The 71,779-nt window shown below is 51.8% G+C and overlaps 2 long non-coding RNA genes across 2 annotated transcripts; one reads left to right on the top strand and one right to left on the bottom strand.

Annotated features, from left to right (window-relative positions):
• Nucleotides 1–28,983: 28,983 nt before the first annotated feature.
• On the bottom strand, nt 28,984–38,458 carry LOC141734705 (uncharacterized). The gene is made up of 3 exons (XR_012584572.1): nt 38,319–38,458; nt 37,100–37,254; nt 28,984–29,073 (listed from the first exon to the last, which is right to left on the bottom strand). It is a non-coding gene; the product is annotated as an uncharacterized LOC141734705 (long non-coding RNA).
• Nucleotides 38,459–55,420: 16,962 nt separating this feature from the next.
• LOC141734755 (uncharacterized) lies at nt 55,421–62,509 on the top strand. The gene is made up of 4 exons (XR_012584590.1): nt 55,421–55,521; nt 56,579–56,733; nt 58,930–59,130; nt 62,149–62,509. It is a non-coding gene; the product is annotated as an uncharacterized LOC141734755 (long non-coding RNA).
• Nucleotides 62,510–71,779: the final 9,270 nt, after the last annotated feature.

Below are 71,779 nucleotides of genomic sequence, written 5' to 3'. Positions count from 1 at the left end.
GTCTCCAGGGAATGTCCTGCAGTGATCTGCAGCTGTGAGCAGCCCTCAGCCACGCAGAACCCTCTCAGCAGCAGGACCTTGCCCCGCCGGGGGATGCTCCTTCCATGCAGAACTTCTCCCCACAGTGATGTGGTGGGCTTCCCAGGCAGGCTGAGAGCTGACCCTGGCAGGTGGCGGAGTCCCTGCCCCGGCACACAGACCCCTGGGGTGCAGGGAGCCTGCTCTGAAGGACAGCCCTGGGCACCCCTGGCTGCACACCCACCTTCACAGCTATTCAAAGTGCCTGACAAGAGCTCCCACATGTACAGATCCCGTAAGCTGTGGCTGTGCCAGCTTTAGGAGATGCCTCCAGCAACTCCGCCTGCAGTGCCCTGCACCCGCAGACTTACCCTGTCAAGGGCTGCAAAGATTTCTCCTCCAGTGAGCTCTCAGTCGTCCTCCCAATCCTGACACCTTCAAGCTCTCTCTCTGCCTTGCTCATCTCCCTGCGACACCCTGGCAGTGCCCTCAGCCCTGCTGCGCTTGGCAGAGGAGCTGCTCCTGGGCAGAGCTGTCTCTCTGCAGCGCTGCCCGCTTGCCGTGAGCTCCCTCCATCCCAGGAGCCCAGCCCAGCTCAGACGCAGAGGACCAGCCCAAGGAGTTTTAATGACCCCTCTGGTGGGTTCGAGGCCCAGTCCGTGAACCTCCGACGCTGCGAGGAAGTTGAAGGAACCTCTCAAGGAGTCAAAGTCGGGTTCAAACTCCAAAGTTTCTTGTGGTGTTGATGGGTCCCACTGAGGGACACCACTGAGGAATTGCCCCCAGGGTCCGGTTACAGCAGAAAACTGGAGGCAGCGATGGCAGGTCGGGAAAAGCAAGTTGAAGGTGACTCTGATGCTGGGTAAACGTGGATGTGTTTCATTAATGCAAAGGGCCAAGCCCTGACTCCATCGCCCAAAGGGCCAAGGCCTGACCCCCAGCCCCCAGGAAGGGAGATCCTCTCCCTCACTCCTTCCTCAGGGCTCTTCCTGGGACAGTGGGATGTGGAGATGTGCAATGCCAAGGGCAGGACTATGGTACGACACCTCCCAGGCTCCTGAGTATGGACAAGGAGGCAACGAGACCCCAGTGCTGGAAGGACTGGTTGTCTCAGAGGCATCAGTGGCAGAGACAACAGCCGTAGCCCAAGACATGAAGAGGCTGGCTCTGTTAGGGGACTTCCAGCTTTGCCACATCCCTCTATCTTCTCCACCACAGGCTGTCCTACGGTGTCCCATCACCTCTGCCTCTTTCCCTGCAGGCTGCAGTCATCCACCCGGCTGCCCCATCTTGCTGTCACCTTCCTTTGCTGAGATCTCTCCATCCTCCCTGGCTCTTCCTTGAAACACAAAGCCTTGGGCTGATCCAGACTCCTTCTGGGTGGCGTGTTGCACCACAGCACTGCCCTTGGAGTGACGTTTCTTTCTCCTCGTGGCCAGGCTGCACCTCCCCACCTGCATGTTGGGGAGTTCTTTCTTTCTCAGGCTGTTTTCCACTAGGAAGAAAAGCTCCACCAGCTCTGAAAGCACCCTTCCAGCACGCTCAGGCTCCTCCTATACTGTCCCCAGTCTCCAAACCACTGAGCCCAGGGCTCTCAGCCTCTAGATACTGGTCAAGTGCTTGAGGCCTCCAAACCCTGTCTTGGGAGATCTCTGGGCTCTCTCCACAGTGTTTGCAGATGAAATCGCAGTGGTCATAGGCCAAGAAAGATGGAGTGAGACTTTTTACCAGGGCCTTTAATAGCAGAACAAGGGGCAATGGCTTTACACTGGAAGAGGTTATATTTAGGTTGGCCATAAGGAAGAAATGCTTTATGATGAGCGTGGTGAGACCTTGGAACAGGTTGCCCAGAGCAGTTGTGGATGCCCCATCCCTGGACGTGTCCAAGGTCAGGAGCTTGGAGCAGCCTGAACTAGTGAAAGACGTCCCACCTCACGGCAGGGAGTTGGACTAGATGATCTTTTAGGTCCCTTCCAACCTGAACCATTCTATGATGCTTGGATTCTAATATGCCCAACTCCTCCTGCACAAGGCTGCAAACACCTACATACACCATATAGGGATTTTCACCTGACCTAGTCTCCAACCCTTCCATAAAAAAGAAAGGATTGCCATTTCTAGGACAGAAGTTGCCATGTTTTCAGAGGAACAATTCAAAACCCAAAAGGAAAAAAAATCCTTCCAAGAAAGTCCTGGCATAGTTGCATCAATTCAGTTAGTTAAGTGAGCCAATGGGAGAGCCTTGCACAGTGACCTTGCCAACGGAAGAGGGTTTTTTTTCTTTCGGGGTCTGAGACTCATGTTGGGACGCCAGAAAGTGCATTTGGGGACTGTGCAAGACTTGCCATGGGATGTCTAGGAAAGGATCAAAGGTTTGTAGACGAACGACCATGGGAAAATAGAGAGAAAAGGGCTGAAAGGAGATGGTCATGTGTAACCAGATGGCTGGTCAGGACACTTCCCTGGCTGTGCCCTGCAACGGATCACCGCAGCCTGCCCTGTTTTCTTAATACCTCCCTTTCCAAGAGCTTTGTGGGGCAAGGGAGATCTCTGCTCTATGCACAGATGGAGGTTCAAGTGCCAGCAACCGGAGTGGGAACCACAAGTCCTAAGTTCTTTTGTACTTTGGGGGACCAGCAACTGGTGAGACTGGCGGGTGTGCACTTAAGATTGGTGTGTATGGTAGTGGTTTAATCACAAGCAAACACCAAACAAGAGAAACCAGAGAGTAAAACACACCTGCGAGCAAGTCATTTTTGAGGGCCTAAGTCTGGACTGGACGCTAGAGAGACCAGAACGTCTGCAAGTTGGGTACTGGAGGAAGAAGGTAGCCCAGACCGCCTCCTAGAGAAACTGGGGGGTCACAGAATCATAGAATTGCTTAGGTTAGAAGGGACCTTTCACATCATCCAGTCCAACCATCCACCTAACACTGACAAAAACCATCACTAAACCATGTCGCTAAGCACTACGTCTACCCGTCTAATTTTAAATACCTCCAGGGATGGTGATTCCACCACTTCCCTGGGCAGCCTGTTCCAATGCTTAATAACCCTTTCAGTGTAAAAGATTTTCCTGACGTCCAATCTAAACGTCCCCTGGTGCAACTTGATGCCGTTTCCTCTTCTCCTGCCTTCCTACCCTTGGGCAGGTCGACACTCACACCCAACTTGGTGTCGTACTGAGGGTGCAATCGATCCCATCGTCCAGATCATTGATAAAGATTTTAAACAGAATCGGCCCCCGTACTGAGCCCTGGGGAACACCACTTGTGACCGGCCGCCCACTGGATTGAGCTCCATTCACCACCACTCATTGGGCCCGGCTGTCCCAGCAGTTTTTCACCCAGCGAAGCGTACGCCCATCCAAGCCATGGGCAGCCAATTTCTCCAGGAGAACGCTGTGGGAAACTGTGTCAAGAAGCTTTACTAAACTCCAGGTAAACAACATCCACAGCCTTTCCCTCATCCACTCAGCGGGTCACCTTGTTTCAGAAGGGGATCAGGATTGTCAAGCACGACCTGCCTTTCATGAACCCATGCTGACTGTGCCTGATCGCCTGGTTGTTCTTCATGTGCCACATAATGGCACTCAGGATGACCTGTTCCATAATCAGGATGATGTCTTCCAAGTTGCTCTTCCATGCGGATGATGTGGGAAGGGAGGTGCAATGACACGTGCAGAATGACAGCAGGACACCTCCCAGGCTCCCAGGTGGGGACGAGGAGGCCATCAGGCTCTTGTACTCCTTATAGGCATCAGTGGCAGAGGTAACAGTCACAGACACGGAGATTAAGACCTTGGATCTCTTGGGGGCTTTTCACATTTCAACAGCCCCACACTGTTGAAACCACCGCAGGCTGTCCTATTGTGTTCCACACCTGGGCATGTTCCCTGCAGGCTGCAGACATCTCCCCTGCTTCTCCACCTTGCTCTCGCCTGAGCAACTCACTAAGCTTTCTGAAGTCTCGCCATCCTTCGGGGATATGTCTTTAGACACAAAGCCACGGGCTGATCCACATTCTTTCTGGATGGCCGCCTTTTCCACAGCACTGCCCTTGGAGTGACGTTTCTTTCTCCCGTTTCCTGTTTAAACCTCCCAAGCTACAAGTTCTGGCATTCTTTCTTTCTCATGCGGTCTCCCACGAAGAAGAAAAGCCCCATCATCTCTGAAACCGTCCTTCGAGCAACCCCTGTCCTGCCCAGAGCCTCTCCACCATGGGGCCAAAGGGGCAAAGAAGCCCACATTCCTCAGCCTCCCCACGCAGCGCATGTGCACTATACGCTGAACCACACCTGGGCAGACCTCCTCTGGGCACTCTCCAGTTCCTCCCCACTCCTCCAAAATGGGGAGCTGCACGCAGGGGGACACTTTTCTTTGGGGGGCCACTCCAGTTCCCAGCACCTTCTCCTCAGGACCACTGCTCAGCACGTTAGGTCCCAGCGGGCTCTGATGCACCTTCCTCCCCCTCAGTGCAGGACCGGACACTTCTCCTTGTAAACTTCTGGAGGTTTCTCTTGGCCATATCCCAGAGTTTCTCACGGTTCCCCTGAAGTGAAGCTCCATTGCCCTGGAATGAAGATCCATTTGCTCAGCTGTCAATGTTTCTATGCTGATGGCTCACCCTGGTGGTGCTGTCTCTCACAAGATAACCTGAGGAGTTGCAGGCCACGATAGACAATTAAAGGAGGTACTAGTTCAATAGAATTTCCGACTCAAGTAGGAAGTACCGTGACAACCATCACCAAAATACCAGGGAGGGTATTGGTACGGTGCGCTGCCTGTATGGCAGACTACGTCAGTGGGAAATATAGACCTGTAGAGACACACAGAGAAAATGGATCCCTCCAGGAGCTGGTTTTACATCCTCTATCCAGAAGCCGGCCCCAGGATCTCCTCATCCCTCAGTTCCCCCCCACATAAACAAGCACACGCACACACAACTGCCTGTCTCCGGTATGGAAACACAAAACCCCTGAGGCTGGCAGGCAGCCAGCTTCCACCTCCTCTGTGCTTCCTCTTCAGGCTTGGGTTTTGTCAGCAGCTTCTTTCTCATCCACGCCGTCCTTTCTGAATGTCAAGGCGGGCCATTGTGGAGCGTGAAGAGGAGATCCTCAAGCAGCCCTCCGCACCCTGCTTCTCCGCAGGGCCGTATCCCACAGGATTCTTCCAAGCCAGTCCCCCAGCAGGCCAAAGCCTGCTCTCCAGACGTCTCCTGCTCTCGGCCTTTTTCCTTTCTCTCAGGAGCCTCAACTCTACCTTCTTAGCCCTGGCTTTTACATCCCTGACTAGCTGTTGCTTGTTTGTTGGTATGAAGTCTGGAGCAGACGTTCACCCGCCACAAAGCTGCCAGTTTCCCAGGTTGTTCTGTCCTCTCCTGTTGACGCCTCAGCTCCCAGCCGAGTCTGTCTGTCCCCAGGCAGAGCTCCCTGCATTCCTGCTGCTGCCTCACAGAACGGGCCAGAGGAATGCCACAGAAACGATCGGAGGGATGGAACCCCTCTGCTGTGAGGACGGGCTGAGAGAGTTGGGGCTGTTCCGTCTGGAGCAGAGAAGGCTCCGGGGAGACCTTCTTGCGGCCTTTCGGTTGTTACTTCAGAGTCTTCCCCTCTGAGACCTGCTGTCTGCACTCTGTGTCTCTCCTTGCTTGCTCCCCTGGGGAGCTGAGAACCCGCTACTTCATGGACACTGCAGCCAAGGCTGCCACTCCGTTATCACAGCCCTGATCCTTTTTTCCCTGATTGCATGTAGGAGATCCAGGTGAGCATCACCTCTGTTGGCACATCTGGCAGCTGTGCTCAGAAGCCGGCCCCAGGAACCCACAGAAACTTCTGGGTCTGTTTGAACCCTGCAGTGTCCCCTCACCCAAAAGGGCTCACCGAATCTGCTGCCCGACCCCTAGAGGATCTCCATTCCCCAAGGAAGCTCCTACGCTGAGGGCACCCCCTCCTGATCTTAGAAGCACAGAATCTTCATGGTTGGAAAAGACCTTGTAGATCATCGAGTCCAACCAAACAACCTACAATCTCCACACTAGCGCATGCCCTGAAGTGCCACATCTAGACATTTCTTAAACACCTCTAGGGATGGTGACTCAACCACCTCCCCGGGCAGGCTGTTCCAGTGCCTGACCACTCTTGCAGTAAAGTCATTCTTCCTAATATCTAACCTAAACCTCCCCTGCCGCAACTTCAGGCCATTTCCTCTGGTCCTGTCATTATTCCCCTGGGAGAAGAGGCCAACCCCCACCTCTCTGCACCCTCCTTTCAGGGAGTTGTAGAGGGCAATGAGGTCTCCCCTCAGCCTCCTCTTCTCCAAGCTAAACATGCCCAGCTCCCGCAGCCTCTCCTCATATGCCCTGGTCTCCAGACCCCTCACCAGCCTGGTAGCTCTCCTCTGGACACGCTCCAGCACCTCAATGTCCCTCTTGTACAGAGGGGCCCAGAACTGAACACAGCACTCGAGGTGGGGCCTCACCAGTGCCCAGTACAGAGGCACCATCACTTCCCTGCTCCTGCTGGCCACGCTATTCCTGATAGAAGCCAGAATGCTGTTGGCCCTCTTGGCCACCTGGGCACACTGCTGGCCCATGTTAAGCTGGCCGTCCACCAGCACCCCCAGGTCCTTTTCTGCCGGGCAGCTTTCCAGCCACTCTGCCCCAAGCCTGTAGCGTTGCTGTGGGTTGTTGTGACCGAAATGCAGGACCTGGCACTTGGCCTTATTAAACCTCATACAGTTGGCCTTGGCCCATCGATCCAGCCTGTCCAGGTCCCTCTGGAGAGCCTTCCTACCCTCAAGCAGATCAACACCCCCACCCAGTCTGGTGTCATCTGCAAACTTACTGAGGGTGCACTCAATCCCCTCATCCACATCATTGATAAAGATATTAAACAAAACCGGCCCCAAAACTGAGCCCTGAGGGACACCACTGGTGACCGGCCGCCAAGAGGATTTCACCCCATTGTGATAAATGATTTAATCGCAAACAGGATTCCAATTAGAATTTATAATTTATTAAAGGAACAAAGGCAAGCAAACAGCGCTGGGTGTGCCGGGGGTCTCTGCCCAACCAAGACACACACCTTACAGACCCCATTTTTGGTTTATATCTCCTATACTAATACATATTCATAACTGCCTCTAAAATGGTTGGCCCTTGCCAAAAATGGGTGTATCCCCCCCCTTACAGGTCACTACGCAGATAACAACAGGACCGGTTTAAGGTGGTATTCTAGAATGTTCGCCAGGTGGCTCCTGCAAAACACAGACACGACAGACACACCGTCTCGTCTGCGGCCAGACAGACAAAACAGTCAAAGGTCACACTTCACCCTGTGGCCCTAACACTGTTCCACACTGACACGAATCAGTTAAGCACATCTCACAATCCCCGATTTTCTTTTTCTATGGCATTGATTCGTGTTTTTGTTTCCAACCGAGTTAATACTTGCCGAATGGGTGTTAGTTTCGAATCTTCTTTTGTCTTTAGTATCATCAGGGAAAGAGTTTTCTCTTTCCCTGGTTCTGAATCAACAGGTTCTGTAGCCATCTGCGTTCCTTGTATAACTGAGTGTATTAGTCTAATAAAACAAGGTATAAAACATGGAATTATTAACAATCCTGCAAATGCCCCCAATATAACAATCCCGATTTTAGTAAGCCAATCACCTCCCGTAAAGTTTTCCCAGAATCCTTCTAGGTCGACTCCAGTCCAAGTCTGAACTGGGACATGTGCAATTTTCTTCATTTCTTTTACAAGTTCATTTACAGCTTCCCCTTCATCATCAATTTCTAAACAACAATTACTAAGGTTAAACTTCCCACAAACACCTCCCTCTTGTGCTAGCAAATAATCCAAGGCTAAGCGATTTTGGTACAAAGCAGTTCTCATCTTGGTATTTTGTCTCGCATTGTTTTCCATATTTGAGGATTACTAATGTTGCTCTCCATAGCCTCCCATGGCCATCGTTCACCTTGGCTTGTTCCACCACAAACATAACAATTAGTTACATTTAATGACTTAGCAATGTTTTCAGCAAGATTTACAAAGAGATTTTTAGCAACTGTGGGAATTTCATATTCCACTCCTGTTTCTATTTCATGATAAAATGAGTTAAATAATAGTCTGTGCTGTACCGAATCCCTTATTCTTTCTTTTATTTCGATATTATAAACCAAAGTCTGGGAACTTACCCGTCCCCTCCTAGTAGTTCCTACGCACTGGCTGCAGTTGTTTGCCATAACCAGAGTCAAGGAGCTTACCCCAAAGAGGACCAGAAGCGGTCCGGTCAGGGCCATAGTGATCGGCGGTCACAGCCCGAAGGGGTTGCAGCCCTTGGCAGACCTTTCAAGCCGCACCACTCGTTCCCCTCCGGTCTTGCCCTCTTCCTTAATCTTTTAAGGGGTAACCTTTAATCAAGAAGCACTCTTTGATTAAATTGACAACAATAAAGCCTAACCCATGGTAGGTTATATAGGGGAGTGGTGGCCCCACAGCGAATGCACAAAAATTCTAAACTGTTTCCTAGGTCCTTGACTTCTTTTTTGGAAAATGATATATTTTAAAACATGTAGAACACTTTGCCCTTAAAAATAAACAACACCGTTTACACAATGGACTAAATCACCTTTCCTAATAGGTATTTATCCCTGTCCACTAATTCTACAGGAGTAGTTACAATGAAATTCCCACAGCAACTTGGCTTATGCTTCTTGATGAAGGTCTCTTTAAGTTCGTCTGATGGTTAGCTTGGCTTCTCCGGGCTCAGATGTGACTCTCCACTCCTTCACTGGACCTTTCACTCGCGACACATGTGTCAAATCCTAATGGTGGTGTTTGAGCCATCATCCCAATCTCTCGTAGTTCTTTTAACCTTTTTCCAATGGATATTATATATTTTTGGATACTATAATCTTCAACCACATTGTTCCCCAGGGGCATCCCTTGGGAGTAAGGCATTCCATATAACATTTCATATGGCGATAATCCAGTCTCACTGTGTGGCTTAGTTCTTATGTTTAATAGTGCCAATGGTAGGCATTTCGTCCAGGACATCTGTGTCTCAATCATTAATTTAGCCAATTGCTGTTTTATTGTTTGATTCATTCTTTCTACTTTCCCTGAGCTTTGTGGGTGCCACGGAGTGTGGTATTCCCATTGAATACCTAATGATTGACATAATAATTTTATTATTTTAGAAGTAAAATGTGTGCCCTGATCAGAATCAATATACTGGATTATCCCATATCTAGGTATTAAGTGTTCTAATAAGATTTTTACTACCATCTGTGCCGTAGCTCGCGCTACAGGGTAAGCTTCTACCCATTGTGTTAAATGATCTACTAGTACTAGTAAATATTTTATTCTCCCTACCTTAGGCAATTCAGTAAAATCGACTCGTATTCTTTCAAAAGGTCTATAAGCTGTTTTCCTTCCTCCCGTGGCTGCTTGTTGAAACACTTTCTTGTTTACTTTTTGACAAGTTAAACATCCTCGCCTGATTTGCTTTGCTATTTCAAAAATCCCAATACAGCCAAATTGTTTAAGGAAATGATCACTTATCGCCTTTGTACCCCAATGTGTTTGTGTGTGTAAGCGTTCTAATATTTGCCTGGCATAAGCTTTTGGCAACATCTCTCGCCCGTCGGGCAGCATCCATTTTCCCTGTTCTAACTTAGCTCCTATTTTCTCTAATTTTGCCTGTTCCTCAGGGGTAAATTTCTTTTCTTTCTCCTCTAGTTCTTTTTCACTAATGTCTCCTTGTACTTGTACTACATTAATTTTAGCGACCTGAGTCCTCAGGGCTGCTTCCTGGGCCTCTCTATTGGCTAGGTTATTCCCTCTGGTTCGATAATCTAATCCCTTTTGGTGTCCTCTCACATGTACCACTGCTATCTCCTTTGGTTTTCTTAACGCCTTTAAAATTTTCACTATTAGTTCTTGATGTATTAGATTCCTTCCTTGGGTATTAATTAAACCTCTTTCCTCCCAAATTTTTCCAAAAGTGTGGACTACTCCATACGCATATTTAGAATCCGTAAATATGGTCCCGCTTTTTCCTTGTAATAATTCCAGGGCTCTACAAAGGGCATACAGCTCACAAGCTTGAGCTGACCATGATGGACTCAGAGGTCCTGATTCTATAAGTTCTAAATTTTTATTAATTATGGCATATCCTGATTTTCTCCTCCCTTCCACCACATGGGAGGAGCCATCTACAAATAACACTTCTGCATTTTCTAACTCAGTGTCTCTTAAGTCCGGCCTCACCTTAGTCTGGGTCTCAATTACCTCTAAACAATTATGTTGTACTTCCTTTGATGGCTCTCCAAACAAAAACTGTGCTGGACTCTGAGCAGAAGTCACCCTCAGTTCTAAATCGGGGGAGTCTATCAATATTGCTTCATATTTCAAGATCCGGCTGTCCGTTAACCATTTTTCTGCCTTTTGTTGTAAAACACTCCTGACATTGTGTGGGGTATACACTTTTAAAGGAGCACTAAAGGTAATTTTCCGAACTTCCTCTATTAATAATGCGGTAGCTACCAAAGCTTGGAGACAAGCAGGCCATCCTCTACTTACTGGATCAAGTAATTTAGAACAGTACCCCACAGGTTTTTTTATTCCTGCCCAGTCTTGAGTAAGAACTCCATATGCTGTCTGATTTGATGTATTCACAAAAAGATGGAAAGGTTTTTCTAAATCTGGGAGGCTCAATACAGGTGCTTGTATTAATGCCTTTTTTATTGCCTCGAATTTCTGGTCATCTTCTGTAAACCACTTAAGTTGGTTACTAGTTAATTTTTCATATAGAAATTTTACCTTGTCACTATAATTTTCAAGCCATGATCTACAATATCCTAATAATCCCAATATTTGCCGAACCTCCTTTTTAGTTTGTGGGGGTCTTAAAGACAGAATCCCAGATATCCTATCAGAATCTAGTTTCTTCTTTCCCTGACTTAGCCAATGTCCTAAGTATTTTGCTTCCTGTTCTACAAACTGTAGTTTTGATCGGGACACTTTCAATCCCTTCTCCCCTAGAAAATTTAACAATTTAATAGTAGCTTCTCGGGTCCCCTCTTCAGTTTCTCCTGCTACTAATAAATCATCTACATATTGCAATAATTTTATCTCCTGGGGTAATGTAAAATCCTGTAAGATTTTCTCTAAAGTTTGCCCAAATAAATGTGGTGACTCCGTAAACCCCTGTGGTAATACCGTCCATCTTAATTGCTGTTTCCGTCCTGCTTCGGGGTCCTCCCACTCGAAAGCAAACTAATCTCTAGATCCCTCGTCCAGAGGACAGGCCCAAAAAGCATCTTTCAAATCTATCACACTATACCAAGTATGTCTGGGAGAAATATGACTTAATAAAGTATAGGGATTTGCCACTACAGGGAATTTAGTAATCGTTCGCTGATTTACAGCTCTTAAATCCTGTACCATTCTGTATGACCTGTCCGGTTTCTTTACAGGGAGGATGGGTGTATTATGAGGTGACATACATGGTTCTGAGGTTCCTTTTTCCAAAAGTCTGTCAACTACAGGTTTTAATCCTTTTCGACCCTCCATGGGTACAGGGTATTGCTTGATTCTAATCGAACGATGTGGATCTATTATTTGAACGCTTATGGGGTCCATTTTTATTTTTCCAGTTTCCCCTTCTTTATACCACACCGAGGGGTTAATAGCTTCTTCATCCTCCTGTGTTAAAGTATATAATTTGATCTGCAGTTTGTTCCCCTGACTCTGAATGCTCAAGTTTAACTTCAAAATCAGATCCCTTCCTAGTAAATTGTATTCCGCTTCAGGGAGCAAGAGTAAATCATTAAGACAAATTGTCTTTTCTGTTTCTACTTCTACATCTTTCAAGATAGGGACTTTAAAACGTTCTCCTTTTGCCCCGACTACTGACATATAATTCTTCCCTATCTCTATTCCTTTTGGAAGTTTCTGAATGGTTGATTTTTCAGCTTCTGTATCCACTAAAAATAAAACCTCCTCCTTATGGGGACCTATTAATAATTTTACCAAGGGCTCTGTTGACGCTCTTTCGTTCCTCCCCGAACGCAGTGGAGGATGGCCAGGATCCTGACACCAGTGTCCCCATGCCTGGGGACCCCGGTGGCACTGGCAGAGAGGGGAGAGCGGTGGCCCCAGCACCCACCCAGCTGCCAACATCCATCCCTGCCTTCAACAACACCAAGGAATGGTCCTCAGAGACCAACAGCTCCAGCAGGGCCTCCCCCACGCAGACACCCCTGCGCAACGACATCTCCTCGAGCACCATCAGCTCCCCAAAGAGCAACATCTCTCCCAGGAGCGACATCTCCTCCGAGAGCGACAGCTCCCCAGAGCTCACCTTCTCCCCAAAGAACATCACCTACTCAGAGCAGGACATCTCAGAGTACGACAGCATCTCGCTAATGACTGACACCTCCTCGAGCAGCAACAACTCCTGGGAGAGCGACGTCCCCCACAGCCAAGCCCTTGGTGACGCAGCCGGCCACCTTGAGAGCGATGTCCCCAGGAGCCCCTCTGCTGTCCCCCACAGCCAAGCCCTCGGGGACACAGCTGGCCACCTTGCAGTGCCCCAGGAGGTTCCTGTCAAATACTTCAGCATGGAGGCAACCCAGAAGGCCGTTGTTGTCCTAGAAGATATCTTCTCCAGGACGACGTCCCAGGAGCCGTGTGGGGACACGGGGATGGAGCTGCCACTGGCCCAGTCCACCATGGCGGAGAAGCGGGGGACGAAGCGGGGGACGAGCTCCCCGTTGCTGCCACCCAGGAAGCGCAGGGCTCTGGTGGACAGGCTGGGGGTGGTGGGGGGGAAGAGACGCCCCCCAGCGAGGAGACGCAGATGATGGGGGGCAGAGGGGGGGTGCATTTGGGGGGTGGGGGGAGGGTTGTATTTAGGGAGAGGACTGTATCTGGGGGGGTGCTGTGTTTGGGGGGTTGGGGAGAGGGACATGTTTGGGTGTGGGGGGGTTAGAGTAGCTTCAATAGGGCCTTTTCTCTCCTGTTTTTCCATTAAAAGTTGTAGCGGGCAGTGTGTTTGGGGAGGTGGGTGTGTTTAGGGGAGGCAGGTATATTTAAAGGGGGTGTAGTGTATTTTGAGAGATGGGGGGGTGAGTTTAGGGGAGAGGGATGCATTTGAGGGGGGGGTTAGAGTAGCTTCGATAGGACCTTTTCTCTCGTGTTTTTCCATTAAAAGTTGTTTCTCCAGACCCACTCCGTGCCTGTCTGGGAGGGGAGGGAGCGCAGGGGACAGCGGGAATCGGCCCCCACCAGGTGCCACAGCCCCACACAGGATCCCGAAGGGCACCGATCCACCCCCAGGGCCGAGTCAAAGCCCGCAGGGTGGCAGTAGTGGGGGGGGATTCCCCTGTCCCCTTCCCCAGGGGCAGCCAGGACAGACGGGTCCCCGCCGGACCCACAGACACAGCCCTACGCAGAAAGCAGCACGGAGCCCCCGGGACAAGGACAGACCTTGGGGAGCGGGAGGGGACGGACACACACGACTACAAGGGCTGCCAGGCCTTCGGCTGGACCCCGGCCAGCGTCCCCTCCCGCGGGGACAGGCCTCGGGGCAAAGCCCCCAAAGCCTCGGGACAATCACCCCCGTCCGCGGCTCCGCAGCCCGGCTTTGCCTCCCTGCGCTGCCCAATCACCCCAAATCACCCCCACAACGGCCAGGGGGGAAGCTGCCGGCCAGGCAGGGACCCTCCTCCCCTTCTCTGCCTGCACCTTGGGCAGCCCCGACACCAGCCCGGGGGGAAATAAGGAAAGAAATAAACAAAGAAATCACGGCAGGGGCCAAAAGTGCCTGGAAACCCCAGCTCTTTATTGCCCGTTCCCCCTCCCAGCTCCACAGCCTGGGGCCAACGCAGCCAAGGGCGCCTTCGGGCAGCGGCCGCCCCTCTGCGGGTCCGGCGCACAGAAGGTGCGGGGGGAGGTCCCCGGTCCCCGTCGGGGCACCCCCAACGTCGGGGGCTGAGCCCCTGCCCCAGGGTAGCCCCAGGGACGCCGCTGGGGCGGGGGGAGCCGCTGCGGGCCCCGGGCGGGCGCAGTCCCCTTGGCCTCGGCAGGGCCCAGCACAGCTCCCGGCACCGCTGCTGCTCCGCGTCCGGCCTCCCAACCCCCCGCCCCGAGCACCCTCCTGCACCCAAAACTCCCGTCCCCTGCAGCAGCTGCACCGCCACTGCCCGCAGCTCTCGGGGGCCGCGGGGAGCTGCTCTGCGCCAGACAAGGAGGAAGAGGGAAGAGAAAGACCAGAACCCAAACTGCAGGGCTGACCACGAGTTAACTGCAGGGCTGCCCAGCACCGCACACAGTGCTCCAGGTGAAGCCGCGCCAGCGCTGAACACAGCGGGACAATCCCCTCCCTTGGCCGCCTGCTTCTACTGTCTTTGATGCCCCCCACGATGCGCTTGCCCTCTTGGTGCCAGGGGACACTGCTGGCTCCTCCTGAGCTGCTCACCACCCCCACACCCCTTTCTGCAGGGCTGCTCCCCAGACGCCCCCTCCCCATTCCCACTGGTGCCGCCGTTACTCCCTCCCTCCCACCTGCAGAACGCGGCACTTGGACTGCTTCAATTTCACGCCCCTCAGGATTGCCCAACGCTCCAAGCCATCTAGAGCCTTCTGCAAGGCCTCTTGGCCCTCAACACACTCAACAGCACGTCCCACTTTGGGATCACCAGCAACCTTCCTAATGGGGCATTCAGCTCCCAAAATCCAGGGGAGCAACTCTGCCCACCCTTTTTCTGACAATTTGAAACTCAACCATTTCATGATGTCTGCAGCCGAGACCTTCCCGTCTCCCACAAGTCCTTCTCTGCTCACAACCACCAGGTCTTGGAGGGCATCTTTCCTCGCTGGCCCCCCAAGCGCTGCTGACAAGAAGTTCCCATCTCCCACAAACTGCGGGAACTGCCCAGCCCTGCTCCTCACAGCACCAGGGGCTTCCCACATGCTGTCTGGGGAGATGAAATCTGCCAGAAGGAGAAGGGCTCCTGACACAGAGGTGTCTCCTCATGCCCTAGAGATTCAGAGACTCATGGCCTCAGTGCTGGCATCCTGGCTGGGCGATGGGTTGCAGACCCCCACTGCACCATCGTGGCTGGACCATCAAACCTCTTTTTTAGGTACGGTGCCACCCCTCCACCCCTGCCCTGCCACCCCCCCGGCACAGCCCGGCACCTCCAGCACGGCCCCGCAGCCGTGGGATCGTCCCACCGAGCCCCACTCACCCCAAGGACACCTCACCTCTGGGAACACACCAAGGCTCCAGCCAAAGGCACTTGCACCCACAGCCCCCGGTAGCTGCCTGTAGGGGCTGCAGGCCCTCAGCCCCCCCGAGCCCCTTCCCTCCCCAGCAGAAGCTGGGGGGGCTGTTGGGGGGGCCGTTGGGGGGGAACGGAGCACAGGGAGCCCCAACATTCCATCCTGGAGACGCCAAAGAGTCCTTAGCAGTGGAGAGACTGAGGGGACCCACCATGGCGCTGCCACCTCCGTGGCTCCCACTGCGCGGCCCCCGTGCTCCCCCAGCGCCCCAGAGCCTTCAGGCTTTCATGCTCCCGCAAACCTTCTACCCCCAAGGCTAGTGCTAAAATGTCCCCTCAAGTGGGTACGTCACCGCCCTCCTGCGGCACGTTACAGCAGTCGGCTTCCTGCCGGCTTCCTGGGAGCGTTTCGTGGGGCACCCAACATCACCCGGGGAGCGACGGGTGCTTGGAGCAGTTCTGGCCCCTCTCCGCGTTCATCCTTTAGCCAGTCTTGCATCCCTCTAGATCTGTAACTGCTTTGAGTTTCCTCCAAGCCGAGCACTGAGAACAAACGGAGCGGTTCCAGTTTCGGGTTCTTTTCTCCAAGTGATACATTCTCTTGGAATAGTTGGGGCTCTCAAAGAAAAACCAGTGATTTCCTGGGTTTCCCACTGACATTTAGCCAAGGCAAGTGCTACAATTGCTACCTGGAATATCCTTCTGTTTAACCACTGCTGCTTCAGCTCTCCTAACGTGCTCCTCCATCCTTCTTGTTTTCCAGCTGGAAATCCAAGGCAAGCTCTACTTGGCTCCGCTGACCACGGTAGGTGGATAATTCTCTCCTTTTGTCCAAATTTGCCATTGCCACATCTGGAACAGAGCAAATCTCCTGACAAACCATCTCTCTGCTGTCTCTTTCAGGGCGGTAACCTCCCTTTCCGAAGGCTATGCGAGCGCTTTGGGGCAGACGTCACCCGTGGAGAGACGGCTGCGTGCACAAACCTGCTTCAGGACCAGTCCTCCCAGTGGGCTCTCCTCAAACAGCATCACGCCGAAGGTAATTTTTGGGGTGCGGGTGGGTGCTGTCATCTTGAGAACCAAAGAAATGATAACTCGCTTCTGAGGAGAAAAGCTGCTGCTTGAATTCATGCAACCTGTCCCCCTCTGGTAGCCGGAGGGAGCGTTTCCAGACACGATGACCAAATGTGGCTCTGCACAGGCACGGCGAGAGGTGGGGAGGAGCTTTTCAGTGGCTCCTGCTGACTCTCGGCATGGCATTGCCAGGGGTGAGGCTGGTCTTCAGGTCACCAAACTTCAGAACCCGTTTTGGCACCGATTCTGGGTGACTGCTCAGCAAGAGGGGCATTGTCCTTATCGGGAGGCTGCGTCCCTCCAGTGCTGGGGTTCAGGGTTAAAGCAACCAGGTCTGTTAGCAACCGGATCATTTTAAATCCTTGTTGGGATCCGGTGCCATGAAACCAATTAAACCTTGCAGTGGATATGGGAAGTTGGGATAAAGCAAAGATGGACCCTCCGGGCTGTGATCCTGCGTGGCTTCATTAATGAGAGGAACCCAAATGAACACCGGACAAGTTGATTTTTTCATTGCTGCTGCTGGATAAAGTTTAGCTGGGAGGACTTTTTAACCTTAAAACAGACGTTTTCAGGTCTGGGCTAAATTATGCTTCCGCAGGCTGTCATTATTTCATGACAGGAGCAGGTCAAAGCTCAGCACCGGAGGCGGTTTTGTGCAGCAGCCCTAAATTTTCGGGAGGGTAGAGGCTTGGTTTGACACATCTGACTGCCATCACCTTCGCTGTAGAGCCACAGGGCGACGCAACAGGGTACCTACCGGTGGCTCTATTGTACTGGACACAAACCTCTCCTTGGTTTTTTTTTGCTTTGTTTTTGTTGGGGGATACGGCGGGTCCGTAGACCCCTTGACAGAAGAGACAGAGATTGCAGTGTACCCATAAGAAGGCCGCGAGTTGCATCGTATAAGGACAATGTAACAAAAAGGAGAAAGAAGGAGATTGCTTGAGAGAACAAGGAGAGTTAGGCTGTGGGAAAGCCAGATTTTGAGCAATGTGAACAGAATTTCAATAACCAATCGTATTGTAGCTACGAGCGCCTGTGCTATGTCACCTAACCAATTGAATGCATAGAAAGAACGCGTGAACGGAGCGTGAACAAAAAATTAGATATATAAGAAAGCCAAGTTTGTAATAAAGAGTGAGCTTAACTTAACTCTTCAAGGAGAGTCTTGTCGTTTGTCCGTCCCGACTGAAACGACAATTAGTGACCCCGACGTGATGCTGAGGAAGAAGACCACTGGAAGTAGTCGTGGGGACGGAGCCCAGTGAAGCTGAAGACAGCGGGCAGAGCTGTTGACGGATCCGGATCATATTTAAGAAGACACCTGTAGTAGGTGAGCCACTGGGGACATGGGAGAGAAGTTAACTAAGGAAGAGCAGACTCTACTCTCCACATGGACGCTGCTGTTGAAGCGGCAGGGTGTAATCCTCCCTGAAGTGACTTTGCGAAAAATGCTACTGTGGGGAAAGGAACAGGGAGTAGAAGTAACGTCGGTTACGGCATTTAGTGTAACGCAATGGACGAACCCAGGGCAGACATTATTTGAGAAAGCTACGCGTGGCTCAAAACCAGCCATTGAACTGTTAACTACGTGGCGACTTTTGTTAGACACGTTAAAGAACTTTAAGGAGCAGAAAGATTTAGTGGAAGGAAGTGAACAGCCGTCCACAGCCCCTGAGCCCTTGGCCTTAAAACCTCCCGTTGATGATATGAAGGGGCGGGGGATTGCTGTTAAAGAAAATAAGGGACTGCTCCCGATGAACACAAAAGAGAAACAATATAAGTACGTGTTGCCTCGTGACCAAAGAGCAGCTGTAAAAGAGACTCAAAGAGGGCTGGGTGTTATCCACCCTGAAGGACTGGTGCGTCCCTCCGCACCCCCCGCTCCAGCCTTGGGGGAAACAGAGGCATGGCCTTCTCCTTCTATTTCTACTAACCCCATCTCCAGTCTGGGTTTTCCATCCTTGCCACCTGAGTCAGACAATGAGGAGGGCAGTCCTATAACGGGTGAGGAAGGGACTGAAGTGGTGGACTCTGGGGAGCCACCCCCATCGTACACAAGGTGCCCCTGGACGCTTGGGGGCCAATTGGCCAAGGTTTAAGTGCCTTCCTAATAGGAAGATCTAGTAGCACCTTACAAGGCCTCATGGTACATGTTGGAGCGATTGATGCTGATTACACAGGACAAATATGTGCCATGGTATCGACAGCTACACCACCTGTGACTATTGAGAAAGGAACTCGACTTGCTCAGTTAGTCCCATTTCAAAGTTGTGTTCCACAAAGGGACAACGTTGCACGTGGTAATGGTGGTTTTGGTGCTACGGGAAAGCCACAAGTCTATTGGGTGCAGACGGTATCTGGTCAACGCCCACAAATGCATTGTGTTCTTGAACTTAGTGATGCCACTCCCAAGAAGGTCCGAGTGGCTGGATTATGAGACACTGGAGCAGATGTGACGATCATTTCTTTAAGGGAGTGGCCTGCTGCTTGGCCATTAACCTCCAGTGCCTTGGGAGTGGCAGGACGCGGAGGGGTTGCCAATAGTTCTATGTCCACTAACCCGATGGTGACTGTAAACTCAGAAGGGCAAAGGGCTACAGTGCGGCCATATGTGACCTCAGCTCCTTTAAACCTCTGGGGAAGGGACTGCTTGGGCCAACGGGGAGTTCGCATAACGACGGATTTTTAGTCGGGGCCACTGTCTTGCAGGGCGTTTCTCGGCCCACTTTAGCTCTAAAATGGCTAACAGAAAAACCAGTGTGGGTTGATCAGCGGCCCCTTAGCCAAGGGAAATGGACGGCCCTGCAGTCTCTGGTAACGGAACAACTTGTTGCAGGACACATAGAGGCCTCACACAGCCCTTGGAATACCCCAGTATTTGTTATCAAAAAGAAATCGGGGAAATGGAGATTGTTGCATGATTTGAGAAAGATTAATGATGTCATGGCAAGAATGGGAGCACTACAACCGAGATTACCTTCGCCTACTATGACACCTATGGGGTGGGAAATTGTTGTAATGGATTTAACAGATTGGTTTTTTACCATCCCTCTGGCAGAACAAGACAAAGAAAAATTTGCATTTACTGTTCCGTCTGAATAACATGGAGCCTACCAAAAGATACCAGTGGAAAGTGTTGCCACAAGGTATGAAAAACTCACCTACAATTTGTCAATGGTTTGTAGCAAAAGCGTTGAGTCCAATCTGTGCCCTGTTCCCATCTGATTACTGCCACCATTACATGGATGATATTCTGCTAGCGGCTGCAACACCGCAACAGTTAGAAAAAATGGAACAGAAAACACGGGAATCATTGTGTGAATATGGCTTAATAATCGCCCCAGAAAAGGTACAAAGGCAACGACCGTGGTTATACCTGGGAATGAAAGTATGAGCTCAGACAGTCATGCCACAACCTATCCAACTACAAATAGAAGTAAAAACGTTGAATGATGTACAAAAATGAGCAGGAATGATTAATTGCATTCGGCCCTATGTTGGTATTCCATCTTCCAAATTACAACCTCTCTTTGCACTATTAAAAGGTGACACTAATATTTTAGCCCCACAAATGTTAACTGAGGAAGCAAAAAAAGTGGTAGCTGAAATAGAACAAGCTCTTAGTAGTAAACACGTATGGAGACTTGACTTAGCGGTTTCGGTGCAGGCCTTTGTGTTAGTAGATCAATTAGTGCCATTTGCTGTGATTGCTCAATGGTGTGAACAATGGGATGATCCCTTACATGTTTTAAAATAGATTTTTTTGCCCAACAAGACGAAGAAAACAGCCCCTGGTCTATTTGAGCTAATAGCACAAGTTATTATAAAAATTAGAACTCGATGTTCAGAACTGATGGGAAGAGACCCCGAACAGCTTGTAGTCCCTGTCCAGAGGGATTATTTTGAACGGTGCGTAGCTAACAGCACTGCCCTACGAGCAGCCGTGACCAATTATACAGGGCAGGTGAGCTCCCATTTACCTTCACACCCACTGATCAAACTGGGCACCCAAATGGCCTTTGCACAGAAAAATCTCACTCGCAGAAACCCAGTGGAGGGGCCCACGGTGTTCACAGATGGATCAGGAAAAACTGGAAAAGCTGCCATTGTCTGGAGACAAGGAACACAATGGCAACATAAGATCGAACATCAAGAAGGTTCGCCCCAAGTCGTAGAATTACGGGCGATGACCACGGTGTTTCAGAACCTCCCCAGCCCTGTCAACATTGTGACAGATTCGGCTGATGTGGCTGGACTGGTACTAACGTTTAGATAAGGCTGTTTTAGGAGATGTAACCAATGAATTGCTGTTTGGCGTATTGAAACTGTTACGGATAACAATACAAAAGCGACAGCAAGAATATTACGTGATGCATATGAAAAGTCATACCCAGTTGCCAGGATTTATTGTAGAAGGCAATGCACAAGCTGATGCTTTAGTGTCTGCAGTGGCCCTGGGACCTGTGCCCAATGTTAAACAGCCAGCGATAGCATCGCCTAGTTTTTATCATCAGGGATATCGTGCTTTAAAACGTCAGTTTAATCTTAGTAACGCTGAGGCTCGCAATATTATTGCAGCCTGCCCCGATTGTCAAGATCAACATGTACCTATATTTTATGGCACCAATCCACGAGGATTACGTGCTTTACAGCTTTGGCAAACTGATGTCACACATATTACTGAATTCGGCCGTTTGAGGGATATCCATGTATCAATTGATACCTTTTCTTCTGCCCTCGTTGCCACTGCTCACGCTGGAGAATCAGCTCGGGACGCCCTACGCCGTTGGCAGCGTGCATTTTCTGTTTTAGGTGTCCCACCACAGATCAAAACTGATAATGGTCCTGCTTATGTATCGCAAAAAGGAGCTTGTTTTTTACAACTCTGGGGCGTGACACGTCACAGGCATCCCCCACTCACCCACGGGTCAGAGTATTGTTGAGCGTGCGCACGGTACCCTGAAACGCCTTTTACACAAACAAAAAGGGGGAATGCTAGGGGAAACCCCTGAAGCACGATTAGCTAAAGCTGTATATGTCTTGAATTTTTTGCAGCTTGCTGATGATACTCCTGCTGCGATGCCACCCCTCCTTCGGCACTTTGGTTCTCTGGTGACCCAGGAACGGGTGGGTCCTGGAGCAAAAGTGCTGATGCGGGACCTCAGGACGGGACAGTGGTTGGGCCTGCATGACTTAATCACCTGGGGAAGGGGTTATGCTTGTGTTTCCACAGATCACGGACCACGGTGGGTGCCCGCAAGATACGTCCACCTGTATTTGAAGATAACCGGGACGGGGGAACAAAGCGAACCGGCAGGATGACTCCGGCTATCTTGCTCACCATCTGCCTTAACATATTTACTGCACTCTCCTCAAGGGTTTGGATTCCACCTCAACCAAAGAATAATGTATGGGTCACCCTGGCTAACTTAACGGGCCAGGACACGCTTTGTTTGTCAGCCTCATCACCAGAGAATCCCTTCTCAACCTGTCTGGTGGGACAGCCCTTAGACGCCTGGCCTGCGCCGGAGTTTCCGAAGCACTTGACAAAAGGGGGTGAGGTAGTTGATAATTGGGATGTTGGGTACCCTGTCTGCAACACAGTAACCTGCACAGGACCTGTAACACAGTCACCAGATCTGTAACCAGATACCTGTAACACAGGATCTGCAACTCCACATCAACCAATGTCTCTGCATCTACTCCTCACCCTCTTCGCTTGCCAGCAGGAATCTCTCTCATCTGCGGAGACAGAGCATGGCCTGGTCCCCCCCCTCTCATATTAAAGGGGGTCCCTGTAGTTTAGGAAGATTAACCCTACTAACACCAAATATATCTATGATTGAGCAGCACTATAGGCGCCCAAAAGGAAGTGCTCACGCATTCAGAAACAGCTGCGATGACAATGTACAATTTTGGAACCCTGGAGAAATAATCGCGGCATCCTTTTTAGCCCCCAGGGCGGCGTCAGCTAAAGCGCTCGCTGCGCTTAACAAGCTTGGACGTTGGCTGGCTGAGCAATCTAATGCTACTTCTCTAGTTTTGAGTACTTTACTGTTAGATGTAGACTCAGTTAGACATGCCACACTGCAGAATCGAGCTGCAATAGAGTTTTTGTTGCTGGCTCAAAGTCATGGCTGCCAAGATTTTGATGGGATGTACTGCATGAATTCATCAGACCACTCTCGATCTATTCATGCACGCGTACAAGAGTTGATGGAACAAACGAAAAAGTTAAAAGAAGAGGATGGGTTCTTCTCTCTTGATCACCTTTTGCAAAACCGGGGACTCTCAGGATGGCTGGTTTCAATAGTCAAAGCAGGATTAATAATATTGTTGATAGTTGTAGTTGTGCTAATGATGGTGCCATGTCTCATCTCCCTACTGCAAAGGGCCCTGCAGCAGGTGATGGGGGCGGCATTTGTAGCACAAATACAAAAAGGGGGAGTTGTTGGGGGATACGGCGGGTCCGTAGACCCCTTGACACAAGAGACAGAGATTGCAGTGTACCCATAAGAAGGCCGCGAGTTGCGTCGTATAAGGACAATGTAACAAAAAGGAGAAAGAAGAAGATTGCTTGAGAGAACAAGGAGAGTTAGGCTGTGAGAAAGCCAGATTTTGAGCAATGTGAACAGGATTTCAATAACCAATCGTATTGTAGCTACGAGCGCCTGTGCTATGTCACCTAACCAATTGAATGCGTAGAAAGAACGCGTGAACGGAGCGTGAACAAAAGATTAGATATATAAGAAAGCCAAGTTTGTAATAAAGAGTGTGCTTAACTGAACTCTTCAAGGAGAGTCTTGTCGTTTCTCCGTCCCGACTGAAACGACGTTTTTCTTCTTTTCTTTCTTCTAGTGAGCTGCTGCTGGGAGCCGTAGCTACCAACTTCACCTTCCTGCCTAAACACACGGCAAATTCCTACAGATAGGGCTGAGGAGGCCCTTTCCCGTGGTGTCGGGTCAAGAGGAGGCATTAGGACGATGCGTGTCGAGGAATGGGGTTGTTCAGCTGCGCTCTGAAATGAAAGTTTTATGTTTTTTAGAAGTTGCCTTCACGCCCCCAGTATCGGTCCCTGCCACAAGTTACACAGCAGATGGTCTCACACGATCTTGCAGCCAGAGGTGCCTCGCTAACAGAGAGCAATCTGTTTAATTAACAGGATACAGGCCAGGAGGGATCTCTGGCCTCCAGCTCACGGCAGTTGTCCTGGCTCCCCCGCGCCACACGCTGTTCACGTAGCGGGAGCGAGAGGCCTCTGTTCCTACCGGGGTGTCCTTGGTAGTGCCAAATCCTCCCCAGTGCCAGGAGGGGATGAACTAACCCAGTCCCTGGGGTCCTGCAGAGCACAGAGAGACCCAGCATCTCGTCATCGGATGTTGTGCAGAATCCCGGCCTTTTCTGGGAGCATGCAGCGGTGGGTACCGTCTCCTCCCGGTGTCACGCACCCAGGGGAAGTGCAGCCCCCTCCGAGGGGGACCCAGAGCTGCTTGTTTCCCAATGAGGAGACTAAAAGACCCGAGAGCAGGATTTGAGGGAGGGCTGGCAGGGGAGCGTGCCACCGAGGGATGCTGCGTGACCTTCCCTCGCACCCTCCAGGTCCTTGTTCCTGTCTCTGCGTCACTCCAGGCAGCGCAGCACAGGCGACAGTCACAGAGGCATTTGCCGTGTGGCACAAGGAGGCTGCGGGTGCAGCTTCATCCCCACAAAGCTCGGCTGGACCAACTTGGTCCTTTCGCCCCGTGAAAAATACTGTTGAAAGCAAAAAGCACTTGCACACAGAGCGCCTGGTGGGATCTGGGGACACCCAGCCCCCCCGAGCCCCTTCCCTCCCCAGCAGGAGCTGGGGGGGCTGTTGGGGGGGCTGTTGGGAGGGGGCGGAGCACAGGGAGCCCCAACATTCCATCCTGGAGACGCCAAAGAGTCCTTAGCAGTGGAGAGACTGAGGGGACCCACCATGGCGCTGCCACCTCGGTGGCTCCCACTGTGCGGCCCCTGTGCCCCCCCAGCGCCCCAGAGCCATCAGGCATTTGTGCTCCCACAAACCTTCTACCGCCAAGGCAGGGAACGACCCCGACCCACAGCCCGGGGATGCTCTCGGGGCCAAAAGCGCAGGAGGTGACCATGGCTCCTGTCTCTCTTCCAGGCACAGCCACCCTGTTCCCACCGCCCGGGCAGCAGCTGCTCTTCCCCACGGCCTGGGCACCCCCAGTGGGGGCGGCCCCATAGGCCCCACCACCAGGTATGGCACCCCTGTCCCCTCTGCCACCCCGACACCATCAGCACCCAGATGGCCATGGGGGGTGGCTCGGAGGGTGCCCCGGAGGGTGCCCCTGGCCCAGCACGGCTCCCTCCCACCCACACAGGGCTGCACAGGGCCCCATGCGGCTGCTGCTGCTTCGACCCACACTTCGGGTCCCTCGACTGGACCGTCACCAACGCGCCTGCGCCGGCCAACGCCACCCTCGGCCACGACGCTGCTGCTCCGTCAGGCGCTGCCCTGTGGGGCCCCGGGGGCTGCGGGACCCTCCCGGCCTGGGCAGCCCCTGGCACCCCCCAGGGACAACACCCACCGCCCCAACTGACGCAGCTCCCAGCCTACGGCCACCAGGGCACAGCGGTGCCCGCAGTCCCCCCGCTGCTGCACACCTCCATCCCCGGACGCCAGCACCTCAAGGCCACCTATGCGGGGGCACCCCCTGCCAGCCACGTCCCCACAGGCACCTCCTTCCCCCCCAGCCCTGCTGCTGCCCCCCACAAAGAAGCTCCTGGTGACCTGGATGCCAACTTTGAAGTTACCGAGGACATGCTCCTCCAAGAGCCCCTCTGGCTCTTTGGTTCCTCCTTGGACACGGTGGAGGTCTCCCAGGACCCCGACACCACCATCACCACACCTGGGGACCCCGGTGGCATCATCAGAGAGGGGAGGGCGGTGGCCCCAGCACCCACTGAGTTGCCAACATCCATCCCTGCCTTCGAGAACACCAAGGAATGGTCCTCAGAGACCAACAGCTCCAGCAGGGCCTCCCGTGCACAGACACCCCTGGGCAGCGACATCTCCTGGAGCACCATCAGCTCCCCAAAGAGCAACATCTCTCCCAGGAGCGACATCTCCTCCGAGCTCACCTTCTCCCCAAAGAACATCACCTACTCAGAGCAGGACATCTCAGAGTATGACACCATCTCCCTAAAGAGTGACACCTCCTCGAGCAGCGACAACTCCTGGGAGAGCGACGTCCCCCACAGCCAAGCCCTCGGGGACGCGGCCGGCCACCTTGCCGTGCCCCACGAGGTGTCCCTCAAGGAGGCCCTGAGCCTCTTGGACTGTGACCCCGGTGGCACCGGCGAAGCCGCCCCCCTCTGCGACGTCGACTCCCTCTCGCTGCCCGAGGAGCTGCTAATGGTCAATTACAGCATGGAGGAGCTCCTGGAGGGTGCCCGCATCCTGGAAGGATTCCTCTACGGGACAGAGAGCGACGTCCCCAGCAGCTCCTCTGCTGTCCCCAACAGCCAAGCCCTCGGGGACGCGGCTGGCCACCTTCAGAGTGATGTCCCCAGGAGCCCCTCTGCTGTCCCCCACAGCCAAGCCCTCGGGGACACAGCTGGCCACCTTGCAGTGCCCCAGGAGGTGCCTGTCAACTACTTTGGCATGGAGGTGACCCGGAAGGCCGTCGTCGTCCTGGAAGATATCTTCTCCAGGACGAAGTCCCAGGAGTCGTGCGGGGACACGGGGATGGAGCTGCTGACAGCCCAGCCTGCCATGGCGGAGAAGTGGGGGACGAAGCGGGGGACAAAGCAGGGGACGAAGCAGGGGACAAATCGTGGGACGAACTCCCCATCGCTGCCACCCAGGAAGCGCAGGGCTCTGGCGGACAGGCCGGGGGTGGCAGGGGGGAAGAGACGCCCCTCAGCGAGGAGACGCAGATGAAGGGGCGGGGGGGGGGGGGTTTGTTTAGGGGAGGGGGGTGGGGGGGCAGATTTAAGGGGGGGGACTGTATCTAGGGGGGGGGTAGTGTGTTTGGGGGGGGTGGGGAGAGGGACATGTTTAGGGGAGGGGGGGTTAGAGTAGCTTCGATAGGGCCTTTTCTCTCCTGTTTTTCCATTAAAAGTTGTAGCGGGCAGTGTGTTTGGGGAGGTGGGTGTGTTTAGGGGAGGCAGGTATATTTAAAGGGGGTGTAGTGTATTTTGAGAGATGGGGGGGTGAGTTTAGGGGAGGGGGGTGCATTTGAGGGAGGGGGGGTTAGAGTAACTTCGATTGGACCTTTTCTCTTGACGTTTTCCATTAAAGGTTGCGGTGGGCAGTGTAGTTGGGGGGAGGGATGTGTTTAGGGGAGGGGGGCGCGTTTGAGGGAGGGGGGGTTAGAGTAGCTTCGATAGGACCTTTTCTCTCGTGTTTTTCCATTAAAAGTTGTTTCTCCAGTCCTGCTCCGTGCCTGTCTGGGAGGGAGCACAGGGGACAGCGGGAATCGGCCCCCACCAGGTGCCACAGCCCCACACGGGACCCCGAAGGGCACCGAGCCCCCCCCCAGGGCTGAGTCACCACCAGCGGGCTGACAGTGGCGGGGGGGGAACTCCCCTGTCCCCTGTTCAAAGTGCCTGGAAACCCCAGCTCTTTATTGCCCGTTCCCCCTCCCAGCTCCACAGCCCGGGGCCAACGCAGCCAAGGGCGCCTTCGGGCAGCGGCCGCCCCTCTGCGGGTCCGGCGCACAGAAGGTGCGGGGGGACGTCCCCGGTCCCCACCGGGGCACTCCCGGTGTCAGGGGGAGCCTCTGCGGGCCCCGGGCGGGCGCAGTCCCCTTGGCCTCGGCAGGGCCCAGCACAGCTCCCGGCACCGCTGCTGCTCCGCGTCCGGCCTCCCAACCCCCTGCCCCGAGCACCCTCCTGCACCCAAAACTCCCGTCCCCTGCAGCAGCTGCACCGCCACCGCCCGCAGCTCTCGGGGGCCGCGGGGAGCTGCTCTGCGCCAGACGAGGAGGAAAAGGGAAGAGAAAGACCAGAACCCAAACTGCAGGGCTGACCACGAGTTAACTGCAGCCCAGCACCGCACACAGTGCTCCAGGTGAAGCCGCGCCAGCGCTGAACACAGCGGGACAATCCCCTCCCTTGGCCGCCTGCTTCTACTGTCTTTGATGCCCCCCACGATGCGCTTGCCCTCTTGGTGCCAGGGGACACTGCTGGCTCCTCCTGAGCTGCTCACCACCCCCACACCCCTTTCTGCAGGGCTGCTCCCCAGACGCCCCCTCCCCATTCCCACTGGTGCCGCCGTTACTCCCTCCCTCCCACCTGCAGAACGCTGAGGAGAAATAACTGGACTCCAGACGATCCAATGTGAATCAACAGAAGCCGTTTATTAAGCACAGATCATCATCTTTTATACCCTGTGTTGTAGCCGTACATGCCACTTGCTTATTTCTGATTAGCTCGTTACAATGTCCACGCGCTGTCCATGCAGTTCATTCACAGATCAGATTGGTTACAAGAATTCACATAGTAAATTGCTTAGTCATTAGCACAACGTGTTTTCTACCTTCTCAGTTCCCGTTTTTCCCATGGAGTAATTCCATCTTCTACCACCTGTTTTGCCCTTAATCCAGTCTCTCACAGTAGGGAGGCTGGCTCACATGGCCATTTGCTCTCAGACACATTCCTACAATACCCCCTTTTTCTTCTTGAGCCAGCCAGACCTTGTGCATGGCATTTTCTATCACGTCAGTCACTTTGCGGAGAACACACGAGGCTACCATAATCAATAATAATATAACCAACAATAGCATGAGCCCTTCTTTTAGGAAGTCTGATAACCATCCCGTTATACCCCATGAGCTTAACCAATCATCGAAACCGAAACCACTTTTAATTTGGACATGTTATCCTTCAGCTCCCGTAACTGCTTATGAATGGATGATGAGTGGTCGGAAAGGTTCATGCAACACATACCTTCAAAATCTTCACACCCATGACCCTGAGCCAACAGCAAAAATCAATCATCACCCCTGTGGTGTCTCCACAAAAGTTCACTAGGGACGTGTTAAATGTTGGGTAAACTGAATTGAATCCTGCTGTATTAAAAGAAGCCGAAATACCAAGGGTTCTCAATTTTGTGCTCAGCTGCAACTTCCAATCACAAGGATAAGCCCAACACTAATTCCCAGGGGCATCTTCCAATATCAGTACCCTTGCCCTTCTTTCTGCGCTGTACATGACCGAACCTGTTGCTACAGTGACGCACTACCTGTTCCCACCAGTCCTCCGGAACCGACCAAACCTCTGGCAGTAGCACTGTGTAACAGCACTGTATGCCACACCTCGACCAATCCTTGTCAATGGCAGACTCCCCTATCTCCTGTCGCTCAGCCAGCTCGTGTTGAGGTGAACCTGACTCTGTACTCTATTGCAATAGCTAAACGAATTAAACCCGTCACCTTACTTAGTTCTTTATTAAAACACACAGCACACCGGATTAAAAACACACAGCACACCGGGCCGCAGCACGTGGTCTTTCAAACCACCACCAGCCTCAACAATCCTCACAAGGCACAAGGGTCTGTGGGTCACAGTTCCACACCTGGGGCACTGCACTTCTTCAGCCCTCACCGTCGTCGTTGGTATTGTGGGGTAACTCATTCGAATCCGTCTGCTCAAACCAGGGCTTTATCCACTTGGTGGTACCCATCTGGTTCCGGCATCTGTAACGACACAGGCATATCCTCGACCCCAGGTTAATAGTCTACACGGTCCTTCCCACTTCCCCGTCACACTGTTTTTAACTGCTACCATGCCATTTTCCTGCCTAAAATCTCCCAGGTCTCTCTGCAGGCCTGCGCCGTGCCGCACGATTGGAGGCACAAGGCAGTGTTGAGGAAGGCGTAGGAAGTTCAGGACGTAAACGGCCTTGTTCAGTCGACCTACAGGACTCAGCCCGTGCTCTCCCCCTTTTTGTTTTTGAAGCAAATTTTTTAAAGACTGGTTCATGCGTTCCACTATGGCTTGAGCCGTCGGAGAATGTGGTGTGCCAGTCACATGTGTAATGCCCCACAGCTGTAGAAATACCTGTGTTGAACGGGCTACGTACCCTGGGCCATTATCAGTCTTAATCACACGCGGTACACCTAAGGCCGCAACTGCGGATCACAAATGCTTTTGTACATGTTTGCTAGATTCACCAGTCTGCGCAGTTGCCCAAATTGCAGTTGAATAACAGTCTACACTCAGGTGTATAAATTTCAGTTTTCCAAATTCTGACACATGGGTTACATCAGTCTGCCAGAACTCCAAAGGTCCATGCCCTCGGGGACTGACGCCTGGGTCGAAGTTAGGTATAAATGGTTGACAATCAGCACACGTTTGCACTATACCTCGGGCATCAGACTCCGAGATCCCGAATTGTCTGCGCAGCATTCGTGCAGATTGATGGAAGAATGTATGAGATGCCCGTGCAAACTTATCTGGAGGTGGCGTGGCCCATGCAGGAGCCACAAGTTTATCAGCTCATCTGTTGCCCTCAGCTAAACCTTCTGGGAGCCCCGAATGGCTGCGAATATGGGTGATGAAATAAGGATCGTGCCGTTCATTGAGTAGTAGCAACAATTCATGGAGCAGGGTGAACAGCTGCTCATCTCTGACCTCCTTCAGCAAAGCACGCTCCATTCGTTGAACGATTCCAACCACATATAAGGAGTCACATACGATATTAATACCTCCTTTTGTCCACCTGCGAAACACTTCTAGTACAGCACGTAATTCTAGCTTTTGTGTGGACCCTTTACAGTCCGTGATCACAATATCATGCCATTTATTGTCCATGTACCATGTTATTGCTGCTTTCTGTGTCTTCCCCCCGGCATCTGTAAAGATTGTCAGCCCTCGGACAGGTCGTTGAGACAAAGCGGGAATTTCATCAATGTGTCCTACTTGTAACACACTAAAAAACTTGTGCGGAGGCAAATGTACCTTAACTGTCCCAGCACAGTTCAAAAGTGCAATCTGTAACGCCATAGAGTGTCGTAAGGCCCACTGCAAGTATTCAGCTACTAAAGGAATTACCACATATTCAGGTTCCTGACCGGATATCTCAACGATCCTCTGACGCCCCTTAATCACAAGTTGCGCCAGCGCCTCTATCCTCGGCATAAGCGTACGTTTTGGTTGGAGAGACAAAAAAATCCACTCCAGAATTCGTAGCGGGTCCCTTTCCTGTACCCATTGCATTACTAAAGCAAAAGGACGTTCGTCATGATTTATAATTAATAAACCTATCGAATAATCAGGGTCCCATCGATGCACGTAGGCGTTGATGACCTTATCACGGACCATCTGCATCGCCTTCTGCACGTCCAAAGATAACTGTCTAGGGGCATCAACGCCACCGCCTCCTTGCAACAAGCGCATGAGAGGTGCTAAGTCCTCATTCGTAAGGCCACACAACGTACGAACCCAGTTTAGATCTCCTAAGAGTTTCTGAACATCATTCAGCATCGAAATGTGTGTTCTAATCTCTAACTTCTGTGGCCTAACTGTAGTTTTAGATATTTCCCATCCTAAATATTTCCAGGGTGGTTCTTTTTGAACTTTTTCTGGTGCAATTTGTAACCCTGCTTTCCCTAGTACCTGCTGCAGCTCCTCAATAGCCTTGTCACACTCTAATTGTTGTCCAGCTATCAAGATGTCATCCATATAATGATAAATTATCCACTCAGGGTGTTTTTTTCGCACTGGTGCCAAAGCCCATGCTACGTACATCTGGCACAAGGCGGGTGAATTTTTCATTCCTTGTGGCAACACTACCCAATGATACCTGCACATAGGCCCGTTCTTATTTGTTGTGGGCACGGAAAAAGCAAATTTCGGATAGTCATCGGGGTGCAAGGATATTGTGAAAAAGCAGTCCTTCAGATCTATTATCAGAACCTCCCACCCTTTAGGGATCATGATAGGGGATGGCAAACCTGGCTGTAAAGCACCCATGTCCTCCATAGCCTCATTGATTTTTCGTAAATCGTGCAGTAACCGCCATTTGCCACTCTTTTTTGGGATGGTAAAAATAGGTGTATTCCAGGGGCTGGTTGTTGGTTCTATATGCCCCTTCTCTAACTGTTCCTGTACTAATTGGTTAACGTGGGCGATTTTTTCCGAATTGAGCGGCCATTGGTCCACCCACACCGGGTCATTCGTTTTCCACTTCAATTTCAAAATAGGTCGCCCTTCCCCAATGGCCGCCCCGGAAAATCCGTCCCCCCAGTCGTTAAATGAGTGCCCAGTTGACTTAAAGCATCCCGGTGCTACTGTCACATACGGTCGAATTGAGCAAACTCCACCATCAGGCATTTGGCATTGAATCACCTCTTTGCTTATTTTTGTCATCTGAGTTCCTCTGACCCCCATTATGGATATAGCTGGGTGTTCTAGGGGCCAAGAGGGTGGCCAACACTCTTGACTGATAACAGTCACATCAGCGCCGGTGTCTACGAGCATATCAAGCACACGTTTTTGACCCCCTGGTGCTCTTAGGGCAACTCGCTGCAAGGGCTTTGTTTTACTGATTTCAAGGGCTAAATATATATCTGCATTACCTGTTGAGCCAAAACCTTTATTCCCCCGTATCTGATTTCCAGCCGTCGGAACGGCAGCCTTAAATGGCACTAGTTGTCCAATGCGAGTACCCGCTGGGATATGCGCAGGTGGAGTGGGTGTCCATACCATCATTTTAATTGGACCCGTATAATCAGCATCTATTACCCCAGGTAACACAAACCAACCCCGTCTGGTAATGGAAGATCGTCCCAATAATAGTGCACTCAGTCCATACCCCAGTGGCCCTTTCACATCAGTAGGAATGCACTGCACTTGGGAGTCTGTAAGGGTAACCTCCTTTATTGTTGCCACGTCCACTCCGGCGCTTCCTGTGGTTGCAGAGGCTGCACTACCCAAGCACCCTGACCCTGAGGCCTGTTTTGTGTCATCGCGCTCGGGCCCCCCGTGCTCATCAGCCCGTTTCCCAATGGTATGCCATTCTTACGAAATTTTGAGCGGCATTCAGATGCTCTATGTCCAAATTTCTGACACCAACTACATGTGCCTGTAAATCCTCCCGTTCCTCCGCTCCTAACAGGCGTCATATCTGTCTCTGCCCTCTGCTTTCCTGCTCTACACTGTATCTTCAGATGACCAACCTTCCCACACTTAAAGCATTTTGGTCCCAAATTACGATTATTAATCAAGGGCTTGACAGCTGCAGCAAAAGCAGAGGCCAAAAATCCTGCCTGTTCTTCAGGTGTTCCTACCCTAGAGCATGCCTCTATCATGTCGGTAATGGTGGCGTGTCGAGGCAAAGCTTGCAAAATACGCTTACAGGCTGAATTAGCGTTCTCTACGGCCAATGAATGAAAAACCGCCTCTTTGGCTGCCACTGGCAGTTCTCCCCAGTCTAACGCATTCCTTAGTCTATCAAGAAACTGCATATATCCCTCGCTGGGGCCCTGTTTTATTGTCGTATATGGGGGAGTGACCTTGCCATCCTCTGGCAACGTCCTCAGTGCTTCACACGCCAACTCTGCAGACTGTTGTAAGATCGCGACATCTAGCCGCGCTTGTCGCTGAGCATCAGCGAAAGGACCTGTTCCTGATAACATCTCCATAGTCGCCAACTGTAACGGATCCCCCTCTGCTCTACTCAAATTTGCTACAACCGCACGTTGTACACCATCCTCCCACCTTGATCTCCACATTAGTTCTTGCATTGGTGTGAGGATAAGGGACATCAGTGTCCGGCTATCAAAAGGAGTCATAATATTAGTAGTGAAAATATTGTTAAGAAACGACTGAGTGTAGGGAGAATTAAGACCAAAGTCATGCACCAATTTTCTCGCTTCCTTTACGATCGGCCAAGGAAGACCCTCCCACCTACTGGGATTCTTTCGACCTCCCGTAGTTCCCCCCAGTATCACCGGAAATGCTGTTGGTAACATTACACCCTCTATCAAGGCATTTTGAATAATTCCTTTCCAATGCAATCGCGGATCTGGCGGCTCCCCTGAGCCCGTGGTCACACCCCCCAACTCTCCTCCCGCGTTCCCGTTACGGCCACCCCAATGCCCTCGCGTATTCGGCAGCTCCCCCGAGCCCGCGGTTGCACTCCCCAACTCTCCTCCCACGCTCCCGTTACCGCCAGCCCAAGCCCCCCGCTTTCACCCCTCAGTCGCCGTTGGGAGGGGGCAGAGCACAGGGAGCCCCAACATTCCATCCTGGAGACGCCAAAGAGTCCTTAGCAGCGAAGAGACTGAGGGGACCCACCATGGCGCTGCCACCTCGGTGGCGCCCACTGCGTGGCCCCCACGCCCCCCCGGCGCCCCAGAGCCTTCACGATTTTGTGCTCCCAGAAACCTTCTACCCCCAAGGCAGGGAACGACCCCGACCCACAGCCCGGGGACGCTCTCGGGGCCAAGAGCGCAGGAGGTGACCATGGCTCCTGTCTCTCTTCCAGGCGCAGCCACCCTGTTCCCACCGCCCGGGCAGCAGCTGCTCTTCCCCACGGCCTGGGCACCCCCAGTGGGGGCGGCCCCACAGGCCCCACCTCCAGGTATGGCACCCCTGTCCCCTCTGCCACCCTGACACCATCTGGCACCTATGAACCCTGGGCACCTTCAACCTCCCCCTCCCCTCTCCATGGTCACCTTCACCATCCCACCTCCCCTGTTCCCCCCCCGGCAGTTCTGGCACGGGGGCTCAGCAAGCCCGGCTGAGTGTCCCTGCCCTCGCCTGCCCAGTGAATCCCAGTTCCTGAGAATTTCCACAATACTTGGGGCCACCCCTCGGGGACGAGAGCCCAGGACGTGACCGCCGGCCATGGCTCCTGTCTCTCTTCCAGGTGCAGCCACCCTGTTCCCAACCCCCGGGCAGCAGCAGCCATTCCCTGCAGCCTGGGCACCCCCACTGGGGGTGGCCCCATAGGCCCCACCACCAGGTACGGCACCCCTGTCCCCTCTGCCACCCTGACACCATCAGCACCCTGATGGCCATGGGGGGCAGCTCGGCGGGTGCCCCGGAGGGTGCCCCCGGCCCAGCACGGCTCCCTCCCACCTACACAGGGCTGCACAGGGCCCCATGCAGCTGCTGCTTCAACCCAAGGTTCTTCCACGTCGAGTGGACCACCACCAACGGGCCAGCACCGGCCACCGCCACCCTTGGACATGGCGCCACTGCTCCGCCAGGCGCTGCCCTGTGGGGCCCCAGGGGCTGCGGGACCCCCCAGGCCTGGGCAGCCCCTGGCATCCCCCAGGGACAACACCCACCGCCCCAACTGACGCAGCACCCAGCCTACGGCCACCAGTGCACAGCGGTGCTCGTAGTCCCCACGCTGCTGCTCACCTCCATCCCCGGACGCCAGCACCTCAAGGGACAGCCTGCAGGCACCAACAGCTCCAGCAAGGCCAACCCCGCAGGGGCACCCCCTGCCAGCCGTGTCCCCACGGGCACTCGTGTCCCTCCCAGACCCGCTGCTGCCGCCCACAAAGAAGCTCCTGGCGACCCGGATACCAACATTGACGTGACCAAGGAGATGCTCCTCCAAGAGCCCCTCAGGCTCTTTCGTTCCTCCCCGAACGCAGTGGAGGATGGCCAGGATCCTGACACCAGTGTCCCCATGCCTGGGGACCCCGGTGGCACTGGCAGAGAGGGGAGAGTGGTGGCCCCAGCACCCACCCAGCTGCCAACCTCCACCCCTGCCTCTGAGAACGCAGAGGAATGGTCTTCAGAGACCAACAGCTCCAGCAGGGCCTCCTCCGCGCAGACACCCCTGGGCAGCGACATCTCCTGGAGCACCATCAGCTCCCCAAAGAGCAACATCTCCTCTGAGAGTGACATCTCCCCAAAGAGTAACATCTTCACTGCGTTCAACACCTCACCAGAGAGCAACATCTCATCAAAAAGTGACGCCTCCTCAGGGCATGACATCTCCCCAGAGAGCAACATCTTCTCTGTGTTCAACATCTCCCCAAAGAGCAACATCTCCTCAAAAAGCGACATCTCAGAGCATGACATCTCCCCAGCGTTCAACATCTCCCCAAAGAGCAACATCTGCTCAGAGCGTGACATCTCCCCAGAGCGCGACATCTTCTCTGCATTCAACATCTCCCCAGGGAGCAACATCTCCTCTGAGAGCGACATCTCCCCAAAGAGCAACATCTTCTCAGCGTTCAACATCTCGCCAAAGAGCAACATCTCATCAAAAAGTGACACCTCCTCAGGGCGTGACATCTCCCCAGAGAGCAACATCTTCTCTGTGTTCAACATCTCCCCAAAGAGTAACATCTCCTCAGAGTGTGACATCTCCCCAAAGAGCAACATCTACTCTGCGAGCGACATCTCCGCAAAAAGTGACATCTTCTCAGCGTTCGACAACTCTCCAAAGAGCAACATCTGCTCAGATTGTGACATCTGCCCAGAGAGCAACTTCTCCCCAAAGAGCAACATCTTCTCAGAGCGCGACATCTCTTCAAAGAGCAACATCTCCCCAGAATGCAACTTCTTCCCAAAGATCCACATCTCCCCAGAGCGCAACTTCTCCCTAAAGAGTGGCATCTCCTCAGAGCACAACATCATCTCCCCAAAGAGTGACACTTCCTGCAGCAGCGACACCTCTTGGGAGAGTGACGTCCCCACCAGCCCCTCTGCTGTCCCCTACAGCCAAGCCCTTGGGGATGCGGCCGGCCACCTTGCAGTGCCCCACGAGGTGCCCCTCGAGGAGGCCCTGAGGCTCTTTGACTGCAACCCCAGCGGCACTGGCACACCTGCCCCGCTTTGCCACGTCGCCTCACTCTTGCTGCCCGAGGAGCTGCTGACGCCCGACTACAGCATGGAGGAGACCATGGAGGCTGTCAGCATCCTGGAAGAATTCCTCTCCAGGACAGAGTCCCAGGAGCTGTGCGGGGACATGGGGATGGAGCTGCTGCCGGCCCAGCCCATGGCGGCAGAGAAGCTGGGGATGAAGCGGGGGACGAACTCCCCGTTGCCACCACCCAGCAAGCGCAGGGCTCTGGCAGGCAGCCCAGGGTTGGCAGGGGGGAAGAGACACCCCCAGTGAGGAGATGGAAATGATGAGGGGCAGAGAGGGGGTGCATTTAGGGGGTAGGGGGCAGATTTAAGGGAGGGGACTGTATCTGGGGGGGGGTAGTGTGTTTGGGGGGGGTGGGGAGAGGGACATGTTTAGGGGAGGGGGGGTTAGAGTAGCTTTGATAGGGTCTTTTCTCTCCTGGTCTTCCTTTAAAAGTTGTAGCGGGCAGTGTATGTGGGGGGAGGGATGTGTTTAGGGGAGGGGGGCACGTTTGAGGGAGGGGGGGTTAGAGTAGCTTCGATAGGACCTTTTCTCTCATGTTTTTCCATTAAAAGTTGTTTCTCCAGCCCTGCTCTGTGCCTGTCTGGGAGGGGAGGGAGCGCGGGGGACAGCGGGAATCAGCCCCCACCAGGTGCCACAGCCCCGCTGAAAGGGTATTTTCATTCATACCTGTCCCTTGTTTAACTTGGACATTCAAGCAGATGAACTTTTTCTGACTTACTTCTCCCTGTATACACATCACACTTTCCTGCAATCAGCCTTTCCTTTTCTCCTGACTTGGCCTTTCCCAGCGAGTTCTTGGCTAGTGGTTTTCTTCAAAGCTGCTTTAGTGCTGCTGAAGGATGTTGAAGCGACAGCTCTGGAGATCCAAGCACTGTACTCACCCATGAAAGCCTTCCAGCTCCGGCAGCCGCAACGCAGGATTCACAGCTCCTCGCTCCCCTGGACATGCTTCCAACCTCCGTATGACCCGATTCCATGACTATGAAGCTGGAGAGGCTGCAACCAGGGTCCCAAACACATGGGGAAGATGGGGCAGCTAGAGGGGAGGAAGCTGAGGTCAGCAGATGCCATCTCACACCAAGCACCCCACACTTCTCACCTCACTTTGTCTTTCAGACTGAACTCCCACCCACACACCAAACACAAGGACAGGCTTTGCACTCCGGCCACTCTCATGAGCACCAGCCCTTGCTCGCTGCATTAGCAGCACAGCCTCCTTCATACACCCACCAGGAACGTGTGGCAGCACCAAACATCTGCAGTGAGTTTTGTGCTGGCTACAGCCCATGCCAGAGAACGACCCCAGCCCCCAGAGGGAACGTGACTTGGTCCCATGGCTCCTCCATCCATCCTACAGCCTGCCCACAGCAGGAAGTAGGCACAACGCCCTCAGCAAAGGAGGAGAAAAAAACAGTTCCTCCCATGGGCCACCAGCAGCCACAACACAAAGCCCTCTCACACCTCAGCTGGGCTGAGCTTGAAAATCCTTCCAAGGGGTAATGTGGAAAACCGTGTTGCCAGAGCAGCCACAACAGAATTCTGCCCACGGGACAGCTTCAAGCAGATTTACACCTCTGTGCAATGGGAGACGGCTGAGCCCTGAGCAACCAGGCCTTGCATTTACTGCTTCAAAAAACCCCACATTACAAAAGCCCACACCAAGCGCCCTGCACCTCTGCAGAGAGCTCCACCTTCTCCAGCTGACAGCCAGCAGGAGGCAGAAGAGCCAAAGCCCCAAAGCACAGAACCCCTCAGAGGTCACCAGATGGGGGCCTCTAGGGGGGTTGTTCTGTCCCTCGAGCCAGGATGAGCCCTGCTCCCCCGGCACAGCAGCTGCTGCTCATCCCGAACGCCTCACAGGTCAGCACCCAGGAGGTGCCCCAAAACACAGGCCCTCAGGAGCCGCAACACGGGACGACACCTCTCCCCGGTGCAAGGCCCACACACCGGCCGCCCCGCGCCGCCCCTCCCCACACGGACAGCCCCTCCCCCGGGGGTCCTGCCCCCACGGCCAGGCCCTTCCTGAGGGCCGCCCCCAGCCCACAGGCCCTGCTCCCCCGCAGAGCGCTCAGAGCCTCCCACAGCCGGACGGACACTGACCTCAGCGGCGCTGCGACCCCTCACACAGCCCGCCCGGCCGCCGCCCCCGGCCCGGCCACACACAAACCCCGGCCCCGCCGCCGCTCTGAGGCGGCCTGGCCGCCGCCGGGCCTTTTCTACCCGCCCCGCGCACGCGCCCCCGTCACGTGGCCCGCCCGGCCCCTGCCCTCATCCCCGCGTGCGGCAGCATGGCGGCGGCGGCCCCCGGTGAGTGCGGGCCCACGACGGCCCCGGCCCCGGCCCCGCCCCGCCGGCCCCCCGGTACGTGCCCGGGCCCCCTCCTAACCCCCCTCGGTACGTCCCCGGGCCCCCTCATAACCCCCCGGTTCGTGTCCGCGTGAGAAATGCTCCTTATCCAACACCAACGGCTCAGGCCATGAACGATACGAAGCACGTTGTATTTGAACATTCCCGCAAGAACGGGTGACCTAACAAGCAGGCACACTTTTCGTTCTTGAAACACACCTTTTTATTTCCTAATCCCTGGCCGAATTTTCCCTCCGTTTTCTCTTTGGTTGGGTACTCCGGGGTTCACAGCCTCTCCGGAGCGCCTCAGATCCTTCCCGGATGTCCTGCCCTCTCTTTACTTCTCCTTATGTTACACCTAGAGGGATTATCTGACTAGTTTATTTCTTTCCTTTTTGGTAAAACTGCCCAGTGTCACTAGCCCTGGGTAAATGTTTGACCCCCCTTCTAGTCACTAATCCGGTAGGAATCAGTTTGTCCTTCTGTCCGTGCGATAGGAGATGTTCCACAAGCCTTTGCTGGAGCCTCTTTGTCTAGTCGTTCCCTTATCGTGTCACCTCCGATGGAAACGGCTTTTTTCCACTGCAAAAACAAGACCTGCTTTTCTTACAATTTCCCCCTTCCCTTTTTCATAATCTTACTGCTTTTTGCGTTTCTAGGGCATGGTTCCACATGAGGCCTCTAGGGCCGACAGCATGATGTTACATTCTTCTTCTCGAGAGTTTTTATTTTCTTCTTCTTCTAGATGAAGCATTTTTCCCGGCTATGGGGGAGGGTCTACTTCCATTCGTTTCGTTAGGGCAGTTTCAATCAATCACTGAACTAATCCTCGCACACAGAGAATGATACAGCATCCTACAGCCGCTAAAACTCCTGCTACCATTATAAGAGAAGTCAATATTGATACCGCCACACCTTTCCATTTCCCAAACCAGGAATCCAGCCAACCTGTCGGTGAGGTGTCTATTCCAGAGTTCTCAGCTAACTCATCAGCTAGACTGGTGAGCCCTGGAAGGGCTTTAGTTATAGTACCATCTGGAGCTGGATTGTTGGGGATGAAGGTACAGCGCCGATTCCCTAACATTACACACACCCCTCCCTTCCCCGCTAAGACCATGTCCAGGGCGATCCTATTTTCCCATGCCATTCGGCTGGTTGCATCCAATTGTTCTGCTATTCCCTTTTAATGTATCTCTGGTATAATTAATAAACTTCTGTTGGTTATGCTGAAATATAATGTATCCAATCTACATTTTTGTTTATAGTTACCCACCAGAAAAAGACAGACTCGAATCCTGCTCCTATCCGATTCCTTGCTTTGTGTTCATCTGGGACCCCTCTAGGGACTCCAATGGGATCTCTCTCTAGATCCGTTCATCAAGGGATACACCTCAACTTCTTTTTACTCTATTGCCTGAGCTCAGGGATCCTGTTTCTTTTTCAAATGCCAGGGTGAATGGTATTGCCAATTGTACCATTCCACGTGTACCTTTCCAGTTAGCCGGCAACACAGATCGCAAAGTCCTCCCTCCACAATACCACCAGAGATCCGCCCGAGGCACTTGTAACGCTGAGCCGTTTCCTCTTACATCCTTGGTCACATTCAGAGTTTCAGTGCACAGGGTAAATCCCCCCCAGGTTTGGCAGCATTCACGCCCTGCCGTGAGAGGCACGCTGGACGGTTCCCAACTGCTGTGGAAAATTTAACGTCTCTAGACTCCAAGGCAGGAAACAGTAAGGAAAGTGAATGACAAGTCTCATTTCCCCAGGCGGTCTTTTCTTGGTATAATGCTATCATACACCACATCCCTACGGAATCTTTCGTCCACCCTCAGGGAAAAGGGACGATCCGTGCTGGGGGCCTTCCTGTGGCACAAGCAGAGCAATTGCTTTGGTTCAAACTATTAACAATATATTACACCCTATTAACAGTATATTTTACCCGAGCATTCGTCTCACCGTACCCTCTTTCAATCTCAAATGTTTGTCTAAGACCTTTAATCTCAGAAACCGTTACCAAAGCTGGATCATTCGGTGGTTCCCACTGTTGTATTACTGGGAGTTTAGTAGTTATAGTTGTCCCTTCTGCTTAACTGCTATTTTCCAGTACGTCTATTCTAAATCTTCCCCTTGGATCTCTTCCAGACACATCTGCTCCTATTCCATACATTAGGTTAGCCGTATCATCCCCCTGGGTTACAGTTATCAACAGAGGATTACATTCAAAAAGGCCACACTGGGGAAGGTGATCCTTTGTAAAAATGTATTTTCTTTTTGAGAAGGTAATAATAAGAAGGCTTGATCCACTTATCAATGGCCCACCCTCCAATTTGGGTGGTCCACCACACTTCACTCCGTCGGTCACAAGGTGCAGCCTCGTGATATCCCTCTGTGACCCTCCAAATTTCTGGGCACAGGTACTTGTTTTCAGCACTCAACCATCTTTGGGCCTCTAGATTCCCACACTTCGGTACTTGACAGGCATCAAAGTGTACAGTCTGTGGGGTATTTCCTTTAGTGATATTTATGATAAGTCTAACCGGGTAATCTGGGTGTGCACTTCGTATGTGATCTAGGTGTACAACATCGCCCCTATGACCAGCATCATCGCAAAATGCTTCTTAAAATTCATGCTGTACACAGATTTATATCTCCCGACTGGATCATCCCGCCCCAACCTACGGCTTATTGTCTCTTTAGGGTTACTCGCAGCGGGCTGTCAGTAGAATGTACAGTCCACTGTCCCACTGGATCTGTTGGTGGGGTTTCAACTGGTCCTTTTAGCCGAGTGTAGTGAGTCCAACCCCTGTCGGCCGTCCTCACTGCAGTCCCAGTGGTCAGTAACACTTGGAACGGGCCTTCCCATTCTGGTTGGAGCTTGGTTTCCTTCCAGGATTGGATCAAGACCCAATCTCCCGGTCGAAAGGCACGGACTGCAAATTCCAATGGGTGGAGTTTGAGCAAGAAGTCCTTTATTTCTGAGGAGAGAGAAAGAAGACGACAACCCCAGTATACAGTTCTTCTCTGTTACCCATATAAGGTAGTTCAAAAAGCATCTCATAGGGCGAGAGACCTGTATCTGTTCTAGGAGAAGTCTGGATCCTCAACAATGCTATGGGTAAACATTTAGTCCATGGTAATTTGGTTTCTAAAATCAGTTTCGACAATTGTCTCTTAATGGTCTGGTTCCTCCTCAACTTTTCCTGATGATGGGGGATGCCAGGGGGTATGAAATTCCCACGCTATCCCTAAACTTTCCATAATTCCTTGAAGGATTTTAGAAGTAAAATGACTGCCCTGATCTGAGTTTATATTCTCCACTAACCCGTATCTGGGAAGAATTTGTTCTAGTATTATCTTAAATACCCCTGCTGCAGTAGCTGACACCAAGGGGTAGGCTTCCACCCATCCAGTATGATGCTCCACCAGGACTAAAAGATCTTTTCGCCTGCCTGTTGGTGGCAGTTCAGTGAAGTCTACCTGTATACTTTGGAACGGTCTCAAGCCGGGCTCTCCTCCTCCTGAAGACTGCTTTCTCAAGGCTTTCTTGTTTGCTTTCTTACAAATAATACATCCCTCACAAATTTCTTTGGCCATTGTCTATATGCCAAAGCATCTGTACTTCCACAAAACTATTCGCACATTGCTTGCGTTCCCCAATGGCTTCCCTGTTGTAGCACCGTCACTATTTCTCTCATTGTTGGTTGACCATTTCCCTTCCATCAGGCAGAATCCATTTACCACATGTCTCCGCTGCCCCTGCTTCTGTCATTGCTTCTCCTGCCCCAAGGCCGCCTCTTTTGCCACCTTGTCCGCTAATCTGTTTCCCCTTGCGGTAATTGAATTGCCTCTCTGGTGACCTTTAATGTGTAAAGCTGCTATTTCACTTGGTATTAATATATTAGCTAACACCTGCTTTGTACGTTCTTCGTGTAAAAGTTCTTTCCCTTTGCTGTTTATTAGTCCTCGTTCTTCCCAAATTTTACCAAAGGTATGCACTGCCCCAAGGGCATAACAAGAGGCTGTATGTATTGTTCCTTCTCCTTTCTCCAATTAATTTAAGTGCCTGGTTTAAGGTATACATCTCACATGTTTGAGCGGACCACGCACTAGGTAATTTTTCAGATGCTTTTACTTGTTGGTGTCGCGTTAAAAGGGCTGTAGTTTCGATACTTGTCTGTCAGAGTCCCAGGACTTTCACTGATTTACTATCAGAGTCCCACCAAAGGACTTTCACTGAATCAGATTCACAAATAATCGAAATTAGTTATTTTATTGAGAGCGACAGAACAGATTCGAGATTGCCGTTGATAAATTCGCTAACTACAATAGCGCTAATTACTTAAGGTTAATATTGCTAGCAAAAATAATGATAGTACAACAACCCGGGGTAACGTTCCCCAGAGGGTGAAGGGCGCAGCGCTTACCCAGAAAGGCGTCCCTGCCTGGGGTGGAGGGAGAGAACACAGCCCATGGACTGGTCCGTCAGGTATCAAGTTTCTTCTCTCCCAATTTAACAGTCATTTTCTCCATCCTTTTATCCCCAAAATTACAAGGTTTCCCTCCCCTAGGTGACGTGTAGTATGATTTGGGTGGAGAGATGAGTGCTATAGCCATATATGTTTAGCATGATCTCTAAAATCTTCATTAGCATATACAGGGGTGTCAACTTTAATATGCATTTCACAGGTAACGAGGCAAAGGTCAATTACCAGACATGGCAGCCTCTCAAGGAAACAAAGAGCTACACAAGGTCTCTGTTATCTTGATTTTACTGTCTCTGCTGACGAAAAGCAGGGCTGTCCTGGCTCCCCAAGACTACCCCGTCATTTATGTATCCTGTGATAGCCAGACAAGCCTTCACTCCCCTGGGCTGCACAAGAGATAGCAAAGCCAGTCTGAATTGCTCTTTGAGCACAGAGACTTCACCTCATTATCCAAATTCCACAGTTGACTCACTCCATTTACCACCGCATGTCCATGACACCTCTTTCCTTCTATCACTCTTGAAGAACCGTCTACGAACAAATGAAGACCCCCAGATAGGGGTTCTTCCCTTAAGTCAGGTCAAATCTTAGTCTGGTACTCAATTTACATCTAAGCATTCGTGTGTAAGTTCTTCATCCTTTGCCTCAATATATATATATATTTTTTTTTCACAGAAAGCTCACTGGGTTAAGGCAAGGGCTGGTAGTTAAAATCAAATCATCCTTTTCAATTAAAATTCCTTCATACTTCAGTATTCTTGAATTGGTTAGCCGTTTTCCTGTGGTTTGGGCTAAAATGGTTTTTCCTTGGTGAGGGGTGCTACCTTCTATCATTCCCCTGGCCACCCTCGGGAGACCAGATCTAAGAGTTTAGATAAATAGGCCACTGGCTGCCGCTTATCCCCCCCCACTCTTGAGTTCCTAACGCAGCCCCTTTGTCTACAGTTAACAAATAGTTGAAAAGATTTCTCCAAAGAAGATAAGGCTAAAACTGGAGCTCTGATTAGTCTCTGTTTTAAATCTTACACTAAATCCTCCTCTTCTGTCCAAACCAATACATTTGGTTCTTCAGCTAACAGTTTGGAATATAGTCCTTTAGTCTTTTGAACACACCCCTCTATCCACAGTCCACAGTACCCAGTCGGCCCCCAAAATTTTCTCAGTTCCCTCTTGGTCTTTGGCAGAGGTAAATCTACTATTCCTTTGATCCTCTCAGGATTTATTTTTTTTCGACTCCCTTCCCTGATTAGATGTCCCAAGTACTTCACTTCTGTTTCCACGTATTGCAATTTTTTTATTATTTTTTCTTTTTTGAGACCATCAAACCTTACTGTCCCAAAAAGTTCCGTAACTCATTCGTGGCTTCTTTTACCCTGCCTTCTTCCTTCCCACATACCAGTAATCATCCACACACTGAAGCAGGGCCACTCGCAATGGAGGGCTGAATTGTTCAAGCACTTGTTCTAACACTTGCCAAACAAATTAGGGGATTCTGTAAATCCCACAATGATAACACCCTACCGGTGAACCCCGAGCTGCTGGTAGGAGTGGTCGGGGCAGTCCTCGTCCCGTTATTCACCCCTCTTCCTCGCCCCCAAGCAACAGTCTAAGGGGTCCCACTTCGGGGATTCAATTTCTTTGTCCATTGAAACATCACCGACAGTCTGGGCTGGGAACATATAAAATGGATTTGGGAGTTCCTGAATCTATTCATCTTGACCCAGCAAAAAGCATATTCACCTTCCTCTACTTCCTTATTATTCCTTATTATTCGCATACATGTTTAAAGTCTGACAGACCCAGTCTTCATCACATCCAAATTTGGGCCAAAATACACTAGGAGGTCTTATGGGTTCTTTGGTCCAAACAAATTCAAATGCAAATGCAAACATGTCCCCCCTGGGACACCTCTGGGATCCTCTAAGACAGACACAGGACCCCTAGGACACCCCTGAGACCCTTCCCAGAATGTCCACGGCCCCCCCGGCCCCTCCGGGATGCGGTCCGAACAAAACAAATCATTTTCTTTTTATCTTTATCCCTTGTACAAGAAGAATCATTCCAAAACCTCAACATTCTCCCCTAAAGGACTGTCTGGGGGAATGTTCCCGGGGTCTTTCTTATTATCCCCTTTTTCATCCCTAGGCCTAGAATCCTTATTTCCCATTCTGAACGCAGACTTTCCTTACACCCCTTCCTTTCGCTTCGTCCTTCTCCAGCTGCGCCCCTCGCGGGACTACAGAACCGCGGATCCGGACTCCACACTCGCTTCGTACCGCAGTACGTCTCAGTCACTCACACACAAGTCTCTTAGAACGTCCCGACCACCAAGGCAATACTTTAACAGTCCGATTTTCCTTACCTTGGTCCGTGCACGGAGTTGCCTGGTCGTACTCTCTGTGCCTACTGCACCTACCCCTTCTCCCCCTGTGCTTCACAGAGTCTGCCGTACAACTGGGTCTCGAGATCTTAGTCGATTCCTCACGGAATCCCCACTGACGATCCACGAGGCCGTTGAAATCAACGGGACGCGTCTTCCCGTCCTTCGGCGACAGGGACTCCCAAGAAGATGACTTCGGCTCCCGGACGAGCCCCCAAATTGTGAGAAACAAGTTCCGGTCTGAATGAAATAGGCTCAGGCAGCATCCTCTGTGAAGCACATTTTTATTCACGTTCTTGCAAGAGCGGGTGACCTAGCAAGTAGGCACACTTCCAGTTCTTGAAACACACCTTTTTATTCCCTAATCCCGGCCAAATTTTTCCCTCCCCTGTTTCCCATTGGTTGGGTACTCCAGGGTTCACAGTCTGTCTGAGGCGCCTAAAATTCTTCCCGCATGTCCTGCCTCTGTTTACTTCTCTTTATGCTACACCCAAAGGGATTATCTGACTAGTTTATTTCTTTCCTTTTTGGTAAAAGATTGCTCAATGTCATTAGCCCTGGTTAAACGTTTGACTCCCCTTCTAGACACTAATCCAGTAGGAATCAGTTTGTCCTTCTGTCTGTGTGATAAGAGATGTTCTACAAGCCTTTGCTGGAGCCTCTTGGTGTTAGTCATTCCTTATCGTGTCACCTCCAATGGAAACGGCTTTTCTCCTCTGCAAAAGCAATACCTGCCTTTCTTACAAGAGGAACCCAAATGAACACCGGACAAGTTGATTTTTTCATTGCTGCTGTTGGATAAAGTTTAGCTGGGAGGACTTTTTAACCTTAAAACAGACGTCTTCAGGTCAGGGCTAAATTATGCCTCCACAGGCTGTCATTATTTCATGACAGGAGCAGGTCAAAGCTCAGCACCGGAGGCGGTTTTGTGCAGCAGCCCTAAATTTTCGGGAGGGTAGAGGCTTGGTTTGACACATCTGACTGCCATCACCTTCGCTGTAGAGCCACAGGGCGACGCAACAGGGTGCCGGTGGCTCTATTGTACTGGACACAAACCTCTCCTTGGGTTTTTCTTTGCTTTGTTTTTGTTCTTTTCTTTCTTCTAGTGAGCTGCTGCTGGGAGCCGTAGCTACCAACTTCACCTTCCTGCCTAAACACACGGCAAATTCCTACAGATAGGGCTGAGGAGGCCCTATGCGGATCCATTCTGCGGATGTTGTGCAGAATCCCGGCCTTTTCTGGGAGCATGCAGCGGCGGGTACCGTCTCCTCCCGGTGTCACGCACCCAGGGGAAGTGCAGCCCCCTCCGAGGGGGACCCAGAGCTGCTTGTTTCCCAATGAGGAGACTAAAAGACCCGAGAGCAGGATTTGAGGGAGGGCTGGGCAGGGGAGCGTGCCACCGAGGGATGCTGCGTGACCTTCCCTCGCACCCTCCAGGTCCTTGTTCCTGTCTCTGCGTCACTCCAGGCAGCGCAGCACAGGCGACAGTCACAGAGGCATTTGCCGTGTGGCACAAGGAGGCTGCGGGTGCAGCTTCATCCCCACAAAGCTCGGCTGGACCAACTTGGTCCTTTCGCCCCGTGAAAAATACTGTTGAAAGCAAAAAGCCCTTGCACACAGAGCCCTTGGTAGGGGCCGGGGACACCCAGCCCCTCTGAGCCGCTTCCCTCCCCAGCAGGAGCTGGGGGGGCTGTTGGGGGGGCCGTTGGGAGGGGGCGGAGCACAGGGAGCCCCAACATTCCATCCTGGAGACGCCAAAGAGTCCTTAGCAGCGGAGAGACTGAGGGGACCCACCATGGCGCTGCCACCTCCGTGGCTCCCACTGCGCGGCCCCCGTGCTCCCCCAGCGCCCCAGAGACATCAGGCATTTGTGCTCCCACAAACCTTCTACCCCCAAGGCAGGGAACGACCCCGACCCACAGCCCGGGGACGCTCTCGGGGCCAAGAGCGCAGGAGGTGACCATGGCTCCTGTCTCTCTTCCAGGCGCAGCCACCCTGTTCCCACCGCCCGGGCAGCAGCTGCTCTTCCCCACGGCCTGGGCACCCCCAGTGGGGGCGGCCCCACAGGCCCCACCACCAGGTATGGCACCCCTGTCCCCTCTGCCACCCCAACACCTTTTCGCACCCATGAAACCTGGGCGCCTTCAGCCTCCCCCTCCCCTCTCCACGGTCACCTTCATCATCCCACCTCCCCTGTTCCCCCCCCGGCAGTTCTGGCACGGGGGCTCAGCAAGCCCGGCTGAGTGTCCCTGCCCTCGCCTGCCCAGTGAATCCCAGTTCCTGAGAATTTCCACAATACTTGGGGCCACCTCTCGGGGACGAGAGCCCAGGAGGTGACCGCCGGCCATGGCTCCTGTCTCTCTTCCAGGTGCAGCCACCCTGTTCCCAACCCCCGGGCAGCAGCAGCCATTCCCTGCAGCCTGGGCACCCCCACTGGGGGCAGCCCCACAGGCCCCACCACCAGGTATGGCACCCCTGTCCCCTCTGCCACCCCGACACCATCAGCACCCAGATGGCCATGGGGGGCGGCTCGGCGGGTGCCCCGGAGGGTGCCCCCGGCCCAGCACGGCTCCCTCCCACCCACACAGGGCTGCACAGGACCCCATGCGGCTGCTGCTGCTTTTACCCGCGCTTCTTCCACGTCGAGTGGACCCCCACCAACGGGCCTGCGCCAGCCACTGCCATCCTCGGACACGGCGCCGCTGCTCCACCAGGTGCTGCCCTGTGGGGCCCCGGGGGCTGCGGGACCCTCCCGGCCTGGGCAGCCCCTGGCACCCCCCAGGGACAACACCCACTGCCCCAACTGACGCAGCTCCCAGACTATGGCCACCAGGGCACAGCGGTGCCCGCAGTCCCCCCGCTGCTGCTCACCTCCATCCCCGGCCACCAGCACCTCAAGGCCACCTACATGGGGGCACCCCCTGCCAGCCGCGTCCCCATGGGCACCTACTTCCCCCCCAGCCCTGCTGCTGCCCCCCACAAAGATGCTCCTGGTGACCTGGGTTCCAACACTGAAGTCATCGAGGACATGCTCCTCCAAGAGCCCCTCTGGCTCTTTTTTTCCTCCTTGGACACGGTGGAGGTCTCCCAGGACACTGACACCACCATCACCACACCTGGGGACCCCGGTGGCATCATCAGAGAGGGGAGGGCGGTGGCCCCAGCACCCACCCAGCTGCCAACGTCCATCCCTGCCTTCGAGAACACCAAGGAATGGTCCTCAGAGACCAACAGCTCCAGCAGGGCCTCCCCCACGCAGACACCCCTGGGCAGCGACATCTCCTGGAGCACCATCAGCTCCCCAAAGAGCAACATCTCTCCCTGGAGCAACATTTCCTCCGAGAGCGACATCTCCCCAGAGCTCACCTTCTCCCCAAAGAACATCACCTACTCAGAGCAGGACATCTCAGAGTACGACAGCATCTCGCTAATGACTGACACCTCCTCGAGCAGCAACAACTCCTGGGAGAGCGACGTCCCCCACAGCCAAGCCCTTGGGGACGCAGCCGGCCACCTTGAGAGCAATGTCCCCAGGAGCCCCTCTGCTGTCCCCCACAGCCAAGCCCTCGGGGACACAGCTGGCCACCTTGCAGTGCCCCAGGAGGTGCCTGTCAAGTACTTCGGCGTGGAGGTGACCCGGAAGGCCGTCGTCATCCTGGAAGATATCTTCTCCAGGACGAAGTCCCAGGAGCCGTGTGGGGACACGGGGATGGAGCTGCCGCCAGCCCAGCCTGCCATGGCGGAGAAGCGGGGGACGAAGCGGGGGACAAAGCAGGGGACGAGCTCCCCGTTGCTGCCACCCAGGAAGCGCAGGGCTCTGGCAGACAGGCCGGGGGTGGTGGGGGGGAAGAGACGCCCCCCAGCGAGGAGACGCAGATGAAGGGGCGCGGGGGGGGGTGCATTTGGGGAGTGGGGGGAGGGTTGTATTTAGGGGAGGGGGGTGGGGGGGCAGATTTAAGGGAGAGGACTGTACCTGGGGGGGTGGTGTGTTTGGGGGGGCTGCGGAGAGGGACATGTTTAGGGGAGAGGGGGTTAGAGTAGCTTCGATAGGGCCTTTTCTCTCCTGTTTTTCCATTAAAAGTTGTAGCGGGCAGTGTGTTTGGGGAGGTGGGTGTGTTTAGGGGAGGCAGGTATATTTAAAGAAGGGGTAGTGTATTTTGAGAGATGGGGGGGTGAGTTTAGGGGACGGGGGGTTAGAGTAGCTTCGATAGGACCTTTTCTCTCGTGTTCTTCCATTAAAAGTTGTTTCTCCAGTCCTGCTCCGTGCCTGTCTGGGAGGGGAGGGAGCGCGGGGGACAGCGGGAATCGGCCCCCACCAGGTGCCACAGCCCCACACGGGACCCCGAAGGGCACCAAGCTGCCCCCAGGGCCGAGTGACCGCCAGTGGGGTGGCAGTGGCAGAGGGGGACTCCCCTGACCCCTTCCCCAGGGGCAGCCAGGACAGACGGGTCCCCGCCGGACCCACAGACACAGCCCTACGCAGAAAGCAGCACGGAGCCCCCGGGACAAGGACAGACCTTGGGGAGCGGGAGGGGACGGACACACACGACCACAAGGGCTGCCAGGCCTTCGGCTGGACCCCGGCCAGCATCCCCTCCCGCGGGGACAGGCCTCGGGGCAAAGCCCCCAAAGCCTCGGGACAATCACCCCCGTCCGCGGCTCCGCAGCCCGGCTTTGCCTCCCTGCGCTGCCCAATCACCCCAAATCACCCCCACAACGGCCAGGGGGGAGCTGCCGGCCAGGCAGGGACCCTCCTCCCCTTCTCTGCCTGCACCTTGGGCAGCCCCGACACCAGCCCGGGGGGAAATAAGGAAAGAAATAAACAAAGAAATCACAGCAGGGGCCAAAAGTGCCTGGAAACCCCAGCTCTTTATTGCCCGTTCCCCCTCCCAGCTCCACAGCCCGGGGCCAACGCAGCCAAGGGCGCCTTCGGGCAGCGGCCGCCCCTCTGCGGGTCCGGCGCACAGAAGGTGCGGGGGGAGGTCCCCGGTCCCCGTCGGGGCACCCCCAACGTCGGGGGCTGAGCCCCTGCCCCAGGGTAGCCCCAGGGACGCCGCTGGGGCGGGGGGAGCCGCTGCGGGCCCCGGGCGGGCGCAGTCCCCTTGGCCTCGGCAGGGCCCTGCACAGCTCCCGGCACCGCTGCTGCTCCGCGTCCGGCCTCCCAACCCCCCGCCCCGAGCACCCTCCTGCACCCAAAACTCCCGTCCCCTGCAGCAGCTGCACCACCACCGCCCGCAGCTCTTGGGGGCCGCAGGGAGCTGCTCTGCGCCAGACGAGGAGGAAAAGGGAAGAGAAAGACCAGAACCCAAACTGCAGGGCTGACCACGAGTTAAAGCGTGTTCTTAAGGGCATTGTCCAAGGGCCTCTTGGGCACAGAGAGACTTGGGGCATCAACCACCTCTCGAGGACGCCTCTTCCAGGGTTTGACCGCCCTCTTGGTGAAAAAATGCTTCCTAATGCCCAGGCTGAACCTCCCCTGGCGCGGCTTTGAGCCACTTCCACGCATCCTGTCCCTGGATGCCCAGGAGAAGAGCTCAGCACCTCCCTCTCCACGTCCCCTCCTCAGGAAGCTGCACAGAGCCACGAGCTCGCCCCTCAGCCTCCTGCTCTCCAGATGAGACCAACCCCCAGCGCTCACACGCTCCTCAGAGGACATGCCTTCCAGCCCTGTCACCACCTTGCTTGCCCTCCTCTGCACCATCCGAGGACCTTCCCACCCTTCTCCAATGCTGGGGCCCAGCACCGCACACAGTGCTCCAGGTGAAGCCGCGCCAGCGCTGAACACAGCGGGACAATCCCCTCCCTTGGCCGCCTGCTTCTACTGTCTTTGATGCCCCCCACGATGCGTTTGCCCTCTTGGTGCCAGGGGACACTGCTGGCTCCTCTTGAGCTGCTCACCACCCCCACACCCCTTTCTGCAGGGCTGCTCCCCAGAGCCCCCTCCCCATTCCCACTGCTGCCGCCGTTACTCCCTCCCTCCCACCTGCAGAACGCGGCACTTGGACTGCTTCAATTTCACGCCGCTCAGGATTGCCCAACGCTCCAAGCCATCTAGAGCCTTCTGCAAGGCCTCCTGGCCCTCAACACACTCAACAGCACGTCCCACTTTGGGATCACCAGCAACCTTCCTAATGGGGCATTCAGCTCCCAAAATCCAGGGGAGCAACTCTGCCCACCCTTTTTCTGACAATTTGAAACTCAACCATTTCATGATGTCTCCAGCCAAGACCTTCCCGTCTCCCACAAGTCCTTCTCTGCTCACAACCACCAGGTCTCGCAGGGCATCTTTCCTCGATGGCCCCCCGAGCGCTGCCGACAAGAAGTTCCCATCTCCCACAAACTGCAGGAACTGCCCAGCCCTGCTCCTCACAGCACCAGGGGCTTCCCACATGCTGTCTGGGGAGATGAAATCTGCCAGAAGGAGAAGGGCTCCTGACACAGAGGTGTCTCCTCATCCCCTAGAGATTCAGAGCAACATCTTCTCTGCGTTCAACACCTCCCCAAAGAGCAACATCTCCTTTGAGAGTGACATCTCAGGGCACGACATCTCTCCAAAGAGTGACACCTCCTTGGGGCGCGACATCTCTGCAGAGCGCAACACCTCCTCCAAGAGCGACACCTCCCCAGAGCACAATTTCTCCCCAAAAAGCGACATCTCCTCAGAAGACAACAGCTCAGACCGCAACATCATCTCCCTAAAGAGTAACACCTTCTGGAGCAGCGACAACCCCTGCGAGAGTGACATCTCCTGGGAGAAAGATGTCCCCAGCAGCGCCTCTGCTGTCCCCCACAGCCAAGCCCTCGGGGACAAGGACAGACACCTTGCAGTGCCCCAGAAGGTGCCTTTCGAGTACGCGCTTGTTCTGTGGCCTTCCCTTGTGACGAATAGCAGATATGGGGACGAGATGGTACTACGGAACTGATAAGTGGCCTACACGCTACCCAAGCCAACATTTCCTCAAATGTTGATGAAATGCTGTCCTTTGTGCGAACTTTGCTCACCACAATGTACCAAAACACACCTCCATCCCGGAGGCTATCCGCCCCCGAGGGGTGAACACTCCTCCTTGAATACATTAATCATAATAAAAGTACGTATGACTAAAGTCACTCAAACTCCACTTTGAAGATAAAAAAATAGTATAAAAATAGCCCAAGAGAGAGGGGATGCCAGGGAAGACACCATCGTGAAGAATTCCACCGCTGATTTCCGGGATCAGTCGACGGGCTGAGCCTTTCTTCCCCCCCCATAGGGACGCCTTTGAGTAAGACTTCAATTACACCGAGCGCTTTCTCGGGGACTTAGAAATTTCTCTAGAGAATCTCTACCCTACATTTATAGCCAGGCTGTATCATTTATAATTTTGTCGCGCGTTTTCTATACTTAACAATATCTTTGTTTGCACGTGCTTTGCAGACAGTGTATTTATCACCAGCAATCCTAAAGAACCTGTATATCTGTTGTTTAAATAAACTGCACTGTTTCAGTAGCTGGTCGTTTCGGTGTCTCACTGAACGCGACCAAAACTTGAGAGAGGCCGTGCTAGTTCAGGAGCACGACTAGACTGAAGGTGCAGCCCACTATTAGTGTATCCAAATCGTAACAGTTTAATACATATTAAACGCGATCGGACTGATAGTGCTGAATTGGGCATCACTCAGAATTTAAACCTAGCCGCACCTGGCCTCCCACCTCGGTGAGGAGTGTTAGAACGCAAGGGGGTTTATCTTCTGCCAAAACCGCTTGGCCCCGTTTCACGTAAGAACTTCCCATATCCACTGCAAGGTTTAATTGGTTTCATGGCACCGGATCCCAACAAGGATTTAAAATGATCCGGTTGCTAACAGACCTGGTTGCTTTAACCCTGAACCCCAGCACTGGAGGGACGCAGCCTCCCGATAAGGACAATGCCCCTCTTGCTGGGCAGTCACCCAGAATCGGTGCCAAAACGGGTTCTGAAGTTTGGTGACCTGAAGACCAGCCTCACCCCTGGCAATGCCATGCCGAGAGTCAGCAGGAGCCACTGAAAAGCTCCTCCCCACCTCTCGCCGTGCCTGTGCAGAGCCACATTTGGTCATCGTGTCTGGAAACGCTCCCTCCGGCTACCAGAGGGGGACAGGTTGCATGAATTCAAGCAGCAGCTTTTCTCCTCAGAAGCGAGTTATCATTTCTTTGGTTCTCAAGATGACAGCACCCACCCGCACCCCAAAAATTACCTTCGGCGTGATGCCGTTTGAGGAGAGCCCACTGGGAGGACTGGTCCTGAAGCAGGTTTGTGCACGCAGCCGTCTCTCCACGGGTGACGTCTGCCCCAAAGCGCTCGCATAGCCTTCGGAAAGGGAGGTTACCGCCCTGAAAGAGACAGCAGAGAGATGGTTTGTCAGGAGATTTGCTCTGTTCCAGATGTGGCAATGGCAAATTTGGACAAAAGGAGAGAATTATCCACCTACTGTGGTCAGCGGAGCCAAGTAGAGCTTGCCTTGGATTTCCAGCTGGAAAACAAGAAGGATGGAGGAGCACGTTAGGAGAGCTGAAGCAGCAGTGGTTAAACAGAAGGATATTCCAGGTAGCAATTGTAGCACTTGCCTTGGCTAAATGTCAGTGGGAAACCCAGGAAATCACTGGTTTTTCTTTGAGAGCCCCAACTATTCCAAGAGAATGTATCACTTGGAGAAAAGAACCCGAAACTGGAACCGCTCCGTTTGTTCTCAGTGCTCGGCTTGGAGGAAACTCAAAGCAGTTACAGATCTAGAGGGATGCAAGACTGGCTAAAGGATGAACACGGAGAGGGGCCAGAACTGCTCCAAGCACCCGTCGCTCCCCGGGTGATGTTGGGTGCCCCACGAAACGCTCCCAGGAAGCCGGCAGGAAGCCGACTGCTGTAACGTGCCGCAGAAGGGCAGTGACGTACCCACTTGAGGGGACATTTTAGCACTAGCGCTTCAGGGAAGCTGACGCTTTACTTGTCCCGCTCAGCTCATCCTGCTTCACCCTCTCCCAGGCAGCCAACGGAGCTGGTTTTGCCGGCGCAGTCCCCTGCTATGCGCTCCCTGCTGGGAGCCTGCCCTGGTGCGTCTCTCTCTTCAGTGTGCTTCCCTAGACTTCCAAATCAATGCAGCCCTGGAGGGCTCACCGGGGTCCCAAATCCCCCACCCCAGAGCAGCGCAGAGCAGGGCCCCCGCACCCTACCTGCGTTACCCACGGGCACAGCCTGCTCTGCTCGTAGCGCTTGGGCTTCATACACGGCCTGCTCTTCTTCTGCCCCCGGGCCCGCTTCCGCTCCACGGGCTCCTTCTCCGCTGCTCCACCATCCTCTCGGCTTTCCCCGTCCTGACCGAGGTCCTCTGACTTCACCCGTTTGGCGGGGGGCTCGCTCTGGCAGCTGCCGACCTCCTCCTCCTCCTCGACCTCCTCTTCCTCCTCCTCCTCCTCGTCCCCGCCGCTGGGCTCGGCCCGGGCCCGCAGGTAGGCATGGAACTGCTCCTTGGAGGCGAGGAACCTACAGAAACATCACACCCCTGTCACCCCAGCCATGGGGGGCGCGGTGTGACAGGGCCATGGGGGACAGGGGGCTGCTGGGGGGACAGCGGGGCCGGGCACGTACCGGGGGGGGCAGTGCAGAGGCTTGGCATGTACCGGGAGGGGGTTATGGGGGGGCCGTACACGTAGTGGGGGGGTTATGGAGGGCCCTGGCCCCTACCAGGGGGGTTATGGAAGGGCCATACCTGTACCCGGGGGGTTATGGGGAGGTCTGCGCATGTACTGTGGGGGTTGGGGGGGGGGCCTGGCACGTACCGAGGGGGGTTAGGAGGGGGCCCGGGCACGTACCGGGGGGCCGGCGGGGCGGGGCCGGGGCCGGGACCGTCGTGGGCCCGCACTCACCGGGGGCCGCCGCCGCCATGCTGCCGCACGCGGGGATGAGGGCAGGGGCCGGGCGGGCCACGTGACGGGGGCGCGTGCGCGGGGCGGGTAGAAAAGGCCCGGCGGCGGCCAGGCCGCCTCAGAGCGGCGGCGGGGCCGGGGTTTGTGTGTGGCCGGGCCGGGGGCGGCGGCCGGGCGGGCTGTGTGAGGGGTCGCAGCGCCGCTGAGGTCAGTGTCCGTCCGGCTGTGGGAGGCTCTGAGCGCTCTGCGGGGGAGCAGGGCCTGTGGGCTGGGGGCGGCCCTCAGGAAGGGCCTGGCCGTGGGGGCAGGACCCCCGGGGGAGGGGCTGTCCGTGTGGGGAGGGGCGGCGCGGGGCGGCCGGTGTGTGGGCCTTGCACCGGGGAGAGGTGTCGTCCCGTGTTGCGGCTCCTGAGGGCCTGTGTTTTGGGGCACCTCCTGGGTGCTGGCCTGTGAGGCGTTCGGGATGAGCAGCAGCTGCTGTGCCGGGGGAGCAGGGCTCATCCTGGCTCGAGGGACAGAACAACCCCCCTAGAGGCCCCCATCTGGTGACCTCTGAGGGGTTTTGTGCTTTGGGGCTTTGGCTCTTCTGCCTCCTGCTGGCTGTCAGCTGGAGAAGGTGGAGCTCTCTGCAGAGATGCAGGGCGCTTGGTGTGGGCTTTTGTAATGTGGGGTTTTTTGAAGCAGTAAATGCAAGGCCTGGTTGCTCAGGGCTCAGCCGTCTCCCATTGCACAGAGGTGTAAATCTGCTTGAAGCTGTCCCGTGGGCAGAATTCTGTTGTGGCTGCTCTGGCAACACAGTTTTCCACATTACCCCTTGGAAGCGTTTTCAAGCTCAGCCCAGCTGAGGTGTGAGAGGGCTTTGTGTTGTGGCTGCTGGTGGCCCATGGGAGGAACTGTTTTTTTCTCCTCCTTTGGTGCAGGCTGTTGTGCCTTCTTCCTGCTGTGGGCAGGCTGCAGGATGGATGGAGGAGCCGTGGGACCAAGTCACGTTCCCTCTGGGGGCTGGGGTCGTTCTCTGGCATGGGCTGTAGCCAGCACAAAGCTCACTGCAGATGTTTGGTGCTGCCACACGTTCCTGGTGGGTGTATGAAGGAGGCTGTGCTGCTAATGCAGCGAGCAAGGGCTGGTGCTCATGAGACTCCCAGAGAGCAAAGTCTGTCCTTGTGTTTGGGTGGGAGTTCAGTCTGAAAGACAAAGTGAGGTGAGAAGTGTGGGGTGCTTGGTGTGAGGTGGCACTCTCTGACCTCTCTTTCTTCCCCTATAGCTGCCACATCTTCCCCATGTGTTTGGGACCCTGGTTGCAGCCTCTCTAGCTCCATAGTCATGGAATCGGGTCATACGGAGGTTGGAAGGGTGTCCAGGGGAGCGAGGAGCTGTGAATCCTGCGTTGCGGCTGTCGGAGCTGGAAGGATTTCATGGGTGGGTGTCGACGCGGAAGGCTCGGACAATAACACAGCGACCAATGTGATCAGGTTAATGCCAGTTTATTACACAGATAGCTCAGTTGTTATAGACGTTCTGATTCCGCATCACGCGCCGACAATTTGCTGATTGGTTGCACGAGCTGTGCACGCGGCAAGCAGCATATTATAATTGGCTTAAAGCATCTGTCCACGCGGACAATCACCCCTCCTATATCCTGGGTGAAGTTCTACATTTCGCACGCTGAATTCAGCACACTTTCTCATATCTTGTTGGTCTCAGCATTTCTAACATCGCTACAATGTTTTCACATAGCCTTCAAACTAACAAAGCCTACATAGTTGTTAGCAGCTCTTGGGTGCTTGGAGTGTTCACAGGATGACCCCTTTGTATTAAAAATCCTCCAACAAATCTCCCTTTTTGTTTTTGAACAATCCAAGCACCTGAAAACATTTTTTCCACAGACGCTTCTAAAGATCTTCGTAGACAAGAAAACAAACAAGGTAAAATGATCAGCAATATCATTACAACAATCAAAATTACAAGGCCCTGTTTCAACAAATCTTGCACCCAGCCAGCCAGTCCCCAAGAATTAAACAATTGCTCCAACCACGAATGACCCTGAGTGAGCTTATGCATATTGTGCTGTAACTGGGCTAAGTGGTCATGAATGGAGCGTGAGTGATCAGACAAATTCATACAACACATGCCTTCAAAATCCTCACAACCATGGCCTTGTGCTAACAACAAAAAATCAATAGCAGCACGATTCTGCAGCACAGCATGTCGTATACTATCAACATCTGTTAATAAAGCAGAAATCATCTCAGAAGTCAGGTTAAACTGTTTTATACTCCAACAGGCTAGCTTTTCTAGATCTGTTAAAGCCTTAGCTGCAATCACACCTGGAGCTAAAAAGCCTGCAAAAACTTTTGACGGGCGGTCCCAAAACTTGATGTGATCACTGCACTCAGGGGTAAAATCGGTAATCGCTCGTTGTGATCGCCGTGACTGGTTTCTAAGATTAATAAGACTAATCCTGTCAGGAGCAAACAAGGTAAGTCTGCCTAAATAACACGGTCCTCCTACTGTGTGACTAGGAGTGCCTCCCCAAGCTCGATCACCACATATCAAAAAATATCCAGGTGGAAGTAGCTTTGGAAAAGATGCATTATTCCAAATCCCTCCATATGATAGTCCTAGGTCAGCACCTTCGTTTTGACAATAATTACTCTTAATAAATGATACAGTAGGAGTAACATTTTGCATACCAGTGAAAGCACCTGTCATCTTAAACCCATAATCTCTTTGTAATACTGAATTTTGTCCTCCCAATTCAATACATCCTAAGCTAAAGTTGCCAATATGCTTGCCAGTATTGTTTCCCACATGATGTCTCACTGCTGGAAGTGACCCCAAAAGATCCAATTCCTGCAAAGGAAGAGGAATTGATCGGTTTAAATGATTAATGAGATGACCTTGAAATAAGGATCCTACTCCTTTTGGACACCAATAGCTGTCTGCAGATCCTCGCAACAGGTTACAAGTGACGTTAACCTGCTCTGATTCTAACAACGAACTATTTGTTAAATTGACTTGGGATACATAGCCTTCAAAGTCCTCCAATCGCAGGAACAGAAAACCAATCAAATATGTTCGGAAAGGATCTGATGGAGTAGCCATGGATAAGCAAAAAGCCGAATTGCCTGTCTGATTTGCCCATGTTACCCATATGTTCTGCCTAGGGGATATGTTTGTAATACCTTCCACTTCTGGTCCCACTAAACCAATAATCATTATCTCAATTATCCAACCCATGTTGCTGCTATGACTTTCCTTTTTGCTTCCAGCCAAATCGCCTTGCACACTTTTTCTTCGTCTTCTCCCACTCTTCCGGTTTTACCTTCCAAATGCGAGGTATTAAAACTTTTCTGCTACATGCCCTGTTAAAATAGCTATACAAACAGCCTGTTGTATTCTTACATACTGAACTTCCAGACAATCCAAACACCAAAACCCTGTCAATCCGGCACGTTGATAAAGTTGCTTCTTCCACTCGTTACACTTACAAAGAACCCACGATTCACATTCTTTACAAGCTGGACATATGACAGTTGTCAAGCCTGCGAGAGCCAGAGTGGTGAGTTCACGTGGTCACATCACCCTCTCGCGTTCTACTCTCTTGCGTTTCAGGTTCCCTCCACGGCTTAATCCAACGTGCTGGTACCCATCTTGGACCTTGATCTGTCAAAACACAAACGTATCCGCGACCAATCATTTTTATCTCCACTGGACCCTTCCATTGCCCTGATTGCCAATCCTTATACTGTACCCGTGCTGGTGTGGTTGCTTGCAAACCAGACCGTAATGACATGTGATGAATCACTATCGGAGGTGAGTCACGTTCTCCAGTTAACTGCAAATAGTTCAATACATATAAAGCTTTTGCAAGGCGTTCTGCAGGAGAAGAGGTAATTTCTCCCCCTTTTTGTTTTTGCAAAAGCGCCTTCAGCGTAGCCTGTGCACGCTCGACTATGGCCTGTCCTGTGGTAAAGTACAGAATTTAGCAAATCGTTGAGAAACATAAGCAGGTCCATTATCGGTTTTAATTTCCTGGGGTACCCCCAAAACTGCTATAGCTGCACACATATGCTTAATAACATGTTTGGCTGTTTCTCCAGTTTGTGCTGTGGCCCAGATGGCATGCGAATAGGTATCAATGCTTACGTGGACATATTTGAGCCGTCCAAATTCAGGAACATGGGTAATATCCATTTGCCATAATTGCAAGGAATGCAACCCACGTGGGTTCACGCCCAGGCTAAGCCCAAAACCAGTTCCTTGGCAATCTGGACAGGATTGCACAATGCCACGTGTCTCAGAAATAGGTAAATTAAACTGTCTCGCTAATACTTTAGCTGATTGATGAAAAAATTCATGAGACACTCGAGCTTGTCCAAATAGGTTCGTTTGACGGTTCTCCTAGGTTGCTGCAACCAAACGGTCAGCACGATTATTACCAATGGCCAGGCCATAATCAGGTTGATGGCTACGTATGTGCACTATAAAATAAGGATACGTTCTCTGATTTAACAAATGTAACAATTGTAACAATAACTGATATAAGACAGAATTTCTAAGAGATCGAAGCATCGAGCGTTCCAGTCTCATAACAATACCAACCACATACATAGAATCTGAAACAATATTAATCAGTTCATCCTGCCAATTTTGAAAAGCCCACACCACTGCCCGTAGTTCTAAAGTCTGTAAAGAATCTTGTAAAACACCATCGAGCAGTTTGGAATGCCATTGTCCATTAAGGTACCAGGTAATCGCTGCTCTTTTTGATTTCTTTCCGGCATCCGTAAATACCGTGAGTCTAGATATTGGAGAATTCGAACGTCATGGAGTCTCTTCAAAAGTTTGATTTCGGATTAATGGCAAAAGTTTCATCGGTGGGTAGACATTAGTGATTTGTCCAGAAAAATCCGCTAATGCATATTGTAAAACCTCTGAGGAAGAGAGAAGCCAATCCAGATAATTCTGGGTAATTGGAACATATATAACCTCCGGCTCATGTCCAGTTAAATCAACGATACAACGTCTGCCTTTTATAATAAGGTTAGCAAACATTTCTGTACGAGTACAGACAGTATTCTTAGGTTGGTAAGACAGAAAACCCCATTCTATTATAGACACCGTACAATCGACCTGTTACACTAACAAATCTACCAAATGTTCTCTGTCAGACCCAGAATTTATCACAATCAATTGTAGGGGAACTCCTGTTAAGCGTTGCACGCACCTAGTCATGATTTTTTGAACAATGAAATCTAAAGCTTTTTCTTGAGTTGGTGAGAGTTGCCGACAAACTTCAGCCTGTGTAGAAGTACCTAGCAGTGACATTAAAGGAGCTAGGTCATCATTGGTGATACCGGATACGGATCGCACCCATTGAATATCTCCTATTAATTTCTGTACATCTGTTAAAGTTTTAATTTTGGTCGTCAGCTGAATCTTTTGAGGCTTAACAGTACTTTGCGTAATAATCCAACCTAAATAGTGCCATGGTGCATTCTTTTGTATCTTTTCAGGAGTAATTTTCAGACCCTTTTGCTCTACAGTTTCAGTTAACTCCTTCAGAGTTGTTTCAATATCCAGATTTGGGCCTGCCACTAAAATATCGTCCATATAATGATATACAAGCAAAAATGGATTATTTTCCCTAAACGGACGTAAGGCCCAGGCCACAAACATTTGACACAAGGTGGGAGAATTCTTCATTCCTTGTGGCAAAACAACCCAATGATACCGCTTAGCTGGTTCTTTCTTATTTGTTGATGGAACGGAAAAGGCAAATTTTTCTGCATCTTCCGGATGCAACGGTATAGTAAAGAAACAATCTTTTAAATCTACAATAAACAAATTCCATTCTTTTGGTATCATCGCAGGTGATGGTAAACCTGGCTGTAATGCCCCCATATCCTGCATTACTGCATTAATAGCTCGGAGATCATGTAATAGGCGCCATTTCCCTGATTTTTTTGGAATAGTAAAAATAGGGGTATTCCAAGGGCTCGTTGAAGGTACAATATGACCTGCCTCCAACTGTTCCCGTACTAACATTTGAACAATATGCAGCCGATCCTCTTTTAGCGGCCACTGGTCCACCCACACAGGAGTTGTAGTGGTCCAGGTGAGTTTTAATGTTGGCTGCTCGACCGTGACCGCTCCTAAAAAGGCGATGTCACAAGTCGAGCCCCAAGCTGAGAAAGCACATCTCTACCTATCAAGGCGACAGGTATCTGCATCACATAATGGCTTGACTGAGACTACAGTTCCATCTATAAATGTAAAAGAAACTAAAGTTTGGCTGATCATTGTCCTTTGTGGACCCCCTACTCCGACTACGCTCGTCGCAGCAGGAACAAGGGGCCACGCTGATGGCCAGCTAGAAATAGGCACAATCGTAACATCAGCACCTGTGTCTATCAACATAATCAGTGTAATAGACGATCCTGAAGGATGTGTCATAACCACCTTTTCTTCAGGCTTGCCTCGTTCAATATCAATAGCTAACAAAACATCAGGAGACTCTATTGAGCCAAAACCTCTAGCACCCCTCTGTTTTGCCAGCGACCTCAGAAGCATTGATTGAAATAGTATCAATTGTGCAATTTTTGACCCTTGTGGAATGGTAATCGGGGGGGTCAGCGTATATACTATAATTTTTATAATCTCTGTATAATCAGTGTTGATAAGGCTCGGTACAATAAAAATGCCCTGACGGGACACGGAGGAGTGCCCAATTAACAGAGCACTCAGTTTATGGCCCAGCGGTCCTCGTTGATCTGAATCAATTAGAGTGACCGCCGTTGTGACTAACGTGGTATCTACTGCTGTTGCCAGGTCCATTCTCGCACTTCTTGCAGTGGCGGTGACGCAACGCTCCAGGCACCCTGTACTGCCTCCTGTACTTGTGTCATAGCGCGAGGAGGACGCATCGCGCTCGGTACCCGGTTTCCCGATCGCCTACATTCCACAGAATTATGGGTGGCACTTCGACAATTCACACACCATCTACCTCTACTCTGACGTGGGGAGCTTACTTGCCCGCTCGCTTGTCCCTTACTTGCATTTCTGCAGTCTTTACGAAAATGACCTGATTTTCCGCAATTATAACATTTCTTATCGTTATTATTACATTTTCCTTTTGATTGCTGTTGCATCAACGGACGTACTGCAGCTCCAACAGCAGCAGCCATAACCGTAGCCTGTTCTTGGGAAAGCACTCGCTCTGCTGTTTCCAGCAGCTGAGCAGTGGTACTGCCTCGAGGTAGGGTACTAAGAGCTTATTTAGTTTTATCATTTGCATTATCAAAAGCAAGTAAGTCTAAAAACTTCGCTTTCGTGGTCTCATCAAGGTCAGGGTGAGCAGAAATAGCCGCATGCAATCTATCAACAAACTCAGAATAAGGCTCCGTAGATTTTTGGCGAACATTTGTAAAAGCAGGAGGAGTTTTTTCCCCTCTAATCCCCAAAAAAGCCCTGTGAGCTAACTGTTGACTGAGTTGCAAAACCTCCACAGCAAAATTAGCTTGCCAGTCAGTCCGAACGTAAGGTCCCGTCCCCATTAACATCTGTGTTTGTACCCCATACAAAGGATCACCTTGAGGACGCGGGGTGGCAGCAGCCTGATCACATAGGTTCTGCCACACACTGAAAAACTGCAACTGCTGAGAAGGGGTGAGCAACATTTGAGAAATCTGCTTTGAATCATGTGGTGTGAGTAAATTCGCAGTAAATAAATGCTCTACCATAGCCCTAGTATAGGGAGAGCTTAGTCCATATTGACTAACAGCTTGTTTTGCCTCCTTTAACAATTTCCAATCAAACAGTTCCCAATCTTTTCCACCCCCCGCATTAGCAAACACCGGAAACGCCATAGGATCAAGAAACACGCCCTCAATTGCCGCATCTCTAATTACTCCCCTCCATCGGTTTGTTAATTCTTTCTCCCCTCCTACCGCTCCCCCACCCCCCGCATTTTCCGACGATGGTGGCCACGACAAGGCATGATGAGGCAGTGGCAAAGGAGCAGGGTAAACTGGAGAAGCTCGTGAACTGGATTGATCGTCTAGACGAGCTTCCATCTCTTCCAACTTTTTTAACAACTCCCGGAATTGATGGTCTGTCAGTCCACCAGGTGGTACTCTAGTGCTGCTGCCGGGTGATGGTGGAGTAGAGGGTGGCAGAGGAGGGTACGGTATTGACTGATCCCTGGAATCCTCAGGGGAGTCTCCTTGGGTATTTTCAACAACAGTGTCTTTGGGAGGGGGAGGAGGAAACATAGTTTCTTCCTCTTTTCCACTTTCATAAACAGATATCTCAAGAGAGTCTGTAGTGGGAGTAGGCTGGCTCGGGGCAGTAACGGCGCGACTCGCTACATTCCCCTGTGTTATTCTGCAGCCCCGGGGTTGAGGGACAACAGCTTCTGGCGATCCCCCAAAAGAAAGACTCGTGGGAGAAACATCCTTAACTGCAGGTGTTAATGCTGCAAAGGCAGAGGCGGCCGCAGCACGTTCTGCCTGCATTGTTTTCAAAGTCTCTGATACTAACCTCCACACGGCGGAGAGTTTCTGTGCCTCCTTGGATCCTTTACTTACGTCATCCCACAACACCGCTCCTATTTTAGCCCACGTATCTTGAGCAAAAGCGGTAGCAACAGTGGGGATAAGTCCTTTATCCCGCGCCCATACTAAGAGCGCCCTCAAGGTAGGCGTATCATACTTTAATCCTCTCGTAGAGAGTATATGTTGGAGGAGCTTAAATACTGCCTCTTCTTCTTTGGAGAGTGTAGACCCCATCTCCTCCCCGGCCGCTCGCTTGGCCAATGCGAGATTCCCTACCTTGATGCGCTAGCGTCTTCCTGAGTGCCGGGGCAGCACTCGCCTATCGACCGGCTTCTTCCACCCCCTACGTTCGTCGGTTGCTCATCGGGTATTCGCTGATCCCAACACCGATCTGAGGGTCCCTGTTCGGGCGCCACGTGTCGGCGCGGAAGGCTCGGACAATAACACAGCGACCAATGTGATCAGGTTAATGCCAGTTTATTACACAGATAGCTCAGTTGTTATAGACGTTCTGATTCCGCATCACGCGCCGACAATTTGCTGATTGGTTGCACGAGCTGTGCACGCGGCAAGCAGCATATTATAATTGGCTTAAAGCATCTGTCCACGCGGACAATCACCCCTCCTATATCCTGGGTGAAGTTCTACATTTCGCACGCTGAATTCAGCACACTTTCTCATATCTTGTTGGTCTCAGCATTTCTAACATCGCTACAATGTTTTCACATAGCCTTCAAACTAACAAAGCCTACATAGTTGTTAGCAGCTCTTGGGTGCTTGGAGTGTTCACAGGATGACCCCTTTGTATTAAAAATCCTCCAACAAATCTCCCTTTTTGTTTTTGAACAATCCAAGCACCTGAAAACATTTTTTCCACAGACGCTTCTAAAGATCTTCGTAGACAAGAAAACAAACAAGGTAAAATGATCAGCAATATCATTACAACAATCAAAATTACAAGGCCCTGTTTCAACAAATCTTGCACCCAGCCAGCCAGTCCCCAAGAATTAAACAATTGCTCCAACCACGAATGACCCTGAGTGAGCTTATGCATATTGTGCTGTAACTGGGCTAAGTGGTCATGAATGGAGCGTGAGTGATCAGACAAATTCATACAACACATGCCTTCAAAATCCTCACACCCATGGCCTTGTGCTAACAACAAAAAATCAATAGCAGCACGATTCTGCAGCACAGCATGCCGTATACTATCAACATCTGTTAATAAAGCAGAAATCATCTCAGAAGTCAGGTTAAACTGTTTTATACTCCAACAGGCTAGCTTTTCTAGATCTGTTAAAGCCTTAGCTGCAATCACACCTGGAGCTAAAAAGCCTGCAAAAACTTTTGACGGGCGGTCCCAAAACTTGATGTGATCACTGCACTCAGGGGTAAAATCGGTAATCGCTCGTTGTGATCGCCGTGACTGGTTTCTAAGATTAATAAGACTAATCCTGTCAGGAGCAAACAAGGTAAGTCTGCCTAAATAACACGGTCCTCCTACTGTGTGACTAGGAGTGCCTCCCCAAGCTCGATCACCACATATCAAAAAATATCCAGGTGGAAGTAGCTTTGGAAAAGATGCATTATTCCAAATCCCTCCATATGATAGTCCTAGGTCAGCACCTTCGTTTTGACAATAATTACTCTTAATAAATGATACAGTAGGAGTAACATTTTGCATACCAGTGAGAGCACCTGTCATCTTAAACCCATAATCTCTTTGTAATACTGAATTTTGTCCTCCCAATTCAATACATCCTAAGCTAAAGTTGCCAATATGCTTGCCAGTATTGTTTCCCACATGATGTCTCACTGCTGGAAGTGACCCCAAAAGATCCAATTCCTGCAAAGGAAGAGGAATTGATCGGTTTAAATGATTAATGAGATGACCTTGAAATAAGGATCCTACTCCTTTTGGACACCAATAGCTGTCTGCAGATCCTCGCAACAGGTTACAAGTGACGTTAACCTGCTCTGATTCTAACAACGAACTATTTGTTAAATTGACTTGGGATACATAGCCTTCAAAGTCCTCCAATCGCAGGAACAGAAAACCAATCAAATATGTTCGGAAAGGATCTGATGGAGTAGCCATGGATAAGCAAAAAGCCGAATTGCCTGTCTGATTTGCCCATGTTACCCATATGTTCTGCCTAGGGGATATGTTTGTAATACCTTCCACTTCTGGTCCCACTAAACCAATAATCATTATCTCAATTATCCAACCCATGTTGCTGCTATGACTTTCCTTTTTGCTTCCAGCCAAATCGCCTTGCACACTTTTTCTTCGTCTTCTCCCACTCTTCCGGTTTTACCTTCCAAATGCGAGGTATTAAAACTTTTCTGCTACATGCCCTGTTAAAATAGCTATACAAACAGCCTGTTGTATTCTTACATACTGAACTTCCAGACAATCCAAACACCAAAACCCTGTCAATCCGGCACGTTGATAAAGTTGCTTCTTCCACTCGTTACACTTACAAAGAACCCACGATTCACATTCTTTACAAGCTGGACATATGACAGTTGTCAAGCCTGCGAGAGCCAGAGTGGTGAGTTCACGTGGTCACATCACCGTCTCGCGTTCTACTCTCTTGCGTTTCAGGTTCCCTCCACGGCTTAATCCAACGTGCTGGTACCCATCTTGGACCTTGATCTGTCAAAACACAAACGTATCCGCGACCAATCATTTTTATCTCCACTGGACCCTTCCATTGCCCTGATTGCCAATCCTTATACTGTACCCGTGCTGGTGTGGTTGCTTGCAAACCAGACCGTAATGACATGTGATGAATCACTATCGGAGGTGAGTCACGTTCTCCAGTTAACCGCAAATAGTTCAATACATATAAAGCTTTTGCAAGGCGTTCTGCAGGAGAAGAGGTAATTTCTCCCCCTTTTTGTTTTTGCAAAAGCGCCTTCAGCGTAGCCTGTGCACGCTCGACTATGGCCTGTCCTGTGGTAAAGTACAGAATTTAGCAAATCGTTGAGAAACATAAGCAGGTCCATTATCGGTTTTAATTTCCTGGGGTACCCCCAAAACTGCTATAGCTGCACACATATGCTTAATAACATGTTTGGCTGTTTCTCCAGTTTGTGCTGTGGCCCAGATGGCATGCGAATAGGTATCAATGCTTACGTGGACATATTTGAGCCGTCCAAATTCAGGAACATGGGTAATATCCATTTGCCATAATTGCAAGGAATGCAACCCACGTGGGTTCACGCCCAGGCTAAGCCCAAAACCAGTTCCTTGGCAATCTGGACAGGATTGCACAATGCCACGTGTCTCAGAAATAGGTAAATTAAACTGTCTCGCTAATACTTTAGCTGATTGATGAAAAAATTCATGAGACACTCGAGCTTGTCCAAATAGGTTCGTTTGACGGTTCTCCTAGGTTGCTGCAACCAAACGGTCAGCACGATTATTACCAATGGCCAGGCCATAATCAGGTTGATGGCTACGTATGTGCACTATAAAATAAGGATACGTTCTCTGATTTAACAAATGTAACAATTGTAACAATAACTGATATAAGACAGAATTTCTAAGAGATCGAAGCATCGAGCGTTCCAGTCTCATAACAATACCAACCACATACATAGAATCTGAAACAATATTAATCAGTTCATCCTGCCAATTTTGAAAAGCCCACACCACTGCCCGTAGTCCTAAAGTCTGTAAAGAATCTTGTAAAACACCATCGAGCAGTTTGGAATGCCATTGTCCATTAAGGTACCAGGTAATCGCTGCTCTTTTTGATTTCTTTCCGGCATCCGTAAATACCGTGAGTCTAGATATTGGAGAATTCGAACGTCGTGGAGTCTCTTCAAAAGTTTGATTTCGGATTAATGGCAAAAGTTTCATCGGTGGGTAGACATTAGTGATTTGTCCAGAAAAATCCGCTAATGCATATTGTAAAACCTCTGAGGAAGAGAGAAGCCAATCCAGATAATTCTGGGTAATTGGAACATATATAACCTCCGGCTCATGTCCAGTTAAATCAACGATACAACGTCTGCCTTTTATAATAAGGTTAGCAAACATTTCTGTACGAGTACAGACAGTATTCTTAGGTTGGTAAGACAGAAAACCCCATTCTATTATAGACACCGTACAATCGACCTGTTACACTAACAAATCTACCAAATGTTCTCTGTCAGACCCAGAATTTATCACAATCAATTGTAGGGGAACTCCTGTTAAGCGTTGCACGCACCTAGTCATGATTTTTTGAACAATGAAATCTAAAGCTTTTTCTTGAGTTGGTGAGAGTTGCCGACAAACTTCAGCCTGTGTAGAAGTACCTAGCAGTGACATTAAAGGAGCTAGGTCATCATTGGTGATACCGGATACGGATCGCACCCATTGAATATCTCCTATTAATTTCTGTACATCTGTTAAAGTTTTAATTTTGGTCGTCAGCTGAATCTTTTGAGGCTTAACAGTACTTTGCGTAATAATCCAACCTAAATAGTGCCATGGTGCATTCTTTTGTATCTTTTCAGGAGTAATTTTCAGACCCTTTTGCTCTACAGTTTCAGTTAACTCCTTCAGAGTTGTTTCAATATCCAGATTTGGGCCTGCCACTAAAATATCGTCCATATAATGATATACAAGCAAAAATGGATTATTTTCCCTAAACGGACGTAAGGCCCAGGCCACAAACATTTGACACAAGGTGGGAGAATTCTTCATTCCTTGTGGCAAAACAACCCAATGATACCGCTTAGCTGGTTCTTTCTTATTTGTTGATGGAACGGAAAAGGCAAATTTTTCTGCATCTTCCGGATGCAACGGTATAGTAAAGAAACAATCTTTTAAATCTACAATAAACAAATTCCATTCTTTTGGTATCATCGCAGGTGATGGTAAACCTGGCTGTAATGCCCCCATATCCTGCATTACTGCATTAATAGCTCGGAGATCATGTAATAGGCGCCATTTCCCTGATTTTTTTGGAATAGTAAAAATAGGGGTATTCCAAGGGCTCGTTGAAGGTACAATATGACCTGCCTCCAACTGTTCCCGTACTAACATTTGAACAATATGCAGCCGATCCTCTTTTAGCGGCCACTGGTCCACCCACACAGGAGTTGTAGCGGTCCAGGTGAGTTTTAATGTTGGCTGCTCGACCGTGACCGCTCCTAAAAAGGCGATGTCACAAGTCGAGCCCCAAGCTGAGAAAGCACATCTCTACCTATCAAGGCGACAGGTATCTGCATCACATAATGGCTTGACTGAGACTACAGTTCCATCTATAAATGTAAAAGAAACTAAAGTTTGGCTGATCATTGTCCTTTGTGGACCCCCTACTCCGACTACGCTCGTCGCAGCAGGAACAAGGGGCCACGCTGATGGCCAGCTAGAAATAGGCACAATCGTAACATCAGCACCTGTGTCTATCAACATAATCAGTGTAATAGACGATCCTGAAGGATGTGTCATAACCACCTTTTCTTCAGGCTTGCCTCGTTCAATATCAATAGCTAACAAAACATCAGGAGACTCTATTGAGCCAAAACCTCTAGCACCCCTCTGTTTTGCCAGCGACCTCAGAAGCATTGATTGAAATAGTATCAATTGTGCAATTTTTGACCCTTGTGGAATGGTAATCGGGGGGGTCAGCGTATATACTATAATTTTTATAATCTCTGTATAATCAGTGTTGATAAGGCTCGGTACAATAAAAATGCCCTGACGGGACACGGAGGAGTGCCCAATTAACAGAGCACTCAGTTTATGGCCCAGCGGTCCTCGTTGATCTGAATCAATTAGAGTGACCGCCGTTGTGACTAACGTGGTATCTACTGCTGTTGCCAGGTCCATTCTCGCACTTCTTGCAGTGGCGGTGACGCAACGCTCCAGGCACCCTGTACTGCCTCCTGTACTTGTGTCATAGCGCGAGGAGGACGCATCGCGCTCGGTACCCGGTTTCCCGATCGCCTACATTCCACAGAATTATGGGTGGCACTTCGACAATTCACACACCATCTACCTCTACTCTGACGTGGGGAGCTTACTTGCCCGCTCGCTTGTCCCTTACTTGCATTTCTGCAGTCTTTACGAAAATGACCTGATTTTCCGCAATTATAACATTTCTTATCGTTATTATTACATTTTCCTTTTGATTGCTGTTGCATCAACGGACGTACTGCAGCTCCAACAGCAGCAGCCATAACCGTAGCCTGTTCTTGGGAAAGCACTCGCTCTGCTGTTTCCAGCAGCTGAGCAGTGGTACTGCCTCGAGGTAGGGTACTAAGAGCTTATTTAGTTTTATCATTTGCATTATCAAAAGCAAGTAAGTCTAAAAACTTCGCTTTCGTGGTCTCATCAAGGTCAGGGTGAGCAGAAATAGCCGCATGCAATCTATCAACAAACTCAGAATAAGGCTCCGTAGATTTTTGGCGAACATTTGTAAAAGCAGGAGGAGTTTTTTCCCCTCTAATCCCCAAAAAAGCCCTGTGAGCTAACTGTTGACTGAGTTGCAAAACCTCCACAGCAAAATTAGCTTGCCAGTCAGTCCGAACGTAAGGTCCCGTCCCCATTAACATCTGTGTTTGTACCCCATACAAAGGATCACCTTGAGGACGCGGGGTGGCAGCAGCCTGATCACATAGGTTCTGCCACACACTGAAAAACTGCAACTGCTGAGAAGGGGTGAGCAACATTTGAGAAATCTGCTTTGAATCATGTGGTGTGAGTAAATTCGCAGTAAATAAATGCTCTACCATAGCCCTAGTATAGGGAGAGCTTAGTCCATATTGACTAACAGCTTGTTTTGCCTCCTTTAACAATTTCCAATCAAACAGTTCCCAATCTTTTCCACCCCCCGCATTAGCAAACACCGGAAACGCCATAGGATCAAGAAACACGCCCTCAATTGCCGCATCTCTAATTACTCCCCTCCATCGGTTTGTTAATTCTTTCTCCCCTCCTACCGCTCCCCCACCCCCCGCATTTTCCGACGATGGTGGCCACGACAAGGCATGATGAGGCAGTGGCAAAGGAGCAGGGTAAACTGGAGAAGCTCGTGAACTGGATTGATCGTCTAGACGAGCTTCCATCTCTTCCAACTTTTTTAACAACTCCCGGAATTGATGGTCTGTCAGTCCACCAGGTGGTACTCTAGTGCTGCTGCCGGGTGATGGTGGAGTAGAGGGTGGCAGAGGAGGGTACGGTATTGACTGATCCCTGGAATCCTCAGGGGAGTCTCCTTGGGTATTTTCAACAACAGTGTCTTTGGGAGGGGGAGGAGGAAACATAGTTTCTTCCTCTTTTCCACTTTCATAAACAGGTATCTCAAGAGAGTCTGTAGTGGGAGTAGGCTGGCTCGGGGCAGTAACGGCGCGACTCGCTACATTCCCCTGTGTTATTCTGCAGCCCCGGGGTTGAGGGACAACAGCTTCTGGCGATCCCCCAAAAGAAAGACTCGTGGGAGAAACATCCTTAACTGCAGGTGTTAATGCTGCAAAGGCAGAGGCGGCCGCAGCACGTTCTGCCTGCATTGTTTTCAAAGTCTCTGATACTAACCTCCACACGGCGGAGAGTTTCTGTGCCTCCTTGGATCCTTTACTTACGTCATCCCACAACACCGCTCCTATTTTAGCCCACGTATCTTGAGCAAAAGCGGTAGCAACAGTGGGGATAAGTCCTTTATCCCGCGCCCATACTAAGAGCGCCCTCAAGGTAGGCGTATCATACTTTAATCCTCTCGTAGAGAGTATATGTTGGAGGAGCTTAAATACTGCCTCTTCTTCTTTGGAGAGTGTAGACCCCATCTCCTCCCCGGCCGCTCGCTTGGCCAATGCGAGATTCCCTACCTTGATGCGCTAGCGTCTTCCTGAGTGCCGGGGCAGCACTCGCCTATCGACCGGCTTCTTCCACCCACTCCGTTCGTCGG

Source organism: Larus michahellis, chromosome 24 (genome assembly GCF_964199755.1).
Source record: "Larus michahellis chromosome 24, bLarMic1.1, whole genome shotgun sequence".
NCBI lineage: Eukaryota > Metazoa > Chordata > Aves > Charadriiformes > Laridae > Larus > Larus michahellis.
The sequence above is the reverse complement of the archived record's forward strand: the minus strand, read 5'-3'. Positions and strand labels throughout refer to the sequence as shown.